General features: G+C 48.8%; 2 protein-coding genes across 4 annotated transcripts; both read left to right on the top strand.

The window, feature by feature from the left end:
* The first annotated feature begins 31,206 nt into the window (after positions 1–31,206).
* On the top strand, positions 31,207–61,634 carry Entpd3 (ectonucleoside triphosphate diphosphohydrolase 3). 3 transcript variants are annotated; one of them, XM_041677205.1, is made up of 11 exons: positions 31,207–31,440; positions 32,164–32,215; positions 35,492–35,619; positions 46,342–46,459; positions 47,919–48,069; positions 49,920–50,079; positions 50,890–51,123; positions 52,475–52,747; positions 52,901–53,011; positions 54,284–54,421; positions 59,628–61,634. In XM_041677205.1, the coding sequence occupies exons 2-11, from the start codon at positions 32,176–32,178 to the stop codon at positions 59,862–59,864; spliced, it is 1,590 nt and encodes a 529-aa protein (XP_041533139.1). In that variant the 5' UTR covers positions 31,207–31,440; positions 32,164–32,175; the 3' UTR covers positions 59,865–61,634. The 3 variants fall into 3 exon arrangements, with proteins under 3 accessions (XP_041533139.1, XP_041533140.1, XP_041533138.1); XM_041677206.1 differs by having other exon boundaries at positions 46,321–46,459; positions 59,806–61,634; XM_041677204.1 differs by having other exon boundaries at positions 46,321–46,459.
* Positions 61,635–65,918: 4,284 nt separating this feature from the next.
* Rpl14 (ribosomal protein L14) lies at positions 65,919–69,225 on the top strand. Its single transcript, XM_041677294.1, has 6 exons — positions 65,919–66,017; positions 66,489–66,590; positions 67,055–67,149; positions 68,333–68,432; positions 68,517–68,570; positions 68,897–69,225. The coding sequence occupies exons 1-6, from the start codon at positions 66,015–66,017 to the stop codon at positions 69,182–69,184; spliced, it is 642 nt and encodes a 213-aa protein (XP_041533228.1). The 5' UTR covers positions 65,919–66,014; the 3' UTR covers positions 69,185–69,225.
* The last annotated feature ends 1,592 nt before the right edge of the window (positions 69,226–70,817 follow it).

Here is a 70,817-nt window from a genome sequence, read left to right as displayed (position 1 = left end):
CCAAGTTCATCTACAAGTTCTCAAAAGCCTATTAGCATAGCCAAATATATACAAATATGTGTGCATGTATGGAGATCCATACATGGAACAAGGAACACGTGGCATACCAAACTGCCCTCCCTCATTCTCCATCTTGGTCCTGCCCCAGCCACTTTCAGAACTCAGAGAGGCAGGTGCTTAGCCTAGACCACAGAGAAGCCTCCTTCTCAAGGTCTAGCTTCTGGGTAGAGGTGATTGGCTTCCTAAAGTGTCCTCCTCTACCATGAGAAGGCTGGATATGCCTTTATAGGAGAGGAAGAGGGCCACTCCAATGCATCACCATCTCTCCACCCCACCATTCAAACAAGAACTTACTAGTATCTAGGCCTGGTAGCTCAGGCCAGTAATCTTCAGTACTTGGGAGGCAGAAGCAAGATCATAAATTCGAAGGTTGCCCAGGCTACAGAGTAAATTCTATACTCAAGTGATTTTTAAGGTGCTGGGGCTGCAGCTAAGGGGCAGAGCTCCTGCCTTGAAGCACGAAGCTCCAATTCAGTTTCCAAGGGTACACCACAAACAGCAGCAGCAAAACTTGCCCTGAGAGTCCAGAAAGGGGTCCTCACCCCCACACAAATACAGTTAAAACATCAGGGGCTGGCTTATCCAAATCCCTGTAATTCTGGAACCTAGTTTTGCACCTTTTCTTTCATTTATAGCCTGCTATCATTATTGTTATCATCATCATTATAATTATTGTGTTGTATTGCTGTTTGAGACAGGGTTTCTCTCTATGTAGCCCTAGCTGTCTTTGAACTCACTCTGTAGACCACGGTGGCCTCACACTCAGAGATGTGCCTGCCTCTGCCTCTGCCTCTGCCTCTGCCTCTGCCTCTGCCTCCGCCTAAGTGCTATGACTGAAGGCATGGTACACCACCACCTGGTTCATTTACACCCCTCTTTGAAGGATCTCTATATCTAGATTATAAGTATCAGAGGCAATTCCCCAGCAACGGACGATGTTCTTGCTCTCAGAGATTTTGGCTGGGAAAAGGGGAAATAATGGAGCAATTAGCAGACATGGCAGCCATCCGCACAAGGCCCCAAGGAGACGAGCCGCGGAGCTGTCTAAATGCAGCTATGAGAAGTCATTAGAAGCAGGAATAGTGGCTTACACCTGTAAATACTACACTCAGGAGATTGGAGCAGGAGCATTGCTGTGAGTTCTTGGCCAGTCTGAACTACACAGTGAGTTCTACTTTGGTTACTCTGCATAGAGAATAAGATTGTGTAAAAGAAACAACATAAAAAAAGGAAAGGAATACAATCTTTATCAATATTACTGAAAAAATATGCACTCCTAAACTGAATCACCAGCCAATCCCCTTGTGTAGAGATAGGGAAAAAGACAACTGGTCAACCTCACAGTTTGTCTTAAATGAGCCAATGTGGCTTTGTCGGTCTTTAAGCAATTCCTCTATGTGCAGAAAATAAGTCAGCTTGGCAGTGTGTAAAAAAAAATCCAGTTTATCGGCCTCAGTCAATAATACTGGGATGTAACTCAGTGGTAGAATGCTAATCTAGTTTATCCAAGGCTCCGAGTTCCATCTCCACAAACACAGGAAAACAAACAAAAGTACTGAGTAATCCTCTGTGGCTCAATTATTTTTTTTTCTAGTAAATAGGGGTGAGGTGTTTGAGGGTGGGGTACAAATTCATTGATTATGGGATCAAGGTGACTGGAAAGAGATTGTCCTTGCTTTTTAAAGTGTCCTCCACAGGTTCATTTGAATACTTATTCCTCAACTGTGTTGAGCGATTGGGGAGTCACTACTGGGAGGTGAGACCTCGGCAGAAGTGGGTTGCTGCAGGGTGGGCTTTGAGATTTATAGCCTACTTCCTATCACATCTCTGTTTTCTGGTCCTCTGCAATGTGGAAAAACAATCACCACATGTCCCCTGTCCCCACTCCAACAAAGCTGCTCCCTGCTCGCTATCATGAAAAGCCATATCCTTATAAACCCACGCACGCTCTCTTGAGTTACTGCTTGTCATGTATTTGGTCTCAGAGATTAAAAAAAAGAAAAGTAACTAACAGTCTTCCTGAACAAATAACCTTCCAAACAATTTATTTTATTTTGAGACAGGGCTTCATGATGTAGCTCTGGCTGGCCTGGAACTCACTATGTAGACTAGGTTGGCCTTGAATTCTTAAGGGATCCACATGATGCTGCCTCCAGAGTGCTGGAATTAAAGGCAGGCACCAACTGACATGGAATTCTCGTTGAGGTCTCACAGGGAAAGCAGGTGGGGAGGATGTTAGCTCCCGTTCATCTCCACACCCAGACCTGCGGTGTCACCAGCCTGGTTCTGCTCTAGACAAACTGCTCACAGAGCTCCAAATCTTGGCAACTGTGTCCCGTTTGGCATCCGATACTTAAAGGAACTGAGCTCTCTCTTCCTTGTCCACATCTGTAGTGGGGAAACCATCTGAAAATCAAGGCTGTCATTTTTCTCACTGTGTCTGTCAAAAAATTGCTACTTGAGAGGCCCAGCATATCATAGTGTCCCCTTCAACAGGAAACCAGAAAAGCCACCGTAGGCCATCCATGGCGGCTGTCCTATGCCTGTTACCATATTCCTCAACATGGGGTCTTCCTTTTGCAAGAGAGAAAGAAAGGTGTCCCATAAAACTGTCCAGGAAGGCCAAGGGTGTAGATCGGCTGGGAGAGACTTCTCTAGCACACATGAGGTTCAAGCCCTAGTGCCACAGAAACTGGGCCTGGTTCTAGTACCCAGATGGTGTGGCGAGCAGACAAGAGGATCAGAAGCTCAGGGCCGTCTTCTGCTACATAGTGAGTTGGAGGCCAGCCTGGGCCTCATGGATCATGCCTTAAAATGGAAAATAATCCCAGCACTTAGGGGCAGAAGCAGGTGAGTTTTTCTGTGAGTTCAAGGCCAGCCTGGTCTACAGAACAAACTCCAGGACAGCCAGGGCTGTACAATGAGACCCTGTCTCAAAAACAAACAAATAAACAAGGACACCCACCCAAGGACCCAAGAGAAGGACCAGCCCATCGCACAAACACCCAGGAAGAAGGTCTGGTCTCTGCACCAGTCCTTGGGTTGCCCTACCAGACACTACTCAGAGACACCTCCTGGAGTTTTATCTTAAATAGGCTTTACTTCACCAATACTCTGTTCCTGTAGCCTTTCTCTCTCTCTCTCTCTCTCTCTCTCTCTCTCTCTCTCTCTCTCTCTTTCTCTCTCACAAACACACACACACACACACACACACACACACCTGCCCCAACAGAGTCTTTTAGGAAGCACCCAGGGGCCTCTCTAGGATGAGGAAGTTTGTCCTGACTAGTCCAGCTTCTGCTTTGCGCAGACAGCAGCAAAGCTCCCCCTGGAGAAGCCACTGCCGCCTGCAGCACAGGATGCTCTCTGTCAGTGATTCACAGAGAGACTGGAACGCATTAGGATTATGTAATGACTATTAACTCGTCTCATTTCCCATGGAAAGTCATCAGTAGGGCTATGAGAAACCACACTGCCTCCAACCCTTCCCATGGACAAAGTGCCAGCGTGGTGCCGGTGCCGCGGGGGAGAATAGACGGGGACGGTTTTCTGCAGACACTGCCAGGGCCATACTGTGAGCACCTGGCTGCTCCACGGCTCTCTGGGCTTTCTACTTCATCCTCGGCCTGTAGGAACATGGTGGGAGTGACAGGGAATGCCAGGGAGCCGATGTGCCAGGGAGCCGATGCGCCAGGCAGCTGTGGGCAAACAGCCTCGCTCCCTCAACGCCTGGTTTTTCTTTGTCTCTTACGCAGTGCCCAGATTAGTGTTTGCCACTTCTTAGCGATTCTCTCTTTGTGTACAGCTCACCTTCTCTGACTCACCTCGACCTTCCTATGAAGGGATTTAGGAACGGCTGTTCCCATGACTGCTTGCACCTGAATCCTAGGCTCATTATGTACTTTAGAAGGAACCCACATGGAGACAGGTTTAATCTAAACCTCAGTGATGTTGACACCCCACGGACACCTTACTAGACACAAGGATATCAAACTCAAATAGCTGGAGGCCACAGCCAGCAAGTGGAGGAATAACTAACCTCCAGTAAAGACACAGAGTGCATACAGATCAGGACCAAGTGGGACCTGGGGGTCCTGGAGAGGCTGTGTCCCTCAGGGCATAGCTGCCACTCTGCCGGGAAGGTTGCTTAAATGCAATAGGCCAGTGTTTCTAGATCTTCCGATTCAGACAGCTTCAAGTTACGTGACTCTAAGACCAGCTTCCCTATTTTTTGAAATCAATTTAAAACATTATGAAGACAGATGAAATCCATGTATTGATCAGAGTCCGTTCACAGACCCCGCCCCCCAAAGCTCCTTACCTGAAGGAGTAGATAGACTGGTCACTGTGAGGGTGACGACCTTTGGCAGAGGCAGGAGGCACTTGACACCCCCGTAAATGTGCTCTTTTTGGTGGAAAGATAATATTTCCTCCAGGCAGGGCATGCCTATAACCCAGCACTTAGGGGCTTGAGACAGGAGGACGTGAGTTCAAGCTTATCTTGGGGTACAGAGCCAAACCCAGTCTGTGTAAACAAACAAAAGGGTATGGGGTGAGGGAGATAACCTTTACTCTGTATTTTTATTTTTTATTATCTAATTACAAAATTGACGCCACTGCTATGGCAAAGGAGGAACTGCTCAAGGGCGGACGGGAACAAAGCAGGAGTTTCTGTTTATGCCAAAGGCAGGAGGAGAAAGACCACGGATCCAAAACATGGCGGCCAAGTTCATTAGAGCACACAGTGGACTAAAGCAAGTCTCTTTATTCATGCACATGGGCTGCCTCCCCCTAAGGCGGAGCTCAAGATGTCAGCCCTGGATGTGAGGAAGACACGGCTTTCATAGCTCAGGAGTAGGGGTTTCCAGATGGGGGAAATAGGCGGGCTTACCAGAGCAGAACATAACAGGTGGTCAGAACAAGGTCATCACAACAGGGTAGTCATGGGGTCACACAAACCTTAGAAACAAAGGGGGGGCTGCAGGATGGTTATAAACAGCTTTGTGAACGGAAGACACGATCGCCGGTCCTGAAACGGGCAGCAGGGAACCATCTGTAGTTAAGGTTACGGCTTAATCTTACAGGAGTGAACTAGTTAGCCTTTACCATAAGATGACTTGTAAGCCCAAGATGGATGCAGGCTGGGTCTTCATTCCCTAGAGAGAAGCGTTAATCCTTCAACCTGGGCTTATACTGTGTCTACTGGTTTTGGTGTTTTTGTTTTGTTTTATATTTTCTTGGGGGCAATTGTTTGTTTTGTTTTTCTGGGTTTAGTTTATTTGTGAGGAAGGTCTCATCACGTAGCCCTTGCTGTTCTGGAACTTGCTATGTAGGCCAGGCTGGGCTCAGGCTCACAGAACACCTCCTGTCCAGCCTCTGCTGTACTGGGATTAAAGGCATGGCGACCATGTCTGGCTCGTCAGTACTGTTTCATAATTTTATTTATTTTTTACTTCATAATCTACTGTGGTCATTAATCAGGGCCACTTGATAATCTCTTAAGACATATTAATTATAATTACGTCATGTTTTCCAAAGATGTCTACCCATGTGAATATCAGCAGAGTTCTCCGCTGTATGACAAAGGTACTGGTCCGTCATAAAGAGGGATCTTGCAAGCCGGGCGGTGGTGGTGCACGCCTTTAATCCCAGCACTCGGGAGGCAGAGGCAGGCAGATCTCTGTGAGTTCGAGGCCAGCCTGGTCTACAAGAGCTAGTTCCAGGACAGGAACCAAAAAACTACGGAGAAACCCTGTCTTGAAAAATAAAAAAAAAAAAAAAGAAGAAGAAGAGGGATCTTGCCTCGGATGTCGCTCACTTGGCAAGAATGCCTGCGTATACACAGTCTAGGTTTGCTCTGTAACACCGCAGAAGCCTGGCTCGGTGGGACAGACCCGTAATTCCAGCACTGGAGTAGCAGCAGGAGTGTCGGGATCCTAGGTCATTCTGGGCTATGTGGTTCAAGTCTAGCCCAGGACACACGCGACCTTTGTTGCCCCCTCCCCTACAGACTCTTTGCAGCTGTCACTGTCAACAGATGGTGACACGGGTGTTGCTGGGAGACTCGTGTGCCTTCAGAAGCATGGCTCTCCTCCTTGTCGTCCTTGGGGCCAAATGATCACCTGAGAAAGTTCCCATTGTGCTGAAAAGCCACGTGTAGATTCTAAACAACAGGCCTACTTCAACCCTTGCCTAGGAAGAGTGTCTGCCAGCGTGTGATTGAACAAGCCTCCAGACAACAACTCTGCTGTTGTCCAGCTGAACCCCAGGTGCGCTAGCAAAGGAACAAGCCATCTCTGCGGCTGTTGACCACAGATTCCAGGGGAGACAGTGATTGCAGGGGATTCGGTGACTATTTAAAAATCCCACTTCCTAGGCTTCAGTGTGTGTGTGTGTGTGTGTGTGTGTGTGTGTGCGCGCGCGCGCGCGTGCTATATGCATGTATGAGTACAGGGACACATGCTCGTTCCTGTGCATTTGAAGGCCAGAGAAGGATGTTGGGTGCCCAGTTCAATCACTCTCCACCTTATTCCCATGAGATAGGTTCTCTCCCTGAACCTGGAACTAGGCTGCCAGACAGAAGGTACCGGGGATCCTCCTGCCTCTACCTCCCACAGTGCTGGGGTTACAGAAGAATATGACCTTGCCAGGATTTTTATATGGGTCCTAGGGATTTGAACTCAGGTCCTCATGGTTGTACAGCAAGTTCTCTTTCCCACTGAGCACTCCTGTTAAGTCTTCCTAGGGCCTTGGTGATTTTTTTCAGGCCAAATAATAGCAATAAATTAGAGCCATGCTATTAGCTGAGACTTTCTCAACAGGGCCTAGAGTTCATCAGGAATATGCAGGGGATGCGCCCGGGTACTATAGCAGTGCCTGGCTGCTGGAGAGAGCCGCATATACCAGGAAATCGCTGCTTCCTAAAAATGGAAGCACGGTCTGATGAAATTAGGACAATTAGAGCCGTTAATCAGGGGGACCTGAAAGCATGTAACTGAATCAAGGAGGGCTGGGAGGCCCGGGTCCGCTGTGTACATAATGACCTCTGACTGACATCTGGTGCTTGTCCGTGGGCTGAGCTGCACAGGGACGGTGCTGGTCATAATCTCCCGGCTCTCTCTATCTGCTGTGGGGAACTGTAGCTCCCTCAGCACCCTTGACTGAGGTTCTGTGGATCTAGCCTCTACTCAGTTCCCCCTTTCCTACTCTAAGTCCCAGGGCACTGAGCTCTTGGAATTCTGCCCAAAGCCTGCAGCTGGGTTTGGCCAAAGTAACACAGCAGCAGGGGGAGAGAACAGGGTCAGGCACAACGAGGCTTCCTTCCTGAGGGTGTCTGGCATCTGCTGGCATCTCCCGGCCAGACTGGACACTTCATGAAGAGACATCCATGCTGACTCTGCTTCCAGATCTGGCCACTGCTCTTCCTCGCTCATCCTTGTCTGTTAGTGGTGATGCTCCTGACAAAGCCCATTCTGGGAACGTCCCAACAGCTCCCAGGTTAAAGGCGTGGGCCCCAGTTTGAAACTATTGGGAGGTGCCAGGACCTTTAAGAAGTGACGTTCAATAGGTATTATGTCACTTGAAGAGGGTAATACAGGTTGTGTGTGTGTGTGTGTCTGTTTGTCTGTCTCTTGTTGTGTCTGTGTGTGTGTGTATGCGTGTCTTGATCTGTCTCTGTCTTTCTGTGTGTCTGTCTCTTGCTGTATGCCTCTGTGTGTCTGTCTGTTTCTCTTTCTCTCTCTGTCTGTCTCTGTGTGTGTGCTTCTGGCCACATGAGGTGAGCAGCTTGCTTCTACCATGAGTTTCCCACCTTCTCAGAACTAACTTGACCATGGATTGAAACCTCCAAAATGTAGGACAAAATAAACCTTTCCTATTTTAAGATAAATCACTCAGGTATTTTGTTATAGTAACAGAAAAGAGACTAGCACAACCTCCTTTTGTAGAACTTTAAGACAATTCTGAAGCCATTTCTGACAACTCTCAGTCTAAGCAGTAATGCTTCCCCCTTCCCCCCTGGGAACCAAAGACCTAACAATTGCTCACACACGTACTGAAATGTTGGGTGCGTTCCATCATCTTCCTGAGTCCTTGTGAATGTTCTCCACATAGAACTCAGTTATTGAATAGGGGCAAGATAACTCTTAGGTGTTGACTCAGTGACTGATGTTTTGACTTGGGCCCTGGGAAAGGGGCAAAGTGACCCTCAGATGTTTCCCCTTACCTCATCTGATCTGGCAACCCCTCTCCAGTCAATTATTGGTAATAGCCTTTTTGAATAAGCCAATCATAATAGTTAAAGAACAACCCCCAGACACCTCTTCCTTCTGTGGTTTTTCTCTTTAAAAATAGCCTGTACCAGACATTCAGGCTCTTCTAGCCTCCCGACTGCTGGAAGACCCTGTCATGACAGAATTAATAAAATCCTCGTGCTTTTACACCAGCTGTGATGTGGAGATGGTCTTTTGGGGTGACTCCTCCTCCTCGGTGATTGGACACTAGAATCCAACACTTTCATTAGCCCTTTGGATTTGCCAGAGCCTTTGCCCACATCTTTGTAAAAAGGTCTTATTATCAGTTATCCAGTCTGAGAGTTACTATAGCAAATCTCCACAAATTAAAAAATAAAACTTAAAAAAGTTGTTTGTCAGGAGAAACACACACACACACACACACACACACACACACACACACACACACACAATGGAGTGATGGCTCGGCTGTTAAGAGCTGCCTGCTTTTCCAGAAGACATGGGATCAACATTCAATTCCCGGCACCCACATGGCAGTTCACCATTGTCTGTAACCCCAGTTCCAGGGCATCTGACACCCTCTTCTGGCCTCACATGAAATAACGTAAAACCTATATATTAGATGTATAGGGGAAACAATTACAGATTCAGGACCATTTTTAGAAGACAGATCAGTCACATGTAACTCTAACAATAAATCTGAAAATCTGGAGGAATTGCATCACTTCCGAGGAGAGCATAGAGAAAAGAAACCAAGGGCAGTCTCAGCTTTCCTGGAGACACTTGGGGCTAAATGATTAGAGAGGACCAGAGACTCCATATGCTCCGTGCGTTGTCCTAGAGACAACGGGCTCCCCTCCTGCTCCTTTATGAGCCTGCATAAACCTGATACCCAAAGTGATCAATGAGAAGAAAGTGATTGGTGGATTCTCCTTAGGAAGTCGGATGGAAAATGTCCTCATAACCCCCCATTAAATTGAATCTAGTGGTGGATTAAAAGAATAATACATTTTGGGTTTATCTCAGAAATGGAAAGATGATACAATATGAGGATATCTATTACTCTAATTCAGTGCATTAAGATATTAAAGAGAAAAGAAATATGTCATTATCTCCCTAGACGCTGGAGAGGCACAGGCTGAAAGTCAACACCTTCCCTTCGTGAAGTTGAAAGCATCTATCAAAAGAGGAACTAGGGAATCTCCCTTGTCTTTGTGATAAATGACTTCTAGAGCCAACAAAGTGAGGAGGGAGTCACACGAGGTGGGGCGCCTTTAATTCCCGCACTCCGGAGGCAGAAGCAGGCGGTCTCTGCGTTCAAGGCCAGCCTGGCCCACAAACTGAGACTCGGTCTTAGGGGAGAGGAGGAGGCGATGAGGATCGCAGAGAGGCATGGCCTCGCTACTGTGAAATTTTAATCAGTGTTTTAATGTTTCATGATTAAAATTTCAGGACAATGTGACGGAGTTACTGGAGAGATGGCTCAGTGGTCAAGAGACTGTACTGCTTTTGCAGAGGACCTGAGTTCAATTCCTAGCACCCATGTTGGGCAGCTCACAGCCACCTGTAACTCCAGCTCCAGATCTGACATCCTTTTCTGACTCCCTGGTTCCTGCACACATGTGGTAGATGCGCAGACACACCTACATTCACTTGAATAAAAATAAAAACAAATCTTAAAAAGAAAATGTAGCCAGCTGTGGTGGCAAAGGCCTTTATTTCTAGCACCCAGGAGACAGAGGCTGGCACATCTCTGTGAGTTCAGGGTTAATCTGGTCTACATAGCTAGACCCAGGCCATTCAGGGCTACACCATGAGGCTCTGTCTCAAAACAAACAAGCCAAAAGTCAAAATAATAAATTGCATTTTTTAAAATTGAAAAGAATATCAGCAAAAGTCATTTCTCATGATCCCTCATCCGTCCATAGGCCTGCTCTCCCAGGAGACAAACAGCAGTATAGAGCTGGTGGGTGTTTTTCAGCCAGTTCATGGGAGTGGCATTTCCTAGCTGGTTCGTGCATTCCCGAGTGGGCGTTTATGAACACATGGGATGGTGTCCCACAGTGGTAGTCAGTGATGGTTCCTTAGCAGAGCACTGCTCTAGGGAAAATCCTGCAGGATGCTGTGTGTGGCTGCGACCCCAGCACCTAGGAGGAGGTGGGATCCTGAGTTCAAGGCCAGCATGGGCTACAGGGAGAGGTGGGGGAGGAGGGCTTCTCGTCCTTGCTTTCCTGGCTCTAAGCGTCCAGCTACTACTATGCTAAGATGCAAATTCTTTCAGAGCTTTCTTTCTCTGTGACACAGCTGAAGTCAGTAGCCTTTAAATGTGCTGTGCACGTGTGTTGATGTGGTATCCTTAGTCAAAAGCTCGGCCTTCTGGCCAGGTGGTGGTGATGCACGCCTTTAATCCCAGCACTCGGGGGCAGAGGCAGGTGGATCTCTGTGAGTTTGAACCTGATCTACAAGAGCTAGTTCCAGGACAGGCTCCAAAGCTACAGAGAAACCCTGTCTCGAAAAACCAAAACCAAAACAAACAAAATAATTTTTGACTTTTTGTGAAGGACTCTGGAGGCTGAAGAAGGAGGGCCACAAATTCATGGCCTCCATGGCCTGTGGAGTAAGTTCTACGCTGACTTGAAAAATGGGGTGGGGCCCTTTCTCCAGTTAAAAAGCAAGAAGGCTGAAGTGTGGCCTCGTGCTGTGGGTTCAATCCTAAGAGAAAACAAATACAAACAAACAAACAAACAAACAAAAAGACCCAATGGAGCCGGGCGGTGGTGGCGCACGCCTTTAATCCCAGCACTTGGGAGGCAGAGGCAGGCGGATCTCTGTGAGTTCGAGACCAGCCTGGTCTACAAGAGCTAGTTCCAGGACAGGCTCCAAAACCACAGAGAAACCCTGTCTCGAAAAACCAAAAAAAAAAAAAAAAAAAAAAAAAAGACCCAATGGCTTTGCTCGAATGCCCTTAGCATCAGGAAGGCAATCTATTCCACATTCCATGAAGGGGTCTTTGTTTGAGATAGATCTTACGACGGGGCTATCCACACCCAACAGACTGAGGTCAGGATGGTCACACCAGCAAAAGGGACTAAGTGAGCAGAGGGGACGAAGAGGGTGTGGGCTGTGGGACATCCTCATCTTTGCTGCCGCATGAGCCAGTCTCACTGACCTGTGAGTTTCCAGAGAGTCTGTCTCCACTTCCCATCTCATGAAGCTCTGAGATTGCCGTGTGCACCACCGCGTCTGGCTTATGTGGATTCTGGAGAATCGGAACTCAAGTCCTAAGCAGGAAAGATTCATCATAAATGAGTGTCCAGCTCCAAGGTTTATGACTCAGTCAAGTTCTCAGGTTAGCTGGCATCACACACACTCAAAAAATATTATCTTGCTACGCGGGGCATGGCAGTGCTTGCCTGTGATCTCAAGCAGTGGGGAGGTTGAGGCAGGAGGAGTCAGTTCATTGCCAAGCCTGGGCTACATCTCAAGTTCGAGGCCAGCGGGGGATACAAAGCAAGGCCCTGAATGAAGACGCAGTGTCTTTTTAGACACCCTGCCTACCTTTGCTCTTCCCAACTGTCGCGTAGGCCAGCACGGGCGTGGTATTTGATGTTCCAGTGAGTGTATGACAGGTTTTCACAGAATCTGGAACTGCTTCACTGTGGATGACCTTCATCGAGTTCAAAGGTCAAGCCTCCTCTTGTTCCACCAACAGTGAAACGGCCGTCTTGACTGGCTGGCTTCTTCCCTCCTGGGTCTTCTCTGCTCTTACCCACTGGAGTGAATCCTTCCTGAGTTCTGGGGGAGCGCTGGCAGTACTGAATCAAACCCACTGTGATGGACAAAAGATCGGGCCGCCCCCACACTGTGCCTTCTCGGCACCATTACCTGTAATTAGTCTTTGGGTAAATAGCAGCCAGAGTTACTGTGAGCTGCACAAGGGCAGTCCTCAGTCAAGTTTAACATCACGTTTGACCTCAACCTTCTAAAATACAAGTGAATTGCAGTCTGGGGCCCATGAGTCCTAAGCAGAAATGGAAGTCGGAGTAGCATACATCCCTCGATTTTTGACTGAATGGCATGATTCCTTTATTCCAGAAGCAGCCGCGGGAAGACCACCTATGGTCTCCAGGATTGACTCGAGTCTAACACACTTCCTACAAGAGTAGCTTTAGATCAGGTAGACCAGTACTCCTGCAGATGTTCTTTCTGCTTCAGCTCCTTTGAAACTAATATTTATCTTGCTAAAAAATAATACAAGCAAATTACCTTTGGGACAGTGCGCAAAAGGGCAGCGCCCAGCTCCTCTTCAGAGAGAGGAGCCGAGAGGAAGATGGGGGCAAACAGAACAGGACTCTGTGGTTAAAAACTGGAATAATAAGGTGGAACAGGAAGCTGATTTTAAAAGCCAATCATGTTTACAGGTCTCTGACCTGCCCACCCTTCCCCCTCATCTCAGAGGCTTCCGTTTTCAGTCTTCTTGGCAGCTTCTTTGGTTTGGCCTCTCATTTCTCAGCAGAGCGTTCCTACTGCTCTCTGATGAGACTGGTAGAGACTGTCAATCACCAATGACGCCCTCAGGAAGTTGACCTCTTTCACACTGAGGGGCCTCCATCATCCCTCCCTGTCTTCATCTTGGTACCATGGCCATATTATACTCTCTTGATTTCATGGCCATGATGAGAGCTGCTCATGGCCCAGCCTTTCTGTGGCTTTCTTATTTCCTTGTATGCTTTTCCTCTGTTTTATTTAACTTCCCAAGGTCCTTTTCAAATTATTCAATACAGCAGCTTCGCTTCTGCTTGTTCCAGACACACAAGCACATCAAGTGTGCTCCAGCTTTGTCCCAATCTGGCTTTCCTAGGGTAATTGCTTATATCGCCCCAACATGATTCACCCCTGCCCCAGAGCTGCCTTTGTTGGCGCTCGCTTTTTTCAATTATAATACAAGATACGTGTTTGTTAAACGTGCTTGTTTTTGTCTTGTTAGAATGTAAACTCTGAGACAGGCTTCGTTTTATTTTCTGCGGCTCCTTCTCTTTGTCTTCCTCCTCCTTTTTTTGTGTTTTGTTTTGAGAAGAGTCTCAGGTAGCCCATGCTTGCCCCAAACTCACTGTGTAGCCAAGGCTGCCCCTGAATCCCTGATCTCTTGCCTCCACCTCCAAAGAGATAGGATTCCAGCGTCTCCTTCCTGTGCACACACTGGCTCACAGCGTCTCCTTCTGTGCACACACTGGCTCACAGCGTCTCCTTCCCGTGCACACACTGGCTCACAGCATCTCCTTCCCGTGCACACACTGGCTCACAGCGTCTCCTTCCCGTGCACACACTGGCTCACAGCATCTCCTTCTGTGCACACACTGGCTCACAGCGTCTCCTTCCCGTGCACACACTGGCTCACAGCGTTTCCTTCTGTGCACACACTGGCTCACAGCGTCTCCTTCCCGTGCACACACTGGCTCACAGCACCTCCTTCCCGTGCACACACTGGCTCACAGCGTCTCCTTCCTGTGCACACACTGGCTTCAAGTCTGACTGAGGAACCCGACGATGGGGTTGGGATTTCGAGCGTTGCTTCTTCTGTGCCCACGTCTTCATCCTCCGAGGTTTTCTGTTTACTTTTTGGTGTTGCTGATGTTTTTATTGTCTCTCCTTTTCTATTTCTAGCTCTCTTTATTTTCTCCATGGATGTTGATGCTTCTCTCAGCCTCGGCTCTTGGTTCATACGTAAGACGAATCATTCAGCTGGAATTAAGGCCTTTAGTCGCTACCAGGCAACAGAATAGGTTCAAGCCAGATGCTCAGAATCCAGGTTGTTTCTAGGAAACCTTGACAGCACACGTCTGTACTGAATGCACTCAAGCCTTCAGGCAGAGCTTTCTTCACAAAAGAGCACACCTTCTCCATTGTGACCCAAATCAAGGCCTTGCCGCATCTTAGGGGACAGATGTGAGGACCAGCTCTCTGTGAATTCTCCAACTTTTGTTTTGTTTTCTTTTTTTTTGTTTGGTTTTTGTTTGTTTGTTTGTTTTTGTTTTCTGTTCTTTTTTTTTGGTTGGTTTTTGGTTTTTCAGCGTCCTGAAATTCACTTTGTAGACCAGGCAGGCCTCGAACTCACAGAGATCTGCCTGACTCTGCCTCCCGAGTGCAGGGATTAAAGGCGTGCGCCACCATTGCCTGGCTTTGGTTCTTTTTTTTTTAAACAAGAAACAAAGCACAATGTGAGTCTGACTTCTCATTTTATCCCGTGTCACAGAGCTGTGCAGAAGTAGACACGTCTCTCTTCCCATCTATTCCCTGTTGTGCACAGGCACACACACACACACGTTCCTACCTGCATGAGTCCCTGCCCCGGAGCAGGCACTGAGGGTCTGGGAGCTCAGGCTCCAGGCCTTCTGGAATACATTGAGCTCCAAACATGGACTGAGAAAGCAAGGGTGGACAAGAGGCTGGCCTCACAGGGCCCGGTTCTGGTACATGTGTCATGAGACAGACTGTCTTCCTTAAGGTGGCCCAGGCCAGATGAGCCACATCTGAAAGCAGCAGTCAATCCTTCACAGTAGTGACTTACTCTGTAGTAGTGACAGGTGTGAAGGCGTCTCCACTGAGGGGATGGCAGTGTGCCTTGACTGTGTGCACTGGTCATACCCTACTGTGTGCATTGGTCATAGCCTACTGTGCGCTGGTCATGCCCTACTGTGTGCTGGTCATACCCTACTGTGCCCTGGTCATAACTGTGCGCTGGTCATACCCTACTGTGTGCCAGTCATACCCTACTGTGCACTGGTCATACCCTACTGTGTGCTGGTCATACCCTACTGTGCACTGGTCATACCCTACTGTGTGCTGGTCATACCCTACTGTGTGCCAGTCATACCCTACTGTGCGCTGGTCATACCCTACTGTGTGCTCACCATAGCCTACTGTGCGCTGGTCATAGCCTACTGTGTGCTGGTCATACCCTACTGTGCGCTGGTCATACCCTACTGTGTGCTGGTCATACCCTACTGTGTGCTGGTCATACCCTACTGTGTGCATTGGTCATACCCTACTGTGCGCTGGTCATACCCTACTGTGTGCTGGTCATACCCTACTGTGTGCATTGGTCATACCCTACTGTGCGCTGGTCATACCCTACTGTGTGCTGGTCATACCCTACTGTGTGCTGGTCATACCCTACTGTGCACTTCCAGTCCTTGGAGCAGCTGCTCCTGCTGGGGAAATAGGGCATAAGAACCTTGCCAGGGTCCATCTGCTGGATCAAACCCCTCCTCGTCCCGCTGAGGGAGCACTTACCAAGGAAGGTATCCTGGGTAGAGGAACACTTGACAGAGGGTGAAATCTGAGAAGTGGCCCTAGTAAAGAAAACCCACAGGGTGTGGTTTTCTTGCAGGTGTGAACCACTCATTCTGGGAGCCAGTACAGCGCTTGAGCCCGGGCAGACATTCAGAAACCATGTTGGCCTGCACTGATGAGAAACAAAACAAAACAGCAGCAGCAGCAGCAGCAACAACAACAACAAATACCTTTTGCTCCAAATGGAAGAAGTGATCGCTGATTTTGAGCCAAATGCAATGACCATGGCCTGGGACATGGATTTGGGATGTCTGGTATGGCGTATTCCACTGGGGAAGTGGTTGGGTGGATATTTTTATAATACCAAATAAAAGCACTTCTAAATCAAGGCATTTGTCAAATGCATGGGGCGGAGCTTCAGGCAGGTGTGTTGCAGCAAAGCAGAGATACCTCTGCTACAAGTTCCAGTGCTAACCAGTGGCGTCGTAGTCCTTGTGTGGTCTAGTGGTCTGCTGAGTTCATGCCTCCCAGTGTCTTTATTGGATGTGAAGTCAGACACGGGGGTGAGACTAAAGACAGAGGAGATCATCTTGACCCTTGACCTACCTCATTCCAACTCTCCACAGTGTCAGAGGTTCTAACCAGGGGGTCTGGAGAGTCGTCAAGCCCTAGGGAGTGTCCATCCACACCTGCAAAGTCCCAACGACATCACCAAGACAAGATAGAGTAATAGCTGTGTGGTCTGGGCCGGACATCTGGAACACTTGCCAAGGCTTTGAAATACCTTGTGGGCAGACAGTCTCTGGACACGCAACTTCTTTTCAATCTTTTCAAAAATATCTTTATGAGACGAAGAAACTAATAGAAACATAGGTAAATGGTGAGAATTCCATGTTAGTCAAGACAAACAGTAATCCTGTGAGATACAGAAAGGGGGTCAGCGAATGGCTCAGCAGCTCCCTCCCTAGGGCCCACAGATCGACTCCTGCATGCTGCCCTCTGATCCCCATGCACACGCTATGACACAAAACACACACACCAAATAAATGAAGTTAATAAAAACATTCTGATTTCTAAAACAAAAAAAAAATTCTACCATCCTCATTTGGATGTGGTCATATCATTCTGTTTGTCATCAGAAAAAAATGGGAAGGGGCTGGAGAATATCTCAGTGGTTAAGACCATGGATGTTGGGCTGGAGAGATGGCTCAGTGGTTACGAGCAGTGCCTGCTCTTCCAAAGGTCCTGAGTTCAATTCCCAGAAACCACATGGTGGCTCACAACCATCTGTAATGAGGTCTGGTGCCCTCTTCTGGCCTGCAGACATACATGCAGACAGAATATTGTATACATAATAAAAATTAAAAAAAAAAAGACCATGGATGCTCCAGCAGAGGACCCAGGTTCAGTTCCCAGCACCCTTATGGTAGCTCCCAACTATCCAATTCCAGTTCCAGGAGATCTGATGTCCTCTTCTAACCTCTGAAGGTACTGCATGCATGTGGTACACAGAAACTTTCTCTGTCTGTCTGTCTCTCTCTCTCTCTGTTTCGCATGAGACATGCACGCAGGCGCACACACACACAAACAAATAATCTTTTTCCTTTTTTGGGGGTTTTTTGAGACAGGGTTTTTCTGTAGCTTTGGAGCCTGCCCTGGAACTAGCTCTTGTAGACCAGGCTGACCTCGAACTCACAGAGATCCACCTACCTCTGCCTTCCAAGTGCTGGGTGTTAGGATTTAAGGCGTGCGCCACCACAGCCTGCTCTCTTTTCTTCTTCTTTAACAAAAGATAAACCGTGGGAAAGTTGAAATTGGAGCTAGAGAACTCTCCCAAACTGCTGATGAGAATGTAAATTGGTTTAACCACTGCAGAGAACAGTGTGCGCGATTCCTACTGATGAAAACTCATGAGCACACAATCCAGCTATCTACTTCTGGGTATACACCTAAAGGAAATTATATCAATAGCATATCCGAAGTGGCGCACAGTGTGATTGTTAATAACATCGATAGCATATCTGAAGCAGCGCACAGTGTGCTTGTTAATAACAGTGATAGCATATCCGAAGCAGCGCACAGTGTGCTTGTTAATAACAGTGATAGCATATCCGAAGCAGCGCACAGTGTGCTTGCTACTGCACCACTCACAGTAGCTAAGATGTGCAACCAACCTGGAGGCTATCCATGGTAAATGGATGTATACTGTGGTGTAGCTATATGAAGGAATACTAGTTTCTCCCTAAGAAAGGTGTCCTGCCATTTTCAGCAAAATGGAAGGAGCTGGAAGAGATTCTGTGAGATGCAGATGCAGAAAGACAAACCCTTCATGTTCTGTGTCACATGGGAAAGCTAAAATGGATGATCATAATGTGTCCTTGTGAACCTCAGAGGCTGGGAAAGACAGGGTGGCATAGTGGAAGCTGCATACAGAGTGCCCCAAAGCAGTTAGACATAAGTAATGAACTCTACAGTAGTAAGTGTGTTCCGCAGCTCATGAGGTCACTACTGTCCCCGAGAAGCTCTTACACAGGCCGTGATTAACTAGGAAGGAGTAAGGGCTCCCCGTGTTAGTGATGAGGAGGGATGGCTGGATGGATACATCGTCTTGACTTGATCGTGCACACTGCACATGCTCAGTGCTGTGACCCCCACACAACTGTATAATTAAAATAATAATTAAGACTGTATCAAGATTCCAAGTTTCCGTTGCTTTTTCTAGAGTCCATGGACGCCTCTCCTTCCATCATCTTAACTCAGCCAAGCAAGGTAAGTTTCGCATTTCAAAGTAAAACCAACTCGGAGAAAGAAAAGTCAGATTACATTAACTTCGCTGCCTCTGCCTGCTTTCTCAAATTCCCGTTCACCACGGTCTGATTTATTTTTGGTATTGGGTTCATGCTAATATCTGCTGCTGTCAGTATAATTACCAATGTCATCTTCCCTGATGCTTTTAGAGCTCGATGTTGCTATATTTAAAAACAGCCATGATCCCCCCCCAAAAAAAAACTGGAGTTTAAGTTAAAAGTGTAAGTTAGTAGGCTACCGATCACATCTTTTTGACTCTAAAGAAATTTTTAAGTTACATTATCCAATGTGATGCACTTCGCCCTTTCTTTTCTCTATAACGATTAGTAGGAGACAAAGGAACTTTTCCTTATTGAGATCCACCTGCCTTTGCTTCCCACGTGCTGGGATTAAAGGTGTGCACCACCACCACACGACTTTGTTGGTTGTTTAAGACAGTCTCACTCTGTAGCCCTGGCTGGCCTTGCTTGAACTCACAGAGATCCCCCGAATCCACCTATTTTTGCCTCCCCAGTACTGCAATTGAAGGAGTGGCCCCATATCCCACACAAACATTAAAAAACAAAACAAAACATTGTGTGTATGTGTGAGGCAGGGACAGGTACCACAGCGTGCATGTGGAGGTCAGAAGACAACCTTTGGGATTTGGTTTTTTCTTTCCAGTATGTAGGTCCTCAGGGCAATCTAATGAAAGCAATTCCACAGGTGAGGTTTCATCTTCCTAGGGGACTAATTCGTGTCAAATTGACAAAAAGTAACCTGTGTAAATGAGCATACATACAGACACAGTTACGGACACACAGACACAGATACAGACACACAGACACAGATACAGACACACAGACACAGATACAGACACAGATACAGACACATGCCCGCACGCACGCATGTATGCGCACACACCACATACATGCCCACACACACAGAACAATAGCAACATCTTGTTCCTGCCGCAGCTCCACTGCAGTTGGCGCAGGGAAGGAGCCTGGGGAAAGTCAGCAGGCCTCTCTTTTGCTCACACCAGCACTTTTGGAAACTGTAATGAAAAGGGAGAGAAAAGAAAAATGGAAAGCTAGGCGTCTCCCGCCCAAGTCAAAACCAGTTCTCGTTCCCTTTCTGGTGTTTTCACCCAGAGCAGTGCCAAGAGGCAGGTGAGGCAGGAGGCAGCCTCCACCCTTCCTCGGTGTGAGGCGGCAATGCTACCCACTGCTGCCTGGGCCTTCCAGAGAGCCTGCCAGCTGTCACCCAGCCAGGGCTGTTTAAACAAGCGTCTTTAGCAACTAAAGAACAGAAGTTATTAAAATCACCCGGACATTGTTGTTTTTATGCCTGAAACAGAGATGTAGCCAGTTGGCTCAAAATGTTGCCTGAACCCAAACTGGAGTCCAGAGCTCCGCAGGGCATCCGTGACTCAGCACATCCATTCAGGGCTCCTAGTGCTTACTTGCCACTTTGTACGCAGTATGTCATGCAGAAGGCCAAAACAAGACTCGCGGCAGCCACCCATAAGCCAACCTGTGCACGCCCATTCCCTGGAGTGCACAGCCACACTCAAGCACACACACTGTGCCATTACACTCTTGGGAAGTTTAGGCTGAGCACACCTTGCTGGTGGGCACAGACATCAAAATACAAATCAACCGTTGAGGGGCTATGAACTTATCTGTTGAGGGGCTATGAGCTCACCTGTTAAGGGGCTATGAGCTCACCCATTGAGGGGCTATGAACTTATCTGTTGAAGGGTTATGAGCTCACCTGTTGAGGAGTCATGAGTTCATTTGTTGAAGAATTATAAGTTCACCTGTTAAGGGGCTATGAGCTCACCCGTTGAGGTGTTATGAACTCACATGTTGAAGGGCTATGAGCTCACCCGTTGAGGGGCTATGAGCTCACCTGTTGAGAGGTTATGAGCTCACCATTGAGGGGCTATGAGCTCAGCTGTTGAGAGGTTATGAGCTCACCCGTTGAGGGGCTATGAGCTCACCTATTGAGGAGCCGTGAGGTCACCTGATGAGGAGCTACAAGAGGATGTGCTAGTGTGATGTTAAAGTATCTCATGAACCAGGTAACATTTCACATCACAAACTGATCATACTGAGCCCTTACAAAGGATACTTTTTTTCTGTATATAAAATGCAGTCCAACAGACTTCCTCTACTCCGCTCCCTGTCTAGAGTCACTAAGCAGCCAATGGGATTAGACTACCAAGGTTTAGTTGTATAGACCCAGTTGAAGAAAAAAAATCATTGACTTGGAAGATCGAGAGGAGAAAGTTAGTAATGATTATCCTCGACCAAAGTATGGTCAGCCTCCTCCAGGAACCTCCTACCCAGGCTGACACTTTTATAAAACTAGGGTCCCAACAGAGTTCCTCTGTGTCTTGGCCTCCCCAGCCAAATCCTAGAAAGTAGTCTGCTAAATCATCACCAACTTTACTACTATTAATGAATGGATCATTACTGGTTCAGGACCCCAAGACCAAGTTCTCAGCACAAACGAGATTTACTTTCCCCAGGGGGACAGAGGGCAAGAAATAAGAGACAAAGACAGGGGATTGAGGACTAGGGAGAAGGAAAGGGGGCAGGGATGTTTGACCCAGAAGGGAACATCAGACTGCCTCTGGATAGAGAGGAGGCAGACATGGCCCATAGGAAAATGGTGGTTTACAAAAGTAAAATCCTGTCTTACGATAAGGTGTTTCATTTTAATTGGGCAAGTTAATTAGGTGAGCCAAAGAGGGCTATGATTGCTGGACTTCAATACTTTGATAGCTGGACCTTTGTAGTCAGCCTCAGGAGGAAGAAGTGGCCAAAGAAGGGAATAGACCCTGGTGGCTAGCTTTAGGAATGTAATCTAATGGTTTCTAGCAAGGCAGAGGGAATAGGGGAGAAGGGCAAGGCCTGGCAGAGCCATGCTTGCCATGGTTGGGCCAACCAGAGGTGCTTTAATTATTTATTTTATGTATGTGGATATTTTGTTTGTGCCTGTTGCCCAAGGAGCTCAGAGAAGGACATCAGATCCCCTGGGACTGGAGATACAGACAGTTTTATGGTGTGGGAAGTCCTTCTGTATATGTGTTGCTCTTATTGGTTAATGAATAAAGCTGCTTTGGCCTATGGCAGGACAGAATATGGCCAGGTTGGAAGAGATAAAGAGAAAGAGAGTAGGCAGAGTTAGGGAGATACCATGTAGCTGCCCAAGAAGCAAGAGGTAACAAACCACGAGCCTCCTGATAGAATACAAGATAATAGAAATGGATTAATTTAATATGTAAGAGCTAGCTAGAAATACGCCTAAGCTATTGGCCAAACACAGTTGTAATTAATATAGTTTCTGTATGATTATTCGGGTCTGGGCAGTCGGGAAACGAACGAGCAGTCTCTGTTTATAGTTGTGAGCTGCCATTTGAGTGCTGGGAACTGAATCTGGGTCCTCCGAAAGAACAGCCAGTGCTCTTAACCTCTGAGCCATCTCTCCAGCCCACGGCCCCAACTCTTGACATCTGATGTAGTTCGTCATCTCCCACTGTGATGGGTGAGCCCTTGTCTCCCTTCAGCATAGCAAGTTTCAAGTGACAGATGAATAAATGTCACCATTTACCAGTGACAGGAGAAGATTTGCATAGTAAGGCGGACTTGCTTGTTTGCGGAACATAATGAAATCTGCAGCTACACTAATGTGATAACGGGATGAAGCTGTGCTGACGATAGGACAATGTTGAAAATCGGTGTTGTCCATAACGAAGCCATCGTGTTTCTCTAAGAGCCAGTAGCTTTATGTGTGCAATAGAAACACCATGACTCATAACACATGATAATCACACATACGAACCAAGAAACCCCGGATTCAATCTCCAGCACCCACGTGGTAGCTCACAATTATCTGTGACTCTAGCCCTAGGAAATCTGATGCCCTCTTCTGGCCTCCGTGGGCACCAGGCACAAACAAAAGACTCATCCATAAAAAACAATTAATTAATTTAAAAATAGTTGGTGATGATTTAGCGTATCGATTCCTAGGATTTAGCTGAGCAGGCCAACGCAGAAGAGAACCACCCATGACAACACACACATGTAACCTGAACTGAGGTGTGTCCCCTAACACTGCATGGTGTGACAGGACACACATGGAATGTATGTGTCACGGGTGCGGTGACGCCGCGTGATACGACACAAGCTGGGGCTGTCCCACTTCAGACTCCTTATTTACTCGGTATTGAATTCATATTTGATTGAACCTTCAGAAAGCTTTTACTGTTGCTGAATTTTTCATGACCTCCACACTCAGTAATGTGACCCCATAAGGGTCACGACCCACAGTTTGAGAAGCTCTCTGCTAGATTGTGCAACTCAGCGTGAGCAAGAGGGAGCAAGAAGTATTTAAGCTTCCTCTTCCCCACCCTTCTTCCTCCATTAGCCATCTAACCACAAAGCGGCCAGCAAGGGAGCTTGGGTGACACTGTTGTGGTCAGAGCAGGGAAGATAAGGGTGGAGAATTAGTGGGAGCTGCGTCAAGAGAAGAGTTTCTGCACAATCCAGAGAACTAGCTAGCTTTAGATGTCACCTTGACACTTGGAGATTAACTAGACCAGATCAACCTGTGTGCACTTCTGTCTGTGGGGCATTTTCTTGATGCTAATTGATGTAGAAGGGCCCGCCCACTGTAGGCGGAGCCACGCCTGGGCAGGTAGCCTCTGGGTGGCACAGGAGAGCTGACTGACGGCTAGCCTAAGGGAGCCAGCCAGCCAGCAGCATCCTACCTGGTGTCTGCTTCAGGTCCTGCCTGAGCTCCTGCCCTGGCATCCCTCTATGACCGACCATGATCTGAAAACTGAAATAAATCCTTTCCTCCCTCATGTTGCTTTCGACACAGACAAGTCAGGACAGGATTTTAAAATGACAGGGGACACTAGAAAGACTGGGAGGACACAGGTGGTATGAAGGGGAAAATGGGAAAGATGACTGGGGAGGGGAAGGGAGAGCAACATGGAGGAAGGGAAGGATAAATGACACCAAGGACATTAATTTCCAGAGGGAACCACTTTATGTTTACTTAAAACTAACATATAATAGGGCTGGAGAGATGGCTCAGCGGTTAAGAGCATTGACTGCTCTTCCCGAGGACCCAGGTTCAATTCCCAGCACCCACATGGCAGCTCACAACTGTCTGAAAATCCAGTTCCAGGGGATCTGATACCTTCACACCAATGCACATAAAATAAAGTTAAATAAACCATAAAAAGATTTAAAAAAAACTAACATATAATATTGTTATACACACACATGTGCGCACACGCGTGCACACAGGCATATATGAAATTATGCCACTTGATAAAATTGCCCCACCCCACCAAGCCCCTCTAACAAGAACCCTAGCATCAGGCATGAAGTCCGTCTTTGAGTTGTTGGCCAAGGGGAGTCCAAGAGACTCCAAACAAAAGAGTATTGCCTTCGCCCTTGGTGCCATCCATGAAATGAAGATTACACCTTATTGCTGAAGAGACCGTACACTTCAGATGGAACACATAAAACAAAACAAAACAAAAAACCCCACAAAATAAAATAAAAAACATTCTTTGCAATAAGCAAGAGCATTGCTTATTCCAACCACTAGCTGGAAACACTGTGTGTGTGTGTGTGTGTGTGTGTGTGTGTGTGTGTGTGTGTGTGTGTGTGTAAATCACCACTGAGGTTACAGGGAGATGAAGGCAAACACAGTCATCATGGCTGCCTACAACATGTTAAACACTCACTAAATATGAAAATCCGTGTGTCCAAAGGGGCTTCTGGAGAAATTTTGCTGTCTTAGATGTATATATAGAAGATGGAAATCTCTCTGACACTGATCATGGCACTCTTGTTAGAAACTAAATATTTCTCTACTTTTTAAACAAGGGGTTAGACAACAAAACTTTTAAGTGGAAAGAAAGAGCAATATGAATAAGAACAAAGTTGACCGTGATCGTAAAGGGCCCACGCAGAGAGAACCATCAGCAAAGTGACGTCAGGGTGGGGGCTGCAAGCCAGAGAAGAAAACTGGAAAGAATGCAGAACTCAGCCTGCTGGGAGAGGAAGTCCAGGCCGTCAAGTCTAGCAGTAAGTCAACCAGAGCTTCAGGGGTTCAGGGCCCAAATCAGGTGATTCAGATTAGAGGGACGCCAATTAGCACAGGTGTTCAGAAGCCACGGGAACCACTGCAAGGCTTTGCTGGGCTGCATGTGCCTCCCTGGACCACGTTTTATAAGAGGGCTTCCGATGGAAAACAAAACTAGTTATTTGAGAATAATAACACAGGGCTGGAGAGATGGCCCAGAGGCTAAGAACGCTTGCTGGTTTGGTTTTCAGTCTCCCACGACAGCTCACAATTATCTGTAACTCCTGGTCCGGATTCTGCCACCCCATCATGGTGGAGAGGGGCAAGGGTTGGAGCTGGAGCAGCGATTCAGAGGCCAGCAGGTGCCACAACTGTGAGGGGTTGACCTTAGGAAATGGAGGAAGATCACCTGGCATTCAGGTTTGCCCTCCTAGCTGTGTATGAGTCTGTGCTCTCACTGGAGGAAAACTGGTGGAGCTGATGGCTCTGTTGGGCAGAGGAAGCTCTCAGTTTGAGACTCCAAGAATGTGAGATGCCCGTGAGACACCCAAAAGAAGTCAGATCTGCACGGACAAGGGGAAGCCTTGTGATGATCCCAGGATAGGAATGCAGGCAGCTCGAAGCCTCTGGAGAGCGCAGACAATTCCCCCACTGTAGGTGGAAGTTTCTGTCCCACCAGCAGCTCCAAAATAAACACACTAAGGCTTATATTAATTATGAATTCTAGGCTGATAGCTCAGGCTTGTTAGTGGCTAACTCTTACACTTTAAATTTATCCATATTTCTTATCTACCCTCTGCCACGCGGCTCTTGGCCTGTTTTCCTCTGCATCTGTGGTATCTCCTCAGACTCTACCCTTCTTCCTCTTGGCATTCTTAGTTTGGCTGCCCCGCATATACTTCCTGACTGGCTACCAGCCTGTCAGTTCTTTATGAACAAATGAGACTAATGCCATTCACAGTGCACAGAAGAATCATTCCACATCACCCCAAAGAGGATGCTGATGCAGCTGGGATACGAACAAGCAGCCTCCATCTACAGGATGCCCTCCCTACACCCGTTCCAAAGCAGTGCACTCAGCTTCTCGCTATTCATTCCTTCAGGTCGGCATGCAGTCGTGGGATCATCATACTTTATATTCAGTCATTCCTTCTCACTGTCCTCCCTCTACCCTCCAGCTGATTTCCTTTCTCCCTCCACCTAGTTCCCCACTTCTGCTCACTTTTTCTTTCTTTCTCTTTTTGAGACAGGGTCTTTCTCTTTAGCCCTGGCTGTCCTGGAGCTCATTCTGTAAACCAGGCTGGCCCCAAACTCACAGAGATCCTCCTGCCTCTGCCTCCAGAGTGTTGGGATTAAAGGTGTGTGTCACCATACCTGGTACTTCCTGCTTCCTTGTAATGAGTATTCTGCTAACCTACTTCTCACTTCCCCTGGGGTCTCTTCTTCCCATCTCCTGGTTCCCCTTCTAGCTTTGAGATTGACGCACACATACATATATACATATAATTTTTTTAAAAATATTTTATTTATTTATTAGGTATACAATATTCTGTCTGTGTGTATGTCTGCAGGCCAGAAGAGGGCACCAGACCCCATTACAGATGGTTGTGAGCCACCATGTGGTTGCTGGGAATTGAACTCAGGACCTTTGGAAGAGCAGGCAATGCTCTTAACCACTGAGCCATCTCTCCAGCCCTATAATTTTAAATCTAGGATATGGAAGAATATATGCAATATTTGTCTTTCTGAGACTGGCTTATTTCCGTTAACGTGGTGTCTTCAGAGCCATCATTTTCTTGCAGATGACGTAACTCGGGTCTATAGTACATGTACCACATCCCCCTTAACTGTTCAGCTTTGGATGGATGGCCTGGGCTGGTTCCGTTTCCTGGCTAGTGGGTGTGTGGCTAGGAGCATCGATGTGGAAGCATCTCTGTGGTGTTGACTTAGAATCCTTCACTTATGCACCCAAGAGTTCTCTGGTTCATGGTGCTTCAGTCACTTTTTGAGAAACTACTGCACTAATTCCCACGGTCACTGAACAGACTTACATTCCCACCAATGATGTGTTAGGATTCCTGTTTTCTCACTAACGTGTGTTACCATTTTTATTTTCTGATTTTTTAAAAGTTTTATTTATGTGTGTGGGCGTGTGGGTGTGTAGGTGGTATCACAGAGACCAGAAAAGGGGTGGGGTTCCCTGGAGCTGGAGTTAGATACAGTTGTGATGTGGTGCTGGGAACCGGATTTGGGTTCTCCACAGAGCAGTCGAGTGCTCTTAACTCAGGGTCCTGTTTCTTAATAATAATTGTCATGACTGGGGTAAGATGAAATCAAGGCAGCCTTACTTTTCATTTTCTTAGTGGCTAAGGATGTTGAACACTATTTAGAGAATTTGTTGGTGATTTGCATTTCTTCTTCCGAGTTTATGGCTATCCTGACATACACAGTGAGTCCAGGGGAGCCAGCTTTACAAAGAGCTCTTATCTTAAACAAACAAACAAAAAGTCAAGGTGCACAGTGGTTGCACACTCTTTTAATCCCAGCAGAAGCAAGAGGATCTCTCTGAGTTTGAGGCCAGCCTGGTCTACAGAGTAAGCTCCAGGACAGCCAGAGCTACACAGAGAAATCCTGTCTCCAAAAACAAAAAACAAGCAAACAATCACAGCAAAAATCACAGTGAAGCAAACAAAAGAAATCTTGTCTAAAGATGCTAAGATTTTAAACTGCGTCTAGTGTATCACACACAAATACTCACACACTCAAATACACCCTCACACTCAAATACACCCTCACACACAAATACACCCTCACACACAAATACACCCTCACACACAAATACACTCTCACACACAAATACACCCTCACACTCAAATACACCCTCACACGCAAATACATCCTCACACACAAATACACCTTCACACTCAAATACACCCTCACACTCAAATACACCCTCACACTCAAATACTCACATACACATTTGTGTATTTACTTAGTGTGGTGGTTTGAATAGGTATGGCCCATAGGGAATGGCACTATTAGGAGGTGTGGCCTTGTCGGAGTGAGTGTGGCCACCATGGGGGTGGGCTTTCATGTCTCATGTATGCTCAAGCTAAGGGCCATGCTCAGTCTCTTCTGCTGCTTCCTGTGGGTCAAGATTTAGGACTCTGGGCTCCGCCTTCAGCACCGTGTCTGCCTACACACCACCATGTCCCTGCATGATGGGTAAGCCCTCTGATTAAATGTTTTCCTTCATAAGAGTTCCCGTGGTCACGGCATCTTCACAATGACAGAAGCCCTAAGACACTTGACACACTCGTATGTGGTCATGTTTGCATGGAGACTGGTGGAAATGAGTCTCTTTCTAAACTTGCTGCCCATTTACATTTTATTAAAATTGGCTATTGCACGCCATTTAGTTTTCTGTTTTAGATATTCCCACTTTTTCTACAGCCTAACAGGACTTCGCTCACTATTATAGTGGGAGCTCTCTGCTATGGCATTATTTTCTTAGAATTGTGTATTCGTTTTGTCTTGAGGGTGGCAAGGCTCATGACATAGCATATGTGTGGAGGGCAGAGAGGACAATTTGCAAGATTTTTTCTCTCCATCCACCATGTGGGTCCTGGGGACAGAATTCAGGTCCGGAGACTTAGACTCCCCTCTCCACCAGCCATCTTTTCCTGGCTCTGTAATCACATTGTTACACCTCCCTGCGTTGTCTTTCTCCAGCTGCCTCTCAGTGCATTAGTTTTCCTGCTCAGGGGCCAATTTGATTGGCTTAATCTTCTTGCTTTGATCTTATGCTGGAAGAGCTGATTTCTCCCCAATGGTAGAAATGTTCTGAATTTTCTTAGCACATTGCATTCTTCCTTTTTTGTTTCAACTTTTAATCCATTTAAGATCTATTTTGGGACAGAGTGAGTGCTAGGATCCTTTCCCAGTGAGCCAGCACTTTGAGTTTGAGTCCTTGGATAACACATCACTTTAGCCTCTCCTTCAGCATAGTCTAAACTGTGTGCCCATTGGTCCGCCATGGCTCAGCTTCTCTTGCTCTTCAGATAGTTTCCTAGATTCCTGTACCCATTCCTGTTTAGTCATTGTCTCTTTCTAACGTGCCTCAATAGCAAGTAAAATATCTGTATTGTTTTTTGATCAGAGCTTTGAAGGCTTGTGTGTGTGTGTGTGTGTGTGTGTGTGTGTGTGTGTGTGCGCGCGTGTATTCACGAGTGGAGGGTGAATGACGGCAGCATGCAAGTGTGTGTTCCAGTATGCGTGCTTTCAGTAGGATGGTGAAGCCCATTTGAATGACTGGGCTAGCCTGGGGCTAGCCTGGGAGCCACAGAGATGTTTGTTCAGTCTGAACCTGGAGCAGAGCTTCCAGGGAAGTCCGGGAAAATAACAGAAGAGGTGAAGACACTCAGGCTCACGTGGTTCACAGATAGAGGTAAGCGAAAAGCAAAGTTGGCCCAGTTATTTATTTATTTTTTTAGATGCATTGCAAGGCCCCTGGGCCCTGGAACCTTTCGCAGCCCCCAGCAACTCACCAGAGTCGTTACTGTTAGATGCATACCTTGGAGCAGAGCTCTCTGGGCTCAGGTCTGGGGGCAGTGCCAGCTGGGGGCAGTGGACCACTGTCCCCCTGGATGCTTAGGGACTTGGGGTTCTACCACAGGTGTCGTGTTCCAGTGACCTTTAGTGTTCAAGGAAAATAAGTCTCATAATGTAGCCAGCACCCCACCCACTGCAGAGCGTGTACCTGTCTCACAGCAGGGACCCATCTCCATCCAACACTGCCTCCTGTGAACACAGACATACTCACCGCGGTGCTGTGGCCTGGGCTCTCCTCTCTGGGCTGGGAGGTCTGAAAGCGGGGAATTCTTGTCTTAAGGCCTTCTCTCACAGGGACTTCAGCCCACTTCCACAGGAGAAAACTGGTAGATCTTTAGGAGAGGGCAGGGAGGCTGAGGACCTTGCCTCGGCTTTTCCTCCTGGAAATACAGAACCATAAGGAGAGACCTCTGTCCCAGCTAGTTGTGGTTGTCACTTTGACATAACCTAGAGTCGTTTGAGAAGAAAGCCTCAATTGAGGAATCGCCTAGGTCGGACTGACCTGTGGATGTGTTTATTGGGGATTGTCTCACTGTAGGAGGGCGCAGCCCGCTGTGGGCGGCACCATTCCCTGGGCAGGCTGTCCTGCATTATATAAGAAAGCTAACAGAACATGAGCCTGCAAGACAGCCAGCCAGCAGCGTTCCTTCAAGATTCGGCTTGATTTCCCGCCCTGACCTCCCTCACTGATGGCCTGTGACCTGGAAGTATAACCATAGAAACCCTTCCTCCCTTAAGCTGGCTTTGTGTTTTATCACATCGACAGAAAGAACAAGAACAATGGGATAGCCTCCCTCTCAGACTTTCTGCTGGAGGCCCTCAGAGGCACCAAGAGGCTTCACCAGAAGTGGACGCTGAGGCCCTTCTGGTCGCTGCAGTCCTTGGGCTGCCCACTTTACCATCTGTTCTATGTGGCTTCTTCCAGGCTGTTATTGTCCTGACTGATGGCTCAGTGACACTCAGGATGGAGAAGAGTGTCTCCTTCGTCGCTAAGGAAGTCCTTGGGTATCAGCACCACATATTCGCTACCATGTAAGGGGGGTCTGCATTGTTCTGGGCGTCCCAATGTGCACCCAAGCTACCCAGGAACCCACCTGCCCACTTAACCATTCTGGGTGCTCTGATATACGCCACCCCCCCCATATGCAGCAAGACTGGAGGGGGCTGCAAAAAATCATGTGCGCTCTCTGAGTGGCTTGTCCTGTCCTCCTTGGCTCTTGATCCTGTTTTCCCCTCCAGAAAGGTACGACAGGGAAACTAGGACATCAGAGTCACCTTGTAACAAGTATGGCGGCCCAAGGGTGACCCCAGCTCCAGCATCCGCAACATAGGGAAACCTTGTCTCAAAACAACATACTAAACAGGGGACTGGGGAGATGGCTCATCAATTAAGAGCACTGGTTACTCTTCCAGAAGACCCGCATTCAATTCCCAGCACCCACATGGTAGCTCACAACTGCCTGTGACTCCAGTTCCAGAGGGTACCCGCACACTCATGGTACACATAAACTCAAGCAGGTACACGCACAACTAAGTGTTATAAATGCATCTCTTCTTCTAAAGGGCTATTTGTATTGACAGTTGAGGACTGGCAGGCAAAGGGTACTTGACTCCCACTCGGGATCTCTTGGGACCCGGGGCGAGGTCACATCATCTCCTCCTCTGCCTTGGGCTCATGGACTGCTCAGGGAGTTAGACGATAAAGATGTGGAGAGCTATCTGGCTGGGTCCTGGTGGGACTCTGTGATAATTAATACTGTCAGTTTACCAGCATTTAACATCACTTAGGAGACAAAACTGAGCATGTCTGAGACTGTTACCTAGACTGGGCTAACTGATGTGGGAAGACCCACCCTGAATGAAGGCGACACCAAGGTCTTAGGCTGGGGTCCTGATCTCTCTCTGGTATCTGACTGCAGGGGCAGGGTGACCAGCTACTCAAGCTCCTGGCAGCGTGCCTTCCCCGCCCCGCCCCGCCCCGCCCCGTAAAGGATGGTACCCTATAGCTGTGAGTCACCTTTTCTTCAAGTTCCTTTCGTCGGGTACTTTGTCATAGCAACGAGGGAAGTAACTAATACGAGGGCCGGCAAGGATCGACTGTCCCCCACGTGGCGCTGACCCCCTCCCTCCTCTTCCAGGACAAGCTGGGGTGAAGTGAGAGGGAGGAGCTGGGGAAGGTGAAGAGGTCCTGGCCTCAGCGCAGAGGCGGTCCCCGCAGACTGCGCCACCCACGCCGCCTCGCCCCGCCTCCCGGACTCCCGCGCCTCCCGCACCCTGGAGGCGCCGCCGCCGTTCAGCTACCCGCAGCGAGCACAGCGCGCAGGTAAGGTCTGGAGCCGCGCGGGGGTGGGATGGAGCGGGCTGCGGGAGGCTAGGAGCTGGGAGGGAAGGACTAGGCGTCGCCTCCCGCAGAGGGTCACAGGCAGGAGCCGAAACCCCGGGGAGCTGGGCACTGTGGTTTGGCAGGGAGGGGACACCGCGTCACGAAGCACCCCAAGACCTGCGAATGTAGGGGATCGGCCGGCTCCCGGGTCCCTATTCTGATTCCCAGGGCTGACAGCTGTCTGCAGGTGTTCCGGTCAGGGAGCTGGAGACACACCGCAGGTCTTTAAGGGGTGACTGCATGCTGGCAGTCACCAACCAGCACACACCACTGCGAACCGGCTTTGCTGGTGCGCTTTGAAGTACAGCCCAGCACGAGCCTTGTGAATGTTCCTAAGAGGAGCGAGGAGCGTTTGTTGTGGCCCTGAGATGCTCACAGGTGGAGCGACCTACAGGAGAGAAAAAGGAAAAAGCACACCCATTCCTTTGTGGTTTTATTTTCAAAATTGCTCCGTTAAGTTTTAACCTATCCGTTCTTCCAGCTTTACATTTGGGGAGAGGACGCTGGGCTTGATGGTCCAACTCCCATTGGTCTCTGGAGCTCTGGGTTTGAGTTCCCAAAGAGGCTTCGATTTAGAGCCGCTATTAATACGTGCAAGTTTGTTTTTGAACTTCCGAAGTCAGGGGCTGGCCACACTCTGATTCTATATTCTTTCCCCCTCAGCCGGGAGAGAAGATGTTTACCGTCGTGACCCGTCAGCCTTGTGAGCAAGCAGGTAAGTGTCGCTCACTGGATGACGAGCCTGGCTTTGTCAGATCCCGGGAGAATCCCAGCTTGGGTTCGCCCCTCTCCATCCATGCCTCCTGTGGATGGCTGTTTGTCATTGTTCCTAGACGCCGTGGCTCAGCTGGGTTTCACCCTTGACATTCTCCAGATAAAAGTAATTCTCTCCACAAAGCCACACGAAACAAGGCTAACACAAATGATTGGCTTAAATGGTTTTCCTGTTTGTATAATCCATTATTTTGGCTCTTGTGGTTTCCTTACCTAGCTATGTGTAAGGTTTGTGCTATGTGTTGTTGACTTGGGGCTGAATCCTGATAGAGTTGGATCTGTTCTCGCACAGTGCCTGTTACACCCTCCATTCTTTGGGGGTCAGTGTTATGATAGGCTGCGCAGGAATCTCTCTCTCTCTCTCTCTCTCTCTCTCTCTCTCTCTCTTTCTGTCTCTCTCCCTCTCCCTCCTTTCCTCCCTCCCCCTCCTACACGCTCCCTAGCCTGCCCAGCCAGGCTCCCGGCTACCCAGCGCTGCCCCCCCAGCTATCCATGTGAAGCTGGGAGGTGTGTGTTGGGCAGGCTCTCACCTCCTCTCCGGGCTCAGGTAGGCACCTGCAATTAAACAATGTTTGCCCAGCCCTAACTGCTGCACAGCTCTAGGCTGTGTTTCTTCATGAATGAGACCTAGCCTAGTCTGTTCCCTTTGTAATAAGCTTTTTTTTTTCTTTCCTTTTGCTGGGTAAGTGTTTGCTGAGGGTAATCATAGCTTTTCACTTGGAAAGTGCTGAAGCCCAAAGGATTCTGAGGCCAGCCCATGGTTGTGGTCAGGAGACTTAAATTTCACACACCCTCTCCTTGATGAGGTTCCTTAGCTGTGCCCTAAACTGCTGATTCTTGGCCTGAGGACGTAAAGACCAATTTATACGAACTATTTTGGAAAGATATACTAAAGATATACTAAAGTTGCACTAAAGGAGCTGGTTTATATTGCATTGGATACATTGGAATTTTAACACACACACTGTAACATTCCACACACGGGCTAATTGGTTACATTCTTTCCTAAGGAAGATTAAATTTGGCAGATTAACTCTACTAGGTCTTGTTGGGGGAAAATCCCTCAAACCTCTGTTACTGACACTGATGAGGTTTGAAAGTAGGAGTGAGTTCATCTCTGTGGATTACTGGCTCCTGGCTGCCTAGCAAGGACCCCTTGGATGCTCTGAGGTTCAATGCCACAGGGCTAGGCTCTCCTCCAGATCTATGATGGGTGTCTCCACAATGAGTAACCTGTCCATAAGTCCCCTCACATTTGTGGGTTAAGTGGGGTCGGGTGAGTTTCCAGAGGTGCAGCGTGGTGGTGGTGGTACCTTGAGCCTCTTTGCGCTTTGGTAAACACTGAAAAATTGTCTTCCGTGGATGCCATACCAGATACACTCCCGACAAGGGAGGGGAGGGAGGTGCTAGGTGGCCACCTTTGACATCAGGAAGTGTCTGCTACTTGTCTATATTGACAGGCAGGAGTTGGCTCTTCTGAGCCACACATCCGCAACCCCCCCCCCCCCCGCAACTCTCCAAGCAGCAAACAAGGCAGTGCAATTGGATATGGGGCTGCGACTAATTTGGTTGAGGTGGTGCATGCAGCCTTTGTTTTCTTCCAGGAAAAATCTAGAAATAAAGAGGAAGTGAAGCGCAGTCTACAGTGACCCAAGAGGGAAAGTTCTGGAATAGGGCAGATAACACCCATGGCTGTTGAGGGATGGGGTGATGGAGATGAACTGCAGCATCCTCATCCTGTACAGCCACCACAGGACCATCTGAGGGACCGAACACTGAAATATGACTGAGGAATTATTTGCTTATTTTAATTAATTTGCACTTAAACAGCCAATTTCAAGAGAAATACTGATACTTTCTCATCGTCTATAATTATATTTTAGCCATTGGGTACTATTGGTATTTATGCCTCAGTAGTTTACCAAGACTTTTTTGTTGTTGTTGTTCCTGGAACTCGCTTTGTAGACCAGGCTGTCCTCACCTCGAACTCAGAAATTTGCCTGCCTCTGCCTCCTGAGTGCTGGGATTAAAGGTGTGCACCACTGCTGCCCAGCAACAAAGACTATTATTTAGTCAAGGTTTGGTTTGCTTATTTGTTTTTCTAAAATGGAGGTTCTCATGCAGCCCAGGCTGACTTTGAGCTTTCTACATAGCTAAGACTGGACTTGAACTTCTGGTCCTCCCACCTCTGGGCCCTCTATGATTATAGGCATGCAGTATCAAGCCCAGCCAACTTCAACATTTTAATTAACTAGCTGTTATTTTTTTAAACTATATATAATTGATATAGAAATTGTTAGTTCTTACGTTACACTCCCGAATTGGGTAGTCTCACCTTCTGAACGCATATGTTTTAGGACTGTGTATGCAATTCTTTCATGTTTGTTTGAGACAGTATCTCACTGTGGAGCCCTGGCTTTCCTGGAACTCTCTATGTAGACCGAGCTGGCCTTGAACTCGGAGATCCTTCTACCTCTGCCTACCGAGTACTGGGTGCCTTCAGACCTGGTGTGTATGCAATTACTAAGAAATTATAGAATTTGAAAGGCCAGTAGTAGAGAAGACGCTAGTTCAATTGATTTTTCAAGTTTGCCCCCCAAGGGTTATGAAGGGCTTGGTGAGTTTTCACAAATACAGGCTCCCACACATCCCATGATCCTGCTACTATGGAGAGCAAGTCCATCACTGCAGGAAGTGCCCACATTTCCCTCCCCATGAGCCCCTTCCCCAAACCTTCAGGCGATCATTCTTCCCGTGTGTGCTCCCTGTTCACTTCCTGGCTTCGGAGAAATAAAATCGTTTCCATTTGCTAAGATCTACAACTCTAATTTCTTACACCGAGATTAAGCAAAAGATCATAGAAAAGCAGATTTTTTTCTTTCTTTTTTTTGTTTTTGCTTTGTTTTGTTTGTTTGTTTTTGTTTTTCAAGATAGGGTTTCTCTGTGTAGCCCTGGCTGTAGACCAGGCTTACATTGAACTCACAGAGTTCTGCCTGTGTCTGCTTCCTGAGTGCTGGGATTAAAGGTGTGCACTGCCACCACCCAACTGGAAACCCAGATTTTCAATCTGCATTTAAAATTTTCACTTTGCATTTACATATTTATTTACGTGTGTGTGTGTGTGTGTGTGTGTGTGTGTGTGTGTGTGTGTAGTGAGTGTGTAGGTCAGAGAACAGTTTTGGGAACTTGGTTCGCGATGCTTGGTTTCTCCCTGCAGGCTTCAAGGCCCTCTCCCGGACTCCAGCCATCGTCACCTTGGTGGTCTTGCTTGTGAGCATCGTGGTGCTTGTGACACTCACACTCATCCAGATCCGCCACCCGCAGGTCCTCCCTCCTGGGCTGAAGGTAAGCCAGAATGGGCCAGAGCTGTCAGTTATCCTAAAACCACTCTTAAAGGGAAAGCTTTCTTTCCAGCCTCCAGCTGGAGAAAACAGTGTGAGACCCAGGGAGGAGGTGGGGTGGGGGAGTACTGGGCTTGTGCTGCAGATTGAGGAGTGGGACCTTTTCTAGGGACTGGGTGGCCTTGCTTTGACTTCTACCGTAGATACAACGATAGAATGTGTACCCAAGAATTGCAAGTGTACAGTGCTGGTTTCTACCTCTCGATGGGTTCCTGGACAGCATGCAGTCTGATCATGAGTGAACAGCAGGAGACAGGTGTGGTAATTTAGAAAAAGCAGCATGCGAGAAAAAGAGGCCATGTGACAGAGCTCAGGTGGAGGGGGTTTTATTGGAGGAAAGTGAATGGGAAAGGGGGGAAGGGAAGGGAGCCCGGCCTCTGGGGACAGGAGTGACAGAAGAGAAGAGACAGACAGAGACAGAGACAGGCAGAGAATCGTTGAGAGAGAAAGGAAGAGACAGGAGGGGGGCAAGGCCCACGTAGCAAATGTACACAGGAGGTGCTCTTAGTGGCCGCAGCTGAGGAAGTATCCTGGCCCGACCTCAAGGGCAGCCAGTACCGACGCTTAAATGCTAACAATATGGACTCCTGGTTTTAAGAGGGCTGAGAAATATCTTTGAGCCATATGTGTACCACTTCTCTTAGGTCTAAGACATGTGTGACCACTCCAGTCCCATCAGGACTTTGAATGTAAGTCCAGGGACCTCTCCGAGTTCATCCCCGGATGGCTTTGTGCTTGATTGCTGTCCTCTCTGAAGAGAGATGGTAGGGTAGGCGGGTGGGCCTTGAAATGATGACTCAGGGAGCCCTTCAGTCGTTTTGGGAATCAGTCAACAAACATTTTATGTAATACCCCAAACAGGAATATTTTAGGCTCTGAAGGCCACTTAGAGGCCCTGCTGCATGCTGCTGTTAGGTTTGGGGCTCATTAGAAATGTATGAAGTCTCTTCAGCCGGAGGAGCTCCATCAGGGAGCCAAGCTGCTCTGCTGTTATTTGACTCTTGTGTAGCAGTTACGCTGGACTTCGTGGCTTTTCTCCATCTCCCTGCCACCAGCAACTGCTCACTCGAAGGCTGTTTGGAGTGAATGGCTTCAGAAAACGAGGAAGTAATATTACCAGAGGCTCCATGAGCGGCTTTGCCTGGTCTTTGGAATGGTTGCAATAAGATCTTTTCGTTGTGGTGGCTTTTTGTTGTGTTTGTTTGTTTCTTTGTTGAGACAGGGTCTCTGCCTAGCCCTGGCTGTCCTGGAACTCACTCTGTGGACCATGTTGACCTTGAACTCACAGAGATCCACTTGCCTCTACCTCCCTAGTACTGGAATTAAGGGTTGTGGAATATTTTACTTGAGCATCTCCATGTTTGCCAGGTGATAATGGCACATGCTTTTAATCCCAGCACTCAGGAGGCAGAGGCAGGAGGATCTCTGTGAGTTCGAGGCCAGCCTGGACTACAGAGTGAGTTCCAGGACAACTAGAGCTGTTACACAGAGAAACTCTGTCTAAAAAACAAACAAACAAAAAACAAAGCAACAACAAAATCTCAGTGGTAAGAGGACCTGCTGCTCTTGCAGAAGACCTGAGCTCAGTTCCCAGAGCCCACATGGAGCCACCTCTACCTCCGTAACTTCAGGAGATCTGATGCCCTCTTCTGCTCTGCAAGGCACCTGTGCTTACATGCACATTCCCACACACAGATACACATGCAACTAAAAATAAAACAAAATGTTTAAAAGAAAGGTCAGTCCTTATGGAGAATGTGAAGGAAAAGAAACTGTCTAACCTACGCAGTTGTCCAGTGATGAGAGAAAAACAATTGACCCTGGCCAAGCCATCAGCTGAAGCCAGAGAAGCTGTTCTTCCATGGTTTGGGCTCTGCCTTTTTCTACAAACTATAAAAACTCAGGACTGCAGCTAAGATCACAGCTTGTCTTTGCACTAATTGTGCTGCTGCTTGGTCTAGTGAGCACACACACACACACACACACACACACACGGCAATTTGTCTTTCTTAACCCTTGTGCCAACACTGGTGACCCCTGTTTTGCACACCAAAAGACAGATGGTTGTCTAGTGAGTGGCAAGACCAGAAACCATCAGCCCTTGCTTCCCAAGGCCTCCCTCCTCCTGCTCCCCTGAGTTCTGAGTGAGACTCCAGGAGCAGAGTCTCCGTGAGAGCTGTGGGAGCTGCCCTAGTTTGCTTTCTATCGCTACGATACAGAAACCATAACCAAGAGCCGCTCGGGGAGGGGTGATCTTCCAGCTTCCAGCCCATCCTGAAGGACAATCAGGGCAGGAGCCCAGGGCAGGAACCCCGGAGGCAGAAGCTGAAGCAGAAGCCAGCCGTGGGGAAGTAGTGCTACCTACTGACTTGCTCCCCAGGGTTTGCTCAGTTTGCTTCCTTATACCCCAGGACAGTTTGCTAAGGATAGCACCTCCCGCAGTGGGCAGAGCCCTCGAACATTCGAGGAAACAGCCATGAATAAAGAAAATGCTCAGTAGACAAGCCCATAGACTAGTCTGTTGGAGGCGGTTCCTCAGCTGAGGTTTGTTCTTCCCAGAAGGCTTCAGCTTGAGCCAAGTTGACAAGACAGCAGTGAATCCAACCCAAACAGGAGCACGGGAAGCAAGGAGGGTTGAGACACACAGATGCAGGAAGAGCTGGGGGATGGGAAGGAAAACCGGGACCACCTTAGAATGCTGTGATTAGAGCCACACTCCTGGCTCCCACCCTGCAGAAGGACCTGCTCGAGCTGTGCTTTGTGTTTGAGTCTCTCCATAGGACATGCCTGTCCTGAGCCTGTGCTCTGGTGACCGGATCCTTAAGTCAGGGTCTCAGAGGGTGGATCTTGCCACTGGTCTGAGAGGCAGCTGCAAGTAGCTGCTTGTAGGAATTAGGGCCCAAACTTCCTGTCAGCTAGTGACAGGGCGCCATTGTGATAGTGTGCCGGTTTGAGAAAAAATGGTCCCCAAAGGGAGTGACACTATTAGGAGGTGTGGCCTTGTTAGAGTAGGTGTGGTTTGGTTGGAGGAAGTGTGTCTCTGTAAAGGCGGGCTTTGAGGTCTCAGATATGCTCAAACCACTCCCACTGAGACAGATCACTTCCTGTTGCCTGCAAGCCAAGGTGTAGGACCCTTGGCTGCTTCTCCAGCACCGTGTCTGTGTGCATTCCACCATGATAATGAAACCTCTGAAAATGTAAGCTACCCCACTTACATGTCTTTCCTCTACAAGAGTTGCTGTGGTCCTGGTATCTCTTCGCAGCAATAGAAATCCTGACTAAAATAGACATCATGGTGCAGTATTCATTACACATGCGTTTGGGTGATGCTGGTGCCAACAAACCCACTGTGTTGCCAGCTGAGTAAGGACAGCATGGTGCATGCTGGCATTAACAAATGACTGTCGCTGGCTTGTTATTATCACACTGTACTTTATGTTGTTATGGTAGTGTGTCATCACCATTGCCAAACAGCTGGCAAGATTGCATGTACCTCTAGTCCCAGCACTCACAAGATGAAGCCAGCCTGGGCTGCATGCTGCCGGCGGGGCGGGCCGGAGGGGGGGCGAGGAGAGAATTTCCAATCAGTTTGAAATAGCTGCCGGCCCTGGCCACAGCTACAGGGCACAGGAAGTTGCCTGGTTTGGATGGTCCGCTTTCTTGAGTGGGTGGATGAAATGTGAGAGGAGACAGATGCTCTGGGCAGAAGCTGGGCGGATGACTGACAGCTGGCGGAGGGAGTCCCATGTGCAGCTTTGCTTAGGTCTGCGAGACCTCTGCATTTCGGTGTGCCAGGGAAGGGCCGAGTGGCGCCGCTGGATGACGGTGGGGGCCTTTAGCGTTGGTAGTGTTGGTGTTTTCGTACCACAAGCCCCGTCTTGTTTCTGTGCAGCCGGCTGTGGGTTATGAAGCACCGGCTTCCCCCGGGCCGGCAGCGTTTGTTGCCCCCGTGAAAGGGTCTGACACCTGCTCTTAAATCCAGCCTTGACTTGCCTGACTTTGGCTGCTGCGGTTTAAGAGCAGAACCAGTGAAGAAAAACTCAGTCTAAGGTCGGAAATGCCCTGGGTTCCTTGCATTACTGGTTCAACCTGCTCCACAAGCTTGGAGGAACTGTGATGTCATCACTTTCATTTTTCACATCTCAGGCCCCCACCTGCTTTGTTACCACGAACTCCAGAATCTTCCTTTTGACGGTTTCCTCACCCTCCCCAACCTGACCATCCACATTTGAGGGTTCCAGTTTGAGTATCTTAGTGCCATACCCCCTTTGTAGCCAGTAGCTGTCCGATTGAAGAGGGTACTGAAGAGTCCTAAGGATTCATGGATAGGCTTTCCCTCTGAGCTGCTCAGGCCATGTTAGTTCCACGTGCTGGGTAGAAGATCACGGGCCTCTTGCTCCCACGCCCATGTTCCCCCCCCCCCCCCCCCCCCCTCTCATAGTGGTTCCTCCCGGTGTATGTAAGGCCTGGATTCCTTGAACAAGTTGCTCTACCTTGCCTCGAGCAAGTTTTGCCCCTGGGGTGTGGTCTGTAGGGGTCTTCTGTCCAAACAAAGGCCGTGTAAATCGATCACAGCACTTCATGCCTGTTATTCAACAGTCGGCTCATCAAGCCTGACTTCCTGGGATTCCACACAGACAGGTCTGAGAGTGAGTGCAGCTTAATCCCAGGTCTGTTCTCGTGTCAAATAAGGTGATGGTTAGTTATACTAGCCTTATGAAGGCAGCAGAGCTTGTTAAAGCACCGGGTAAAGTTAGTTCCCAGGGCACGTCTACTCAGGCATCTGTTACCAGGTAAAGTTAGTTCCCAGGGCGCGTCTGCTCAGGCATCTGTTACCAGGTAAAGTTAGTTCCCAGGGCGCGTCTGCTCAGGCATCTGTTACCAGGTAAAGTTAGTTCCCAGGGCGCGTCTGCTCAGGCATCTGTTACCAGGTAAAGTTAGTTCCCAGGGCGCGTCTGCTCAGGCATCTGCTGCTTCCCCCTCCTCTGAGAGCGCTAATAACAACTCTAAGATGAACCCTGTGACCCGGGCCCCATCAGCTGCACTTTGGCTTTTGGCAGAAGATCACACAGTGCTGCGACCACGGCTTCAGTATGAAAGAACGAAAGACTGCTCCAGCCAGGCAGTGGTAGCGCATGCCTTAATCCTGGCATTTAGGAGGCAAAGGCAAATGGATCTCTGAGTTTGAGACCAGCCTAGTCTGGTCTACAGAGCGAGTCCCAGGATGGCAAGAGCTCCACAGAGAAACTCAGTCTTGAAACAAACAAACAAACAAGCAAAACTCAAAAACAAAACCAAAGAAGAAAAGGTAGAACAAGAAGAAGACTGTCCCTTTATTTGTTTGTTTGTTTGTTTATTTGAGATGGGGTCTCTGGGGTCTCTCTGTGTAGTCTTGACTGGAGCTCACTGTGTAGACCAGGCTGCCCTCGAGCTCACAATGATCAGCCTGCCTCTGCCTCCTGAGTGCTGGCGTTCAGGGTGTACACTGCCACGCCTTGAGGGGCACACTGGACACGTGAGTGCCGGGGCTAGGGGTGTGCACTACCACACCTTGAGGGGCACAGTGGACAGTGCCGGGGCTAGGCGTGTGCACTACCACACCTTGAGGAACACGGTGGACACGTGAGTGCCGGGGCTAGGGGTGTGCACTACCACACCTTGAGGGGCACAGTGGACAGTGCCGGGGCTAGGGGTGTGCACTACCACACCTTGAGGAGCACAGTGGACACGCGAGTGCCGGGGCTAGGGGTGTGCACTACCACACCATGAGGAACACGGTGGACACGCGAGTGCCGGGGCTAGGGGTGTGCACTACCACACCTTGAGGAACACGGTGGACACGTGAGTGCCGGGGCTAGGGGTGTGCACTACCACACCTTGAGGGGCACAGTGGACAGTGCCGGGGCTAGGGGTGTGACTACCACAACTTGAGGAGCACAGTGGACACGCGAGTGCCGGGGCTAGGGGTGTGCACTACCACACCATGAGGAACACGGTGGACACGCGAGTGCAGGGGCTAGGGGTGTGCACTACCACACCTTGAGGAACACGGTGGACACGTGAGTGCCAGGGCTAGGGGTGTGCACTACCACACCTTGAGGGGCACAGTGGACAGTGCCGGGGCTAGGCGTGTGCACTACCACACCTTGAGGAGCACAGTGGACACGTGAGTGCCGGGGCTAGGGGTGTGCACTACCACACCTTGAGGAACACAGTGGACAGTGCCGGGGCTAGGGGTGTGCACTACCACACCTTGAGGAGCACAGTGGACACGCGAGTGCCGTGGCTAGGGGTGTGCACTACCACACCTTGAGGAACACAGTGGACACGTGAGTGCCGGGGCTAGGGGTGTGCACTACCACACCTTGAGGAACACAGTGGACACATGAGTGCCGGGGCTAGGCGTGTGCACTACCACACCTTGAGGAACACTCCAAATGTGTCACCAGAGCCACGCTCAAGCCACACTTCTTTTTTGACAGCACAGTGACCTTGAATAACCCATCATCTCCTAGTTGAGTTGAGAAAGCTTTGCTCTCCCAGCCCCTTATCACCAGGGAATCCACAGTGGGTCCACTGATTTAAGCAAAAAATATCTAAACACAGGTTAAAATATTTTTTTCCACTTTGCAAATGCAGGACATTCTGGGGAGATGGCTCAGTGGGTAAGGTGCTTGCTACACAGGAGTGAAGACCGGGTGTAGTGGCCCACGCCCCAGTTCTAGCACCGACGGGGAGAGAGCCAGTGGTCCACACCCCAGTTCTGGCACTGAGGGGAGAGGGCAAGTGGCACACACCCCAATTCTTGCACTAAGGTGGAGAGGGCCAGTGGCCCATGCCCCAATTCTAGCACTGGAAGGTAGAAATGGTCAGCTAGCCTTGGCAGTTGGTGAGTGCCAGGTACAGTGAGAAACCTTATCCCAAAAAGCACAGTGGAGCCTCTGGAGAGAGGGGTTCGGTTGAATTCCCAGCACCCACATGGCAGCTCACAGCCATCTGTGACTCTAGTCTCAGAGAATCTGATGCCTTCTTTTTGAACTTCTGATGGGTACCAGGCATGTACATGGTACACAGACATGTGGGCAAAACATGCATACATATAAAATAAAAGTAAATAGATCTTTAAAAAGATAGGGTGAAGAATCATAGAATAAGACACCTGGTGTCAACCTCTGGCCTCCACATACGCTCAACATGGGCACACACCTATATACACATTTGCACAGACACCACCTACGCTCAACATGGGCACACAGCTATATACACATTTGCACAGACACCACATATGTCAGTAGAGGGGGGCCAGTGTTGGAAGGGGAGTCAGTTGGGTCCTGTCCACCCCACCAGCAGGTGCTGGAAAGTCCGGGCACTGTCAGAAGCCCAGTACCAGTTGGAGTTACAAAGATTGGATGCTCTGCCTTCTTTCCAGTCTCATCCCAGGTTCATCCTGAGCTGTCACACTCTGGGAATGTGTACTTCCTTTGCAAAGGTTTGAACGAGGACTTGAGGAAAGGCAGATTTTTCTCACTCTCTCTCCACTCCTCTGTCTCTCTCTCTCTCTCTCTCTCTCTCTCTCTCTCTCTCTCTCTGTGTGTGTGTGTGTGTGTGTGTGTGTGTGTGTGTGTGTGTGTGTGTGTGTGTTGGCACCAGGTCTGGAGGGCCAGTGACGGGTGGTGATGAGTTCATCTGTAATGGGGGAGGGGAGAAAGCAGGCCAATCCTCCAGAGGCCCTGGCCTCTTCTGTGCCTGGCTTCAGTTTCTACTTGCACTTTAATCTCACTTGGAGTCTCTGCCTGGGACAGATCTGAACAATGCCAGCCTTGTTTGCCACGGGAATGTCCTGTCAGGATCCCTATCAGTTTCATCAGACTGAAGGGCTGAGATTAAGGAGCTGTCCGAGGGCCAACACAACTGGTTTTCTAGTTCTGTAGAATAGAGAAGCTGTGACCCAGGAGCTGGGCAGTCGCTTAGGAGAGAGAACGGGAATGCTCCTGCAGGCCTCGACCCAGAGAAGTGCTCAAGCGGATTATTCTATAATTCACAAAAGACGTGGTGGAACTATTCAAAGTGGTTTGCTGGAGAGAGGATTCCATGAAGAGTTATTAAGGAAAGACCATTAAACATATAAATCCTGGGTACATACGTGCAGTATGATCCCATGCTGATTTAGAAATGTAACTGGGGCTGGAGAGATGGCTCAGTGGTTAGAGCACTAGCTGCTCTTGCAGAGGACCCAGGTTCAGTTCCCAGCATCCACATGGTGGCTCACACTATCTGTAACTCTACTTTTAGGGAACCTGACATCCTTTTCTGGTTTCCATGGGTACTAGGCATGCATGTGGTACACATATATACATCAGACAAATATGCACATAAATATATGACCATAGCCTGGCATGGCAGCATCTCCATGCAATCCTAGCACATAGGACGCTGAGGCAAAGAGGGTCAAGAGTTTAAGGCCAGACTGGGCTACAAAGTAGGATCTTGGCTCTAAATAAATAGATACATACATCTGCAGACCATCAGACGTGATGAATGACATGAGGTTAAGACAATAATTAAATCTGAGGAGCCCTTGGCCTGTGTGTGTGTGTGTGTGTGTGTGTGTGTGAGAGAGAGAGAGAGAGAGAGAGAGAGAGAGAGAGAGAGAGAGAGATGGTGGGTGCACATGTACGTCCTGGCGCACACGTGGAGTATTTCTCTCCTTCTGACCAACTTGTCTCCCAGGGAACAGACTCAGGTCATTGGGTTTGTCCAGAAAAAACTTTCCCCACCTTCCTTCTGTCTCATGACCCCCTTTTGTAGACAAGTCTCACTCTGTGACCAGGCTAGCCTAGGGTGTGCAGCGTCCAGATACTGAGATTACCACACATGACCAAGAGTAATCATTTTATTTTTTATGTGGTCTCGTGTAGCCCAGGTTGGCCTCATGCCTGTTGGGTAGCCTCGGATGACATTGAACTCCTGACCCTCAACTTCCCCAGTTCATTAGATTATGGACAACACTACCATACTCAGCAATCATGGCCTATTACAAACAAGCAGCCACTTAGCACTGGGCATATGGCCTCCTGTTTACCTCTGCAGTAAGTCACCTAAGATGACCCAGGGAGGTGAACTGTCTCCTGGCATTGTGAGACTGGGTAACCCATTTAGACCATCCTGTCTGGGACCCAGCTTCATCTTCTCCCGTATGTCAAGCAAAGATAGATTGAAAGCAGAGGAATTCAGAAGGTTGCCACCTGAAGCCTCCTGAAGCCCCGGGGTGTCCCCAGGTGTCTCTGGCCTTGGGTTCCACGCCTAACATGCATCCTTTGATACTCCAGTTTGGTCCAGGGTTGAGCTGGGCTGGGCTTGCAGGTATAGTTCCCTGGTGCCTGTCCCGAGCTGAGCTGACCAGTCCAGGAATGCTGGACAACCCTAGCTCTGCCTGGCGACCCCTACCTGCGCACTTGTCACCTCCGTGTTACCACAGGGGAGCAGCTGACAATATTGCATTGCACTTCTGCCCTTAATCGTGAACACTTCTCCGTCGGAGGGCTGATGGGAATCCTAGCATGGCTCTTCCTTGTGGGACCCTATGGTGTCTTTCCACGATTTCTTTCAGTTGTTTATCTCCACAGTAAACCTGGGCATTTGCTGAGATCCCAGCGTTATCCCTGGGGTCTGGACGAAGTGGGGATCTGGGTTCTCACCTACTGCTCACCAGCTCCTTCAGATTCGGTTCTCAAAGTCATCTACGCATTAGAATTACCTGGGGAGGTTGCTGTGCCTCTTCTTAGAGATCCGGACTCACCCATCTCATCCTTCCCCAGAGTTCAGCTGGTCTGGGGACAAAGAGTTCTCTCTTCTTGATCTGTCCCTACCTAAAGGAAGCATGTGCATTAAGAGAGCCGGGTGCCCCCTTCTGCTGTTTGGCTAACCAGACACAGTATCAAGCTGCCTTCTAAATACATCTACTGTCATAGGTCAGCACAGCTCTCCATCCTTGTCTGGGAAACTTCTTTTTGTGGTAGACAGCTATTAATACAGAGGTCCAGAGCTGGTCAGAGTGCAGAGGATAGTAACCACAGAGTTCTCGGTCCTAAACGAGAACTTCTGTATCATATCCCCTACCGACATAGCTCGGGAATCATTGCAGAAGGCGGGGTGGAAAGACTGTAAGAGCCAGAGGCCGGGAAGGCGTACTGCGAGATGGTGTCTGCTGGACACATCAGAGCCATTGAACTCGTGAGCTCACGGTGGCTGCAACTGCCAGCTCTTGGTGTGTACAAGGTCAGGCTTTGGCGTGTTCAAGGTCAGGCTAGTCAACATTCTAGCATAGCTGAAGGGGAGGCTCAAGGGACTCTACTGCTAGCTGAGGAGCTTTGGGAAGGTGACAGCTGCTGGGAAGAGAGAGGCTGCTTTCTTAGGCAGGATGTCTGTGTTGCAGTGATGGCCCTATACCTCCACACAAGGATGACTCTAGACTCGGGGCTATGAAAAGACAACATTGGGGTGGGGGGACGATGGGGGAGGAGTTGGAGAGGGAATTGGGAGTTGATACAACTGAAATAATTTTATGCATGTGTGAAATTCTCCAAGAATAAATTAGAATGCCATCCAAAGTTCTCAGTGATCCACAATGACATGAAGGGCCCAGCTCTTTTCCTTTTCCCTTCAGTATGGGATCGTGCTGGATGCTGGCTCTTCCAGAACCACCATCTACGTCTATCAGTGGCCAGCAGAAAAGGAGAATAACACAGGAGTGGTCAGCCAGACCTTCAAATGCAGCGTGAAAGGTAAAGGGGACAGGAGGCCTGAGTTGGGGTCAGGAGAGCGGGAAGTGCCCTGTTGCTGCCCATCTGTGGAGCCAGCTGGGTCTGGAACCTTTCACCTCAGCCCTCTGCCTGGCAGGGATGTTGGGGCAGTGAATGGTCTGAGATTTCCCCTTCAGTGCTCTCCTGGGTGATGGTGGGAACCATGAAAACTTGTGTATGAGAAAGGAAGGGCCTGCCTCTGCACAGCGTGCGAGAGCAGTGAGCCAAGGTTCAACCTTTTCTTTTTTCTTTTTCTTTTTTGGTTTTTCGAGACAGGGTTTCTCTGTAGCTTTGGTGCCTGTCCTGGAACTCGCTCTTGTAGACCAGGCTGGCCTCAAACTCACAGAGATCCGCCTGCCTCTGCCTCCCAAGTGCTGGGATTAAAGGCGTGTGCCACCACCACCCGACTAAGGTTCAACCTTTTCTTGTGCAGATTTTTCAGCTCCCTGTTTGCGTGGGAGGATGTGAAAAAGCCAGGTGGTACATGCTTGAAGGGTGGGCAGTGCTGGAGGAGAGGAACACACACAGTGGTGCAAACACACAGACACATCACACATACAAGTACGCTGGCAACCAGGTCATGCAGGGTGGCTCCCCCATAGCAGAACTGGACACTTAAATGGAGACCACCAACCGAGGCAGGGATTGATACCCACTGAGGACATCCTGAGGGTCTAGACCTCTGGAATGTGCTTGGGCTCACCAACCCCCGAGGCTGGCCACCACTCTGAGAAAACAGAAACCCAAATTAGTGCTGGAGAAGCCACGTGTCCTCCAGGGTGTGACACTTGCCAAACTTCCACTATGTAATTTCAGCTGGAGTTTGTGGTTTCTGATCCCTCAGAGTGTGTATGGATTCCTGAGGGAACACTGATCAAAGGAGAGACGGTTCATCCCCGGGTGCTCTGAGGTTTCCATGACTCCATCTTGGCCCCGAGTCACAGACGGCATCCAGGCTGTCAAGAACTCCTTCCGCCCATGGACAGCTAGCGCGTGAGGGTGTATAGGTGTGCGTGTGTGTATACATGCCTATGGCAGCCCGGGGACTTCCTCGGCTGTTGGTCTCTAGTACCACCCACCCCCACCTTGGGGTCTCTCTCTCTCTCTCTCTCTCTCTCTGTGTGTGTGTGTGTGTGTGTGTGTGTGCGTGTGTGTGTGTGTGTGTGTGTGTGTCTGTCTCTGTAAGCTAGGAAGCTGGCCAGGGAGCCCCAGGGACCCTACTGTCTCTGCCCCACCCCCCCAACGCTGGAATTCTAGAATTACAAGCACACAGCACTCCTAGCTCTTTACTTGGGTTCTGGAGGACAGAACCTTGCAAGTGCTTTAAGGCCAAACTGTGTCCCCCTCCCCCGTCCCCCCCCCCCCCGACATTTTATTTAGAAGTCTTTTACTGTTGTTTGTTCTAAGGAAGGCTAGTGAGTTCTGACCGCTTGCTCCTCAGGCTCTGGAATCTCCAGCTATGAGAATAATCCCCAGGAGGCCCCCAAGGCCTTTGATGACTGTATGCTAAAGGTCAAGGAGCAGGTGCCAGAGTCCCTCCATGGGTCCACCCGCATTTACCTGGGAGCCACGGCTGGGATGCGCTTGCTGAGGTAAGGACCAACACCACACAAAGAGTTCATGTTACTCTGTTTCTGGGAGCAAGCCCCAGAGGAGAAAAAAAGCCCATATTCTGCTGTAAATTTAGGCATTGGTCGCTGGGAAACCTTTAGCCATTGTTTTCACAGTGAGTAAGAAATGCTTCTAAAATGGGTTCCTTCTCTGTGGTGATTTCACCAAGACGTCTAGAAAAGGTCAGACTGACATGACATCTGGTCACCGGGGATCCTGTACTTCCTTGGAGAATAGTTGTTTGGGGCATGGGTAAACAGTCAGTTAAATTCTGTGGTAAGTTCAGCCCTTAGCCACGTCTGCTCTGCCTCTGTACAGAATGTTCCAGAACTTTGCAAGACAACGCAATGTCTACCCCTCACCCAGGTCAAAGTCTTTGGGATTTTTAAGGAACAAACGTCTCGTTCTCTCCTCTCTGTTCCTGCTGAATCTGTAGAACAGGACATTGATCCCAGGGAGATATCTTTTGTGTCTTTGTTTTGTTAAGATGGGGTTTCACTCTGTTGACCAGGTTAGCCTGCAACTTGCTAGGTAGCCCAGGCTGTCCGTGAACTTATAGCCATTGTCCTGCCTCCACAGATTATAGGTGTGATCCACCATGCCAAGTCTAATGTCTTTTCTCTTTTTTATTCTTTTTGTTTGTTTTGTTTTGTCTTCCTGTGCGGTGCATTGAACCCAAGGACCTTGCTAGGCAAGTGAGGTCTGTCTCCAGTCTTGGTGGGCAAGCGCTCTGCCAGTGAGGGGCCTCTCCTGCCCTCTCCATTTCTTTACTCCAGTGTTGCTTTGGCCTCAAAGCAGAATTTTTAAAATAATTCCAGAACAACAATGGAAATATAGTTTGTCCAGGGCCCAGGCTTCTCAGGGTTTTGGAAGTATGGTGCCCTGTTCGTGAACCCAGCAGGAGAAAGGACCAGGGAAGCCCGGGCACCGGGTGCTTGAACACCATCATGTAAAGAAGCCCAGAGCATCTGCTGCTGGATCAGACTTTTCTGGATGTTCCTTTATCCTTACCATTGCCTCTGCAACCAGGGCCTTTTCCTCCTTCCCTCACTGAGCAAGCAAGCACCCCAGCTTCCTTTCCCCACAAACAAAGGGAGAATTGTCTCCACGTGAGCTTTCTCTAGAGCAGTGACTCGCAACCTTTCTCATGCTGCGGCCTTTAATACAGTTCCTCATGTTGCGGTGACCTCCAACTGTAAAATTATTTTCGTTGCTGCTTCATAACTCTAATTTTGCTGCCACTGTGAATCATGATGTAAATATCTGATATGCAGGATATCTGATATGTGGCCCCTGTGAAAGGGTTGTTCGGGCCCCCAGTGGGGTCACGACCCACAGGTTGAGAACCACTGCTCTACAGAGTAACATGGCAGAAAGGAGCTCTGGTGACGTGGTGCCTGGGTAACCTGCTCTGAGGGTCACATCTGGTGTTTTTCTGTTCAGGGAACCTCGTGTGAAACTCAAGGAACCCAAAGGTTGGGCCCTCTCCCTTCCCCTTATGTCCTAAACTTTCTGTTTTTAGCCAAATGAGGCTCCTTTCTATGCTACCCCCCCTCAAAAAAAAGGTCACTGTTATGTCCTCTCCAGTCTTAATGTTCCCTGCTAGAGCAAAACCAATAAGAAGTCTTTCTGATTACTCACCTCCTGGTGGAAGGACTAGAGGGCCGGGGAAGGGGATGACAAACGGGGCTTCCACCTGGCAGTCTGACAGGTAAAGACATGCATTCCCCCTTCCCAGCCACCCTGGGAGATCTGCGGACGGCTGGGAGGAGGGTGTAGGCCCACCTTGGCTTGGCGGCGCTCAGTCTCTCGTGTTCTTTGCCTTGCATAGGTTACAGAACGAGACAGCAGCTCACGAAGTCCTCGAGAGCATCCAAAGCTACTTCGAGTCCCAGCCTTTTGATTTTAGGGGTGCTCAAATCATTTCTGGGCAAGAGGAAGGGGTGTATGGATGGATTACAGCCAACTATATAATGGGAAACTTCCTGGAGGTGTGTGGAAGAAGTGCATGGTTTCTAAGCTCACAATGTATCCCATCCCTGGGGGTGACAGCTGAGGTGGGGGTCCTTGCTCAAGGGGCATTCCTTCCATGCAGTGCACTGGGGAGCCCTGGGGACAGCAGCTAAGGAAGGACAGTTACGTACTGGGCCAAATGCATGGACCAGGCGAGAATTGCATGGCTTTGCTCTTCCATAAGAAATTTGGGAGGGATTTAAATTTAACCCTGAGCTCGTTTAGAAGGGCAGGGTGAGGATGACCCTTCCAAGAGGCTCATGACTGCCTGGAAATTAGCGTCCTCAATCTTTGTCCAGTGTCCCCAGAGAGAAGGAGTCTTCACTCATGTCCCTGGTCTCCTCACAGTCCCCCCCCCCCCCCCCCGCAGAGGACATGCAGACCACATCCCCGACTAGACCTCTGACTCCCCCACAAATATATTTTGAATTTTCAAATCAATTGGCATGATTAATATTTGGAACTCTCACATGAATCCCCACCCATGTAGCCCCTCCTGGCGTCAGAGGCCTTAGACTCAGTAACAGGCGAGCCTGGAGCTCCTAGCAGGGCAGCAAACAAGTAGGCCCCCTCTGCTTTGTTCCCTCCCTGCCTGTGTCCATCACACACAGCTCGTGAGCTGCAGGCATTTGTGTTACCAATTCAGTTTATAATCCCTAACCTAAGAGGGAACCAGTCCTGGGCTCTGTCCCTGCCTATCAGTAGGACTTGGAACTTGGGTGGAGAGCCCCAGCGAGTGGAGATGGTGTCTTTGGCCTTTCTCTCATTTCTTTTTCTCCACTATGCAGAAGAACCTATGGCACTTGTGGGTTCACCCACACGGAGTAGACACCACGGGAGCCCTGGATTTGGGCGGCGCCTCCACCCAGATATCCTTCGTGTCAGGAGAGAAGATGGAGCCAAATGCCAGCGACACGGTGCAGGTGTCCTTGTACGGCTACACGTACACGCTCTACACACACAGTTTCCAGTGTTACGGCCGCAATGAAGCAGAGAAGAAGTTCCTGGCGATGCTTCTGCAGGTGCTGAGGGTCTGAGCCAGGGGAGAGGGCCTGCCCTGAGTGTCCATCCTCACTCCAGTCTGCAAAGTGGATAGAAATAGCATCACAGCCTCACGTCATCCGGGATCTCTTTCTCCCTCCCCTCTCTCCTCCCCCCTCAGTTGTGTTAACTGCTTCCAGCAAATAGGAGTGAGAAAAACTAAGGAGGATCCTGACTGCAGCCTAGCTCAGTTGGGAAAATGCCTGCTGGGCAGACTTAAGGACAGGAGTTTGATTCCCTGGACAGGCAGGGCTGGGTGTACACCTTTAATCCCAGGCTGTTGAAGTAGAGGCAGGAGGATCTCTGTGAGTTTGAGGCTAGCCCGGTCTACACTGTGAGCTCCAGGCCAGCCAAGACTACATCATGATCAAAGGCCAGACATGGTCATGTGTGCTCTACTGTGGATGCTCCAGAGGCAGAGGCGGGCAGATCCCTCGGTTCGCTGCCCCGCCAGTCCATCCTACTGGGTCAGCTCCGGGCTAGTGAGGGAACCTGTTCCAAAATCAAGGTGTGGAGTGAGAGATGGCGCCACAGTTAAGAGCACTCGCTGCTCTTTCAGAAGGCAGGAGTTTAGTTCCTAGCACCCACGTGGCGGCTCAAGGCAACCTACAACTCTAGTTCCGGGGGATCTGGCACTCTCTTCTGGCTTCTGTGAGCACCCAAATGCTCACATGTGCTTTGTGCACACACACAAAAACACACACAAATAAAATAAATGCTTACAAAGGTTAGGTGGAGTGGCACATGCTTTTGATCTGAGCATTCATGAGGCAGAGGCAGGTGAATCTCTATGAATTTGAGGCCAGCCTGGTGATTCCAAGCAAATCAGGGCTTCACAGTGAGACCCTTTCTCAATAATAATAATTAATAATAATAATTTAACTAAAACAAATAAACAAGTGGACACTGGAGGAACAACACCTAATATTGATCTCTGGCCTCCACAGGTGGTGCACAAGTGTACCTGTGAGTACACACACACACACACACACACACACACACACACACACAGGTCCTCTTCCTTGAGCAGCAAGCACTTTACTGACTGAGCCATCTATCTCCCTACCCTCCCAAACTGTTTTCATTAAATCAATCTTTATGGTTTTTATTAACAGCCAATGCTTGATTTGTCTGCCTGTTTTATACATGTATATACCAAGTTATCTGAAAATGCCCTTGGGCAGGGTTCTTAGGACTCCTGCTCTCCCCGGGCAGTGGTGCACACTGTGAAGTGGTGGCTCTCATCCTCTCTTTGGGCATTGCAGGGTAGTGGCAGGGAGAATCTTCTAGAAGGAAGCTGTCCCATCTCACACCTCCCTGTCTTGCCTCCAGAGCGCTCCCACTGAAACCAACATCAGCAACCCCTGCTACCCGCGGGGTTACAGCACCTCCTTTGACTTGGGCCATGTGTTCGGCAGCCTGTGCACTGAGAAGCAGAGGCCGGACAACTACAACCCCTATGATATTGTCACCTTCACGGGAACTGGAGACCCATGGCTGTGCAGGGAGAAGGTGGCATCTGTGTTTGACTTCAAAGCTTGCCAGGAGCAAGATGCTTGTTCCTTTGATGGCATTTATCAGCCCAAGGTTCAAGGGCCATTTGTGGTGAGACCAAGGGCCGGATGGCAGGTGGGGAGGCGGGCTCTGCACCCCCAGGGGAGTGCCCCTCCCCCATCCCTTTTCCTTTCTCTGTCCTGCTGTCTTTATTCCCCACCCCCTGGATACTTGGCAAACTCACTGCCTCTGTCCTGCTCACAGGCATTTGCAGGGTTCTATTACACAGCCAGCGCACTAAACCTCTCTGGAAGCTTCTCCCTTACGTCCTTCAACAGCAGCAGCTGGGACTTCTGCAGACACGCCTGGATCGAGGTCAGTATTCAAAAAGACAGGGTGAGTGAGCGTTGGATAGACAATAGAGCTGAACATTGTATATGTGTGTGTGTGTAAACATGTATTAGTACATATATTTACGTATGTGTATCTTTGTGTACATGCGTGTGATTACGCCCTAGAGGTGGTGGGACCTGAGAGAATGGAGCTGATAAGTCAGGTGGACGAAAGTCCCATGCAGTAGCCAACTTTATTCAGAGCATCAGACAGTTTATGTACAAGGGGTTAAGAAGAGTCACCTGAGTGAAGTGTGCAATCACAAAGACAAGCCACACGTGGCAAAGCATGTTTTCCCAAAGAGGCAGATAAACAACAACAGCCGTTTGTGACAAGTCACCTGAAGTGATCTCACTCCTACACCTGGGAGGGGCACAGAAACACTTTCCAAGAACAATTCTGCGTTCTGGAGAAACTGAGGTCCCAAGACTCTTGTCTTGTTTTCTTGGTGTCTTCTTACGAGCTCTCAGAATTCCCTTCACGCGACTCCATTCTTGGACCATGTTCTGAAATGCACGTATGAATGTATATGTGATATAGGAAAGCATGTGTATCCATATGTGTGTATACGTGTGTGTGTGTCCATTGTGTGTTCAGGGTTAGCACATGCTATATGAGACCCTACCTGAAAATAGATAAATGAAAGAGAAAAACCAGGGCAGGTCAAAGCAGCCTTGGTGTGGGCAGTCTCCATGACCTGGATTGTAAGCAACGCTGGGCAGATACTTTGGGTCTTATGCAATTGTGTGTGTATGTGTGTGTGTATGTGTGTGTGTGTGTATGTGTGTGTGTATTTGTATGTATGTGTGTGTATGTGTGTGTATGTGTATGTATGTGTGTGTATGTGTGTGTATGTGTGTGTATGTGTGTGTGTATGTGTGTGTATGTGTATGTATGTGTGTATGTGTATGTATGTGTGTGTATGTGCGTGTATGTATGCGTGTGTATGTGTGTGTATGTGTGTGTATGTGTGTGTATGTGTATGTATGTGTATGTATGTGTATGTATGTGTGTATGTGTGTGTATGTGTATGTATGTGTGTGTATGTGTGTATGTGTATGTGTATGTATGTGTGTGTATGTGTGTGTATGTGTATGTATGTGTGTGTGTGTATGTATGTGTGTGTGTACGTGTATGTATGTTACCTGTCATTTTCATCTTGACATTCTGAGGGATGGGTTCTGAGACACTGCTGTCACCCTCTGGGGGTTCCCCTGCCTGCCCCCCTCTCAGATGCCTCTCTGTCCTTTCCAGCTCCCGTCCCTGCTTCCCAGATTTGATGAGGTGTATGCCCGGTCCTACTGCTTCTCAGCCCACTATATCTACCACCTGCTCGTGAACGGATACAAATTCACGGAGGAGACTTGGCCTCAGATACGTTTTGAGAAGGAAGTAAGTCAAAGCACATACTGGTTTCTTGTTTTCCTTGCCATAGAAAGGTTTATATGCGTGGATGTAGAGGAGAGGTCAAAGGTTAAAGGATGACCAAATCTTGCCGATTGCCTGTGAACACCCCAGGAAAAGAGGTGACAGAATTTAAAGCCGTTGTTCTCAGGAGATTGCTGTGGATGAGAAGATTAGAACTGAGGGCCAATGGATGGGTGCCCAAGGAGGGGGGAGTCTGGGCATGAGAGATGCCAGCCTTCAGCTCAGAGTGGAGTGTAGTCAGTACTGAGTTCACGTTTTTCTTTTCTTTTCTTTATTTCTTTTCTTCTTGGAGACATGGTCTCACTATGTAGCACAGGCTGACCAGGAGCTCACTATGTAACCCTGGCTGGCCAGGAGCTCACTATGTAGCCCAGGCTGGCCTGGAGCTCACTATGTAGCCCTGGCTGGCCCGGAGCTCACTATGTAACCCTGGCTGGCCAGGAGCTCACTATGTAGCCCTGGCTGGCCAGGAGCTCACTATGTAAGTACTAGGGTTAAGGATGTACACCATCTCTCCTGGCTTATAGTTTGTTTTATAACATAATAATTAAGTACTCTCCATGTTATACAAATGACAAGGTAAGATACTGTGTTGAGAGCGTGAGGGGTTCACATTAGCTCTTTCTCATTAAATGAAAATTCTCTCTTCAAGAGAACCTGAGGTCACTGTGATTACAGACTAAACTGAGGGATGGGGAGGCTCTTCTTGTCTCAGCTATAGATAGATGGTATAGCAGATGATAGGTGATTATATAGACGATAGGTAGATTAGATAGATGATAGATTGATGGTAGATTGATGTGCTGGATGGGTGGGTGGTAATAGATTAAATGATGATAGATAGATGGAAGATAGATACCGGAAAGAGACGGACAGACAGATGATAGCCAGAGAGATAGATAGATATTGCCTAGACCTAAGATGTTTAGGAAGCGGAGGGACAGCTGCTTCGGGCAGAGCTTGCCTGTGAATCTGGTTGGCCACTGCTGTGTTCCCGGTTCTGATAGAATGTTCTCAGTTCAGAAATGGCTGGAGCAAAGGCTACAGGATGTCTGGAGCCATGCTGTTCAGTTCCAGCTTTGGTAAAATTGGATTAATCCAATCAATATTCCGAATTAAGCTTGGGGCTGTCTATTTTCATGTAAGTAAAATTGAGTCATCTAAAAAAAAAATAACAAAACAAAACAATGAGGCTGTCTGGAGGTGTGGGGATGTGCCAAGCCCTCCCCTAGCAAGTGCGGGCATCTGCCAAGCATACTGCAGGAATGGAGAATATCTCTGCACCGAGGAGACGCTCTGGGTTTAAATTTCCTTCCTGGGACTGGCCAGATGGCTCAGCTGGTGAGGGCCCTTCCCAGTGACCTGATTCAGTCCCCAAAACACACACTGAAGAAGAAGACAGCTCCTGCTTGTTGTCCTCTGACCTCCACATAGGTGCTGCCGCATGTATTATGTTCACACACACACACACACACACACACACACACACACACACACATACACAGACACATACATACATACATACATACATACATACAGATACACACACAAACACACAATGGAGAAGAAGACAGCTCCTGCTTGTTGTCCTCTGACCTCCACATAGGTGCTGCCGCATGTATTATGTTCACACACACACACGCACATGCGCACACACACACACAGACACATACATACACACACATACATACATACATAGACAGACACATACATACACACACAGACTCACATAGACACACACATACATACACAGACACATACACACATACATACAGATACACACACAAACACACAGACACATACACATACATACATACACACAGACACATACTGTAAAATTTTTAAATTTTACTTTCCTGACACTGCAAAATTTTTAAATTTTACTTTTCTTTAATGGTAAAGAATTTGCTCCTGGCCAAGTGGTTATCTATTTACAGTTTAGGAACTCCCTATGTCACCTTGGCTTGCTTGGAACTCATGTAGGCTAGGCAGGCTTTGAACTCCCAGAAATCAGTCTGTCTCTTCCTCCTGAGTGCTAGTGTGTGTGTGTGTGTGTGTGTGTGTGTGTGTGTGTGTGCGCGTGAGAGAGAGAGAGAGAGCGAGACAGAGAGAGAGAGAGAGACAGAGAGAGAGACAGAGAGAGAGAGACAGAGAGAGAGAGATGGGTAATAAGAATGTAAGCAATTAGGTGGTGGTGGCACACGCCTTTCATTCCAGTACTTGGGAGGCAGAGGCAGGCTCCCTGTGAGTTCGAGGCCAGACTAGTCTACAAAGTGAGTTCCAGAACGGCCAGGGCTACACAGAGAAACCCTGTCTCAAAAAACAAAAACAAGGGGCTGGAGAGATGGCTCAGCGGTTAAGAGCATTGCTTGCTATTCCAAAGGTCCTGAGTTCAATTCCCAGCAACCACATGGTGGCTCACAACCATCTGTAATGAGGTCTGGTGCCCTCTTCTGGCCTGCAGGCATATATTGTATACATAATAAATAAATAAATATTTAAAAACAAAACCAAAACAAGACAAAAAGGGTGTACACAGACAAGGAGATTTTCTACACAAGCACTGAATACAGTTTAAAGACAGTAGTCAAAGCTGGGTGGTGGTGGCGCACGCCTTTAATCCCAGCACTCGGGAGGCAGAGGCAGGCGGATCTCTGTGAGTTCGAGACCAGCCTGGTCTACAAGAGCTAGTTCCAGGACAGGCTCCAAAACCACAGAGAAACCCTGTCTCAAAAAAAAAAAAAGAAAAAAAAGAAAATAAAAATAAAGACAGTAGTCAAATAGGAAGGAGATACTACAAAGATATAGAAAAGAGCAAGAATGAGCAATTTTTAGGAAGAAAAGTAACACTCTGATCCCAGTAACACTGTGATCCCATGAACTTGTGACCTTGTGAGCCTCTGAGCTGTGATCCTGGCACTTGAAAAGCAGAGGTGAAGCAGAAAGAAGTTCAAGGCCAGCCTGAACTACTTGAGACGAAGAAGAAGAAGAAGAAGAAGAAGAAGAAGAAGAAGAAGAAGATCCTGTCCCATGCTCATATACAAATGAAAAGTTAAAAAGAGTAATATACAAATTGAAAGTTTAATAAAAAGTTTTCTTAATGTCAAGCCAAGGGCCAGTGAAATGGCTCAGTGGGTAAAAGCACCTGCCTCTGGGCCTGATGGAGTCCCATTCTCAGATCCACATTGTGTAAGGGGAGAACCTACCCCTGAAAGTTGTCACGAGATTTCTACATGCATGCTATGGCATGCATGCACCCCCACGAAGATACACACGCACACACACACGCACACGCATGCACACACACACACGCATGCACACATACGCACGCACAGGACACTAAGCAAAAGTGTGATATGAATAAATAACAAGCAAACACTGCGATGGAAGAAGCCAGTGCTGTCATTTAATAGCTGGGCCAACAATTTTGAAGAAGAGCATCATTTGAGATAAAGAGTACAGATGATAAATTTGATTCACTATAGATTGCAAATTCAAAATATGGAGATGTCTAAAAAGATAGCCTTGAAATATGATAGTTAAAAAGCAGATGCAAGGCCGGATGTGGTGGCACATGCCTTAAATTCCAGTACTCTAGAGGCAAAGACAGACTGATCTCTGTGAGTTCGAGGCCAGCCTGGTCTACAGAGTGAGTGCCAGGACAGGCGGAATTACATAATGAGACGTTTTAGAATAGGGATAGGAAAAGGGAAAGAGAGAGGAGGGAAGGGAAGGGGAGAGAAGAGGAGGAGGGAAGGGAAGGGGAGAAAAGAGGAGGAGGGAAGGGAAGGGGAGGGGAGGGGAGAGGAGGGAAGGGAAGGGGAGAGGAGGGAAGGGGAGAGGAGGGAAAGGAAAGGGAGAGGACAGAAGGGAAGGGGAGAGAAGAGGAGGAGGGAAGGGAAGGGGAGAGGAGGGAAGGGGAGGAGAGAGGAGGGAAGGGAAGGAGAGAGGAGGGAAGGGAAGGGGAGAGGACAGAAGGGAAGGGGAGAGAAGAGGAGGAGGGAAGGGAAGGGGAGAGGAGGGAAGGGAAGGAGAGAGGAGGGAAGGGGTACCTATCAGAAGACATGAACACAGTGGGCTTCCCATTTGGGCTACACACTGTTTCTAGGACCCAATCTTGGGTTGGGTCAAGACCTTCTAACCCTTTCCTTAAGCACAAACAGGCCGGTCACCCTTCACAATAGCAACTCTTTCGCTGCTGGGACTGTGCCTCCGCTTAGCTGGGCTTGTAGGGAACTCAGTTTTCTGATCATCGTACTGAAGGGGGAACCAGATTCTTTGTGGTTATGGTGCAGTATCAGAACATAGCAAACCCTTTGACCTTCTCTTCAGGGTGTCCTGATGTGGCATTTCCCTCTGTATGCTGTGAATATGTTTTATTACCATTGGTTAATAAAGAAGCTACTTTGGCCTATTGCCACTCTGTTGTAATGGGGAGCGGAGCAGCGGGCTGTGTTCCTGCAGCCCCGGCTCATGGCTGCCTGGCTAGTTTATGCCCCGAAATAATTACAAGGAAACTGTATTCTTTTAAACACTGCCTGGCCCATTAGTTCCAGCCTCTTATTGGCTAGCTCTTACATATTGATCTAACCCATTTCTAATATTCTGTATAGCCCACGAGGTGGCTTACCAGGAAAGATCTTAACCTGCGTCTGTCTGGAGTGGGAGAATCATGGCGACTGCTGACTCAGCTTTCTTTCTCCCAGCCTTCTGTTCTGTTTTCTCCGCCTACCTAAGGGTTGGCCTATCAAATGGGCCTAGGCAGTTTCTTTATTAATAAGAAATCACTCCCATATCAGCCTATGAAAGGGCAGAATAGAGCTGGGGGAGAGGAGAGAGGGACTAACTGAATGCAGGGAGAAAGAAGGCCGAGTCAGGGAGACACCATGTAGCTGCTGAAGGAAAAAGATACCGGAACCTTACTTGTAGGCCACAACCTCATGGTGATACACAGATTAATAGAAATGGGTTAATTTAAGATGTAAGAGCTAGCTAGGAATATGCCTGAGGTATTGGCCAAACAGTGTTGTAATTAATATAGTTTTGTGTGATTATTTGGGTCTGGGTGGCTGGGGAATGAAGGAACAGTCTCTGTTTACAATGACCTTGTGTGGGCTGGGACCAGCCTGCAACTCTGCCTGGGAACTGAGCCATCTGCTCTCCTCTGCAGGTGGGGAACAGCAGCATCTCCTGGTCCCTAGGATACATGCTCAGCTTGACCAACCAGATCCCAGCTGGAAGTACCTTGATCCGTCTGCCGATTCAGCCCCCTGTCTTTATGGGCATTCTGGCCTTCTTCACGGCCATCGCCTTGCTGTGCCTGGCATTTCTTCTGTATCTGTGTTTAGCATTCAGGACAAAGGGACACTCTGAGAACGCCTTTGAACAAGCAGTGGATTCGGATTGAGCCTTCCAAGCCTGAGACTGCCTGTAACCCACCAGAATGACATCGGACAATGTGAGCAAAGTGGCTGCCACCAGGACCTGCTCCAAGGTTACACACCAAGATCACATGCCTCTCAGCTGCTGGCTCCCATCAGAGCACCACCTGTGAGAGTTGCCCCTGCAACCCCTCCCTACCTGATTGCTGATCCACTGGGAATCAAGGAGACACAGGCAGTCACATCATGTTCAGGGACTTCGCTCCATCACTCCAGAGGAAATCAGGAACATAATAATTTAACATGGAAGAACTGACCACAGGGCCCGGCTTCCATTTTCTCTCCCTCACTATTCTTCCTAGCAAGGCGCCCATGAAGGCTCTGACTGGGACATCTCACCCTCCTTCGTAAGTCTTTTAGTTGTAAGTCCAGCCCTGTCTCAGATCACTGACACTTCATTTAGCAATCCCATAAGCATTAAGCTCCCTGGCTGGTAGGATGTAGCACTGAGTGGGGAAGATGATAGTACAGAGTCTCGTTTGTTGTAGCTCATGCTAGCCTCCAGCTCACTATGTAGCCAAGAATGACCTTGAACTTCTGATCTACTCCTGAGCTCCTGAGCGCTGCAATTACAGCTATGAATCAATACACCCAGTTTATGAGCTGGAACCCTCAGGCTTCATGCATGCTAGGCAAGTATTCTACCAACTGAGCCATAGCCCTAGCCTAAGAAAACTGCAGCCCCAAGGATGCCTGGCCTTGTCATGTAGGCAGAACCTGAAGCATGAAGACACGCAGAAGTCACTAGAACGGTAGCTCTTCTCATCGTGGAGTTCCCCCTTGGGGCTCTGGTCATGGGGCTGCTACTTGGTGTGTGCCATCATCCTTGTGTGTGGTCTCACTGCTGTGCTCTCAGCCAGTCCACTGCCCGGGGCTGCCTTTCTGCTGTCCTCCTGGCATGCGGTTTTCCTGCCGCTCTCATGGGTATACGTGACCCTGTCCTAAGACATCCCAGGCTGGAATTTCTGACCAATTATTTACCCCAATTACAGTTCTCCCCGAGTAGCTGCCACACTTGATTTGTGGGGGGAAAAAGGCAGTTTTGGGAGTATTTCCCTTCAAAGTGGGAAGAGAAAGGGCTTCAGCAAGCCCGGTCACTACAAGCTACACATCAATGCTATTTCACATGGCTGGTTGTGGGCACCATATGGAATAAACTCTTATTTTTATTTTGCAATGCTTATCTGTTAATTTACATATGCAGCCCTTTCTCCTAAGGAGACAGGGTGGTATTTTTAAGAAGAAGACCATTCCTATTACGTAGCTCTGCTCTGCCTCCTCCATGCTGGGATTCCAGAGTTTATTTTTATTGAGTAACAAGTTCTGGGTATTGAACATGGATCTTTTGGTTTGCATGTCTTTTACTGACCGACTGGGCTGTCTCCCCCAGCCTTTGTTTCAGGTTTGAGACAGGGTCTTGCACAACTAACAAAGATGCATAAAGCAGAAATAAAAACAGGCGCTGGAGAGATGGCTCATTGGTGTGAGTACTGGCTGCCCTCCTAGAGGTGGCTCACTGGGGAGAGTACCGGCTGCCCTCCTAGTGGACCTGGGTTCAGTTCCCCACACCAATATGGCAGCTCACAACTGTCTGTGTCTCTAGTACCAGGGGCCTGATTCCCTCTTCTAGCTTCCTCCAGCACCGAATGCATGTGGTACACAGCCAGACATGCAAACGAAATGCCACATACATAAAGTTAGCAAATAAAAATCTTTTTAAATAAAAGCAAAACAAATCTTAAAAAAGAATGTCAAATGTTTTGATTTTACTTGCTGATCTCTGACTCCTAGAAGCCTCCCAGTTTATGACTTTAAAAACAAAGATGTGTCTAATAAAACCAGAACAGCCGGGCGGTGGTGGCGCACGCCTTTAATCCCAGCACTCGGGAGGCAGAGGCAGGCGGATCTCTGTGAGTTCGAGACCAGCCTGGTCTACAAGAGCTAGTTCCAGGACAGGCTCCAAAACCACAGAGAAACCCTGTCTCGAAAAACCAAAAAAAAAAAAAAAAAAAAAAACCCAGAACATTCTCTGTGCTTACTGTAAAAGCTCTTGAGGGCTCAGGATCATGGTCCGATAATAAGTTCTTAGTTGTACAGGTAAGAAAGCCAGCTCTAAGTATCTCCCCTGCCAAAGTCATGTATCCTTTAATGTGTCTTTGTTTCTCACACCTGTAAGTGTGTAAGCCCTCACTTAGCTGTGTTCTACATGCGTTATATACATCACAGATATCTCAACCCTACTTGTGTTTACACACTCATAAAGCCACACCCATCCCACTCATACACTGTCCCAGCTATTCTAACTCTCATGGCCCCTACATCTGTGCTCCTCCTACAGATACCCAGACCCTATGCTATACCCCCAAATGTCTACCACCCACACACACACATGCACATGCATGCATACACACACACACACACCACTGGCTCTCTATCACTACTGCTGCTCACACTGAGGCACTGTTTTGCACACATTCACACCTGATCTCCAACTCAGACCTGTGCACATCAATACAGTCCAGCCTTGCTGCTCCCGCCTTGGTCTCCCAAGTAGCTGGGATCACAAGTGTGCACCACCACACCCTGCATACAGAGAGCTTTGAAGTTTCACAGAGGGAAGGGGACTAGAGGCTAATCTAGCTAACATCACACAGTCAGAGAGGGGCAGTGGAGCTTCCCAGGACCTAGTTCTACTAACAGAACACAGGTACCGCATGCTCTGTCTACACTGGAAGACAGGGCCAGAACACCCACTGTGAGCAAATAACAGAACACAAACAAACTTTGAGAAACACTCTGGTTGGAGCTAGCCCAATCACATCCTGTCAGTCCTCCAGATTGCCTCTCTGATCCCGCCCTCTCCGCTGCCCTCTGGGTATGATATGACTGGGCCAGGGTGGAGAGGGGCTTGTGCAGGGAGTAGCAGGGTGGCAAGGATTTCCAGTCCCTCTTGCCAGGAATATCCTTTATCTCAGCTCTCCGCACACGGCACCGCTTCGCTCTTCGCTCTCCAGCAAAGGCAGACGTCTCGGGCTGATGGATTTATTGAGAGGGGCTGAGACGACTCGGCGGTTTCTAGTACTTGCTGCTCTTGCGGAGGTCCTACCTACATAGCAACTCATAACCGGCTATTAAACTCCAGTTCCAGGGGATGTGATGCCCTCTTTTGGCCTCTGCGGGTACTGAGTGTGTTTGTGCTTGGTGCTTGGAAGCTGGCATGCAGAACGCTCACACATGTAGCAATTAAGAAACTGAAGTGGGGCTCATCTGGGGCTACAGAGATGACTCCAAAGTTGAGAGCTTTCTTGTGCTCTTGGAGAGAATTAGAGTTCAGTGCCCAGCTCACAGCTACTTGTACCTCTATCGCCTTAGGGGACTGGATACCTTCTCTGGCCTCCAAGGGGACCCCTTCCCCCACACACATTAGTACAAACTAGATAAAGGGCTTAATGACCATAAAGGCCTGAATTTGGTTCCCCTTCACACACATGAGAAGTTAGGGCTGATGGGCTGAGCGGTCATGCTGGGCTGGCAGGTGGAGACAAGGGCATTTCCGGGGCTCAGTGGCCAGCCCAGAGGAACTGGCAAACTCTGGGTTCAGTGAAAGACCCTGCCTCAAAAAAACAGAGTGAAGAGTGACTGAGGAAGGCACCCAGTGTGCTGTTTTGTTTCTGTCTACTTGCCACAAGCTAGGGTCATCCTAATGCTTTGGCCCTTTAATACAGTTCCTCATGCTGTGGTGACCCCCCAACCATAAAATTTATTGCTACTTCATTAACTGTAATTTTGCTGTTATGAATCGTAATGTAAATATCTGTGTTTTTCGATGGTCTTAAGACGACCCCTGTGAACGAGTCTTTGGACTAGACCAAGGACAAGGCTTGCTTGGAGAAGGTTAGCTCAACAACAAAATGGAGCTTGTAAGGAATCTGAAACAGCCTGATGCTTCTTGGTAAAGGTCTTGAGACATCCCCTCAAGGATGCACTCTGGTCTTTCCAGGAGGAAGCAGAAGGTATTAGAACATCGGAGGGTGTCTGGGTGAGATGATGGGGGGACCTTGTCCATCCTCAAGGCAAAGGAGAACATCAGAGGGTTACGGGTGAGATGATAGGGGGACCTTGGTTATGCTGTCCATCCTCAAGACAAAGGAGAACAGTGAAGGGACGGGAATGAGGTGACATAATCCAACTTCGTATCCATGGCAAAGTCCTGTAAACTGAGGGACTTCCCCAGTGTTTCTCAAAGCGTGCTCACTATACCACTGGATTTTAAACTATCTCAGCCCTCCCCCAAACTGCCTTCAATTCTCTGGTTGCGGTAGAGCCAGGGAACTCTCATAAAGAAAAGAAGGATTTTTCTTTTCAAAAAAATTTTTTAAAGTTAATACACACTTGGAGAAAAAAAAAGGGCACAGCTGCACAAAGTAAAGACTCCTGCATCGTACTGGTGGGTGAAGGGATGGCAAGACTCAGAAGCCTGCCACCTCCAGCAACGGTGGCCTGCACCATGGAAAAACAAGATTGACACTAGTTTGCTGGTTTTTCTTGCTTGTTCCCACGTGTGTGCATCGCTGCAAAAGCCAGTGGGTGGCTCCCGGTATCTGCCTTCATTCCCTTCTGTCTTATTAAGACAAGGTCTGCTGTGGGACATGGAGCTCACCAAGCAGGCCAGGTTCTTTAGCCAGTGAGCCCCTGGGATCCGACTGCTTCAGCCTCCCGAGGACTGGGCTTAGAGGCCGGTCACCATACCCATAGAATAGTTACATAGGTGTTAGGAGATCTGAACTCCTGACCTAGCGCTAAGGGCTTTACCCACTGAGACACCTCTCAGAGCCACGATTCGTACTTCACACACTTAGGGCTTTGCCGGCTGTAAATCTTATGTAAAATAAAATAATATAGTAACTATCCTTCTTATCTGTTTACTTCACTTAGGGTTCTGTTCCAAAGTCTCAGAGATTTTGCTGCTACAGGCTACCAAAAGTTATCCATTCTCTTGTTTATGGGTCTCTACAGCTCCCAGTTTGTGCTATTATTAGAAAAGAAAAAGAGGTTGGGCGTGGTGGCCCACGCCTTTAATCCCTGCACCTGGGAGAAGGAGGCAGCTGGATCTCTGAGTTCAAGGTCAGCCTGGTCTACCTAGTTCCAGGGCAGCCAGGGTTACATAGAGAAACCCTGTCTTAACAAACAACAAAAATCTGAAAAAGTACTGGTATGGCCACTCTTGTTCATATCTTTGAAAACTATATAATTCGGGTCAGTGATATGACTCAGTGGGCAAAGGGGCTTGCTGCCAGGTCCCAGGGACCTACTGACCTCCACACACGCCAGGGACACTCGCGCCCTCACACAAGCATAAATAAATAAAAGCAAAAGAAGCAACGTGAAAGGGTGGAGGGGAGATTTCTTCTCAAATGGTTCGATCTAAGATCTGTAAAGGAAACCTGACTAGTCTATGGGTATGGCGACACCTGGGATTCTGGACCCAATCACGTCCCTCTTTTCTTCCCAATGTCCCTTAAATTTGCTTTTTAAAATAGGGTCACTCTATGTATCCCTGGCTGGCACAGAACTCGGTTTGAAGAGCAAGCAGGCTTGGAATTTAGAATTGTTTCTGTCTGCGCCTCCCGAGTGCCAGGATTAAGGGCGCGCGCCACCAATTCGACTGATCATCAAATCCGCGGATACAGAAGCAAAGTGAAGTGGGGCGGCAGTTTGAATAGAATGCACAGGCCCTGTGGCCCTCCTGTCCCTAAAGTGCTCAGGGGTGACCGTCCTGCCATGCCAGCATTCGGGGGACTACGGCAGGAGCGTTGCTGTGAGCGAGAGACCTGCCTAGAGTCAACACTGACAGATTTGTCTCAAACCTAACCAAACCAAAACCAAATAAACGAGAAAGGAGAAACTGAAACGCCAACTTCACAACACGTGTCCGAGAAGCTGTAACCGGAACCAAGACGCCACCGCCATGCTTTCAGCCACCGAGCACGCGCAGACGCACGTCAGTCCCGTCCCCTCGACCAATCGGTGGTCACGCAGGACGTCGGGGCGGAGCTTCCGCCGACACATGCGCACGGCCGGGCGGGCCCTCTTCCTTCTCGCTGAACGCCGCCGACATGGTGAGTGTGTGTGCTCAGGGCTCCGAGCGCGGCCGTTGTGCCGCTCGCCTTCCGCCCCGGGCGGGCGAGCCGCGGCGTGGGATGGCACTGCGTGACCCAGGCCGCGCGCTGGGAGTCGGCGGGACGTGGAATACAGCCCCCGGGGAGCGCGGCTCTCCGTCGCGTGGAAGGCCCTGCCGGGCGCCTGGACCACGCGTGCGCAGTGGCGGGGAGTTGCCGGGGGCGAGGGTCGGGGATGGCGGCGCTGCGGCGGGGAGTGGGTCAGGCTCGATCCGTGCGCTCATCTCCCGAACATCAAAGGGATCGTAGGAGGCCAGAGAGTTTCGAGGATGGGTAAGGGCAAACCCAGGAGACTTTATGGAGGGAAAGTGGCTACAGGACGTTTTAGCCGAAAAAAATGCCGGTTACTAAGTGCAGTTCCGGACTCGGAATAGTTAAAGCCAACCCCTGTCTCTTCGCTCCCATTTTTAGGTGTTCCGGCGCTTCGTGGAGGTTGGCCGGGTGGCCTACGTCTCCTTTGGGCCTCATGCTGGAAAGCTGGTCGCGATTGTCGATGTTATTGATCAGAACCGGGTACGTGTGTAAGGAGTGTTTTACGTGGCAGTAGGTTTGGCAACACCGTGGATGGTTCTCGGGTGGGGTTCTTTACCTTTGAGAGACCACTGGGCACGGGGTCCGAAGCACAGAGTTCATCCTAGATTTTCTCACGAAGTAAACCAGGCAGATGCTTTAGTCACGGCCAAAATTCAGGTCAGTCTAAATGAGGTGAATGTAAAAGGAGTTGAGGGGCTAGAGAAATAGCTGTTGGTAGAGCGTTTGCTCTGCCCAAGGCTCTGGAGTTGGTTCCCAGCTCTGAGGTTAGGGCTACCTCTGTGAGATCGCCACCAGCTTGGGCCACTTGATCTCCTGTCTGGGACACTGAGCTCACAGAAAGCATGTTGGCCTCATTAGAAGGGACCAAGGGACAAGAGGCGTGAGTTAGCATGTTCAGCCATCTTGACTTAGGTAGCCTCTGAGATCCTGGTTCTGTATTCTAGGCTCTGGTGGATGGACCCTGCACCCGGGTGAGGAGACAGGCCATGCCTTTCAAATGCATGCAGCTCACTGACTTCATCCTCAAGTTCCCACACAGGTAAGGCCTGGTTCTAAGTCGCCTTCCAGTTTCGTGCCACTGTCTATTTCCCCTTGAGAATGTACAGACAGTACGAGAGGTTCAGAGCCAACCCAGAAAGTGGGACTTTCAGTTAGCAAACAGACCCTTAATTCCTTAAAATCGCCCAGTCATTTTTGTCATGGAAGTTACCCGTATTTTTGTCTCTTCCCCCTTACTCTGTATTTCATTTTCATACAATAAATTGAATGAGAAAGTCTACTCTTGCTCCCTGAGTCGCTTTGCTATGTTACTACTGCTTTTGGCAGAACAGAATTGTACCTGTGGCTTCATGTCAGGGAGCACCCCCCCCCCCCCAAGCAGTAGCCAAGTTGGCCTGTGTTTGTTTTGGTGTTAACATGGTTTCGTGCTGTGTAGCCCAGACTCACACTCTTCCTGCCTTGGCCTCTCTTGGTGATGGAGCTCTGGGTGCTACCATGCCCTGCTTTAAAGTGCAGAAATCTTCCTCGTGATTTGATGGACTTGTGTGTGCTTTCCACAAAGTAGTTAACCTACGAAAGCATGTTTCCCGCTTATAAGACATGGAGGCGACAGAACTGGTTGGCTTTTTGTTTTTCTTTGCGTCAGGGTTTCTTTGTGTAACAGCCCTGGCTGTCCTCAGACTTGCTTTGTAGACCAGGCTGGCCTTGAACTCACTAAGATCCACCTGACTCTGCCTCCGGGGTGCTGGGATTAAAGGGTGCTGCCACCGCTGTCCTGGTCCTGCCTTGCTGTGTGGTTGTTAGGTCAGCAGTGGTTGGTGTCCTGAAGCATCCTTTGAAATGTGCCACCACAGAGTAGATAAGCTGCTGTGGTTTGGGAGACAGGTAGTTACAGTCCCCTTAGACTGGAGTGGGTGCAGCAGGAGAGTCCCTGAGGGGTTACAGCAGTAATGATGAGAAACTTGGCTAAGTTAGTGTACAAAATTAAACCAGTGGTTAGTTACAAAAAGATGTGGTTTGATGCAGATGTAGTATGTAAGTAGCAAGTGTTCAGAGGTGATCCCCCCCCACACACACACACATTTTTGAAATTTAATCTTTTTTTGGCATTGTTTACCATGCCTATGTGTTGTGAAGCCAACCAAAGCTGGGTATGATGGGAGGGAGGTGCTGTCCTTGGCTGTGTGACTGCAAAGCTAATAACTTGGTCTTGCTCTTCATAGTGCCCGACAGAAGTATGTACGGAAAGCTTGGGAGAAGGCAGATATCAATACGAAATGGGCAGCCACAAGATGGGCCAAGAAGATTGATGCCAGGGAAAGGGTAATGACATAAAGCCTTTGTGTTTTGGGGGCCCAGGATGTGGAGATGGATGACAGGAGAGATCATTCTGTTTTCTTTTAACAGAAAGCCAAGATGACAGATTTTGATCGTTTCAAAGTCATGAAGGCAAAGAAAATGGTGAGTTTTCAGGTGTACGTGTTGTGTTATGTACAGGGTATAGTGGCCAGTCCATGGTGCTTTGTGTACCTTAAATTGTTAGGTTGGGGCCAGTGATACAGCTCTGTGTGAAGGTACTCAGGGTTAGGTGCTGGCCTTGAGTCTTAGAACTTACTAATGGAAGGAGAGAACTGATCCCACAGAATTGTCCTTCCATCATGTACACGCAATAAGGATTATAAAAGTGTCCTTACTAAAGTTTAGTTGCATGGAAGAAACAATTTGATTTTTAGACAATGAAAGAAGTTGTGTGCATGCCTGCCCTGAATGCTGTCTTGTGTTTTCAGAGGAACAGAATCATCAAGACTGAAGTCAAGAAACTACAGAGAGCAGCTATCCTGAAAGCCTCTCCCAAAAAGGCACCTGTTGCTAAGGCTGCCATTGCAGCTGCGGCTGCAGCAGCAGCTGCTGCTAAGGGTAAAGTTCCACCCAAGAAGGCGACAGGACCCGCCAAGAAGGCTGCAGGCCAGAAGGCTTCAGGCCAGAAGGCAGCACCTCCCGCTAAAGGTCAGAAGGGTCAGAAGACCCCAGCCCAGAAAGCGCCTTCTTCAAAGGCAGCTGGCAAGAAAGCATGAGGCTGTACAAAGAAATAAAGGTTTTTTGACTCATTGGCAAATCTCTTGTCGCCGAGTGGGTATTAGAAAAGATACTTTATTCTTTACCCTGCCCTTAAGGGCACACAGCTGTCATCACTGAACCTGTATGCACAGGTTCCTTGACAGAACAGAGTGCCTGTCCCTTGTACAGATACGTGTGTTTCCCATAAACAGGTCACATCCCATCACTGGAGAGTCTAGTGAGGTTCAGGAAAGACAGTGGACTGAACCATAGTTGAGTGGTAGCAGTGCCTTCCTGGGGTGTGGTGGGATTTGGACTGTCAAACAAGCCTGCATAGTTCTAGGGAACGTGGGTAGGTCATTTGCAGGATTATTTCCAGCAGACAGGGACTTTTGGTTTGCTCACTTACGCACGGTGGAGTACTGGAATACAGTTGGAAATAAATTACTTGGGCTGAGGGGACAGTTCTGCCTTTGTAAGCATCTTTTAAGGGCTCTGGCTCCTTCCCTGAGGGCAGATTGAGGGTAGAATTCAGACTGCTCCTAGTAATGGTGTGATTTGGAACAGTCTTAAGTATCCTTCCTTTAAGAAAGGGGCATGAGTCTTGTGGTGGTGCACGCCTTTAATTCCCAGCATTCAAGAGGCAGAGGTAGGCAGATTTCTGAGTTTGAGTCCAACCTAGAATACAGAGTGAGTTCCACAACAGCTGGGGCTACAAAGTGGAACCATCTTCACTTTGTTGTTTGGTTTGTTTTTTTGTTTGTTTGTTTGTTTTTCGAGACAGGGTTTCTCTGTGGTTTTGGAGCCTGTCCTGGAACTAGCTCTTGTAGACCAGGCTGGTCTTGAACTCACAGAGATCCGCCTGCCCCTGCCTCCCAAGTGCTGGGATTAAAGACGTGCGCCACCACCGCCTGGCTGTTTGGTTTGTTTTTGAGACAGGGTTTCTCTGTATCCCTGCCTGTCCTGGAACTCATCCTGTAGACCAGGCTGGCCTCAATAGATCCACCTTCTTTTGTAGCACTGGGAATAAAGGTGTGCATTACCACCAGCAGAAACGCTACTTAAAAAGCCAAAGGGGAGAAAAGGCATAAACTAGGCAGAGGCAGGAAGACCTCTGAGAGGACCCCTAGGGCTACACAGTGAGACTTAGCATCCCAAAAGGAGTGATGGTGGCACAGGGCCCTGGAAAGGAATGGGACGGGACAAGTGCAACTGAGATAGGCCATGTCATAGAAACATAGATTGTCTAGATGGGAAAGAGACTGAAGGTACTCATTCGGCCAGGCACTATGGAGTACACATTGAGCTAGCTGCTCAGGATGATTGATAGCCTAGAGAAAAGACCGGCTTCATTCATTGAATTATACTTGGTTGTGTATGTGTTTCAGGTTAAAGAGATTATGGTGAGAAAGGAATTATAACATGGATGGAATTGGAATTAATTGAAGTTAGTACAATGATCATCCAGTCTCAGCCATCATGTTTGAGGTCACCCCACAGAATTGAGTAGAAAACTGACTGATGAACTAGCCCCTCCCTGGAGCATTTCAGGCAGAGAAGAGTACTTCTGTGAAGCTCTGTGCAAGCTGGGATCTCCAGCCATTCCTGGGTTCAAAAACAGGGTTATCACAGGTGTGATCAGTTAGGGGC

This window comes from Microtus oregoni, unplaced genomic scaffold (assembly GCF_018167655.1).
Source record: "Microtus oregoni isolate MIOR12 unplaced genomic scaffold, Mior012 000028F_ref0000031, whole genome shotgun sequence".
NCBI classification, from domain to species: Eukaryota; Metazoa; Chordata; class Mammalia; order Rodentia; family Cricetidae; genus Microtus; species Microtus oregoni.
The sequence above is the reverse complement of the archived record's forward strand: the minus strand, read 5'-3'. Positions and strand labels throughout refer to the sequence as shown.

Bases quoted from the DNA above. Each gene is read 5' to 3' on its own strand.
- Rpl14 (XM_041677294.1), top strand. The intron at 67,150-68,332 runs GTAAGGCCTGGT...TGCTCTTCATAG, and splicing joins ATCCTCAAGTTCCCACACAG to TGCCCGACAGAAGTATGTAC. The intron at 68,433-68,516 runs GTAATGACATAA...TTCTTTTAACAG, and splicing joins AGATTGATGCCAGGGAAAGG to AAAGCCAAGATGACAGATTT.
- Entpd3 (XM_041677204.1), top strand. From the start codon at position 32,176: ATGTTTACCGTCGTGACCCGTCAGCCTTGTGAGCAAGCAG. The intron at 32,216-35,491 runs GTAAGTGTCGCT...TTCTCCCTGCAG, and splicing joins TCAGCCTTGTGAGCAAGCAG to GCTTCAAGGCCCTCTCCCGG. The intron at 54,422-59,627 runs GTAAGTCAAAGC...TCTCCTCTGCAG, and splicing joins AGATACGTTTTGAGAAGGAA to GTGGGGAACAGCAGCATCTC.